The sequence below is a fragment of the Mesoplodon bidens genome (genome assembly GCF_964165515.1).
Source record: "Mesoplodon bidens genome assembly, chromosome: 3".
NCBI lineage: Eukaryota > Metazoa > Chordata > Mammalia > Artiodactyla > Ziphiidae > Mesoplodon > Mesoplodon bidens.
Window position 1 is genome coordinate 104,238,928 of NC_138178.1, and position 61,272 is coordinate 104,300,199.

A 61,272-nucleotide genomic window follows, 5' to 3' on the forward strand; every position below is an offset into this window, starting at 1 on the left:
ACAAACGATAAAGAAAGAGACAAAAACAAGCTCAGTATATAGGAGAATATTCTCTACTCTTGAATACCTGCACATATGTAGGGGTGGGTGAGCAAGGCTGAGGCAGGAAGGAGGTCTGATTGTGCTTGTGTGTATGTGGGTGTGCACTCTGCGGATATAACAGAACCTTCCCAAAGGGGGAAAATTCTTAATCCTCTCAGTCAAACTGGTGAAAGAGGTAACAGGCTCTGGGCTATTTATAGACCTTAAATTGGCATGTGCTATACATATTGAGTACTTTGCTGATCTCATTTTTTACAGCAATTGAAATAAAGGAGAGACAGAAAAGGTAATGAGAGATTCAAATCATGACTATAATTGTTTAAAATAACATTACCTTTCTTAAACTGTAGATGCCTGGAAAACCTCCCAGTGTCAGAGAATTAGATAAAGTGGGATTCCACTTTGAAAGCAGAGTGGAGATACCATGATGTATGAAGGCTGGGTGTAGAGGTGAAGAGGACTATCTGAATATTGTACTGATTTTATTTGATTTCAAGGGTGTTCTCCAGTGCCACCATTGCTCAGGTGCCAAAATGCCTCTGTGCTACCATGAGGACCATGGGGTTATCCAAGTGCTGTGGGCACCAGGATACCACATGCCTTCAAAAGGAAGTCTGCACAGAAACCTATCTGGCCTGACTGTCCCATGCCCCTTTCTCTGGGAGAAAGGTAAAGCCCTCTACCAAAGACAGCAGAAGAAACTCTCACCCTCTGGAGTGAGGACAGTAATGACCCATTGCCCATCGACCTCTAGGGCCTCTCTGGAAAGAGGAATATGTGTTGTCTCGAGATGGAGCCATATTTGGGACCCCCTGCCCGGTACAGTACAGTTAGGGGGTTGGAGTGGCCTGCACTGGCACTCTCGGGGACACTCAGGCTCCCCCAGTTTCAAAGCCTCCTGCCGGACTCCCCATTCTAGTTATTCCCATTTCCCTTTGAGGACCTCACAGGGTCTTCCGTGGATGTTAAGAGACGTGGATGTTACATGGACTCCATTAAGCAACGAGAGAAACTGCCAACTACACATTTACAGAAAAGCAAAATCGGTCTCTTCTTTTCTCCCATAATTTATTTCCTCATCTCTGAAATGGGAATAACAGCCCCATCACAGGTATTTCGCCAAGAGAAAGTGCTGTATAAGGTGTAAAAGCTATAGAAAGGCAAAGCATTCTTATACTGCTGTTTGTAGCTATATTTATTATTACACACCCCCTAGGCCCATAGTCTCATATAATGTAAACAATGAAACAGCGACTAAGTATGTCTCAAAAGCCAGTCCACAGCCTGCTAAGGAGATGGCTGGAGGAAAGCCTGTTAAAAATCTAGGTTCCCCAGCCCTACCTTAAGTCAACTGAATCAGAACCCTCAAGTGTGGAGCCCGGAGACCTATATTTTCAACAAGCTCCCAGGCAACAATGACCATCAGCCAGATGTGTGCCCCTATTTGCTCCATTCCGTGAACACTGGACAGAACTTCTCAGCCGGGTTTGGAGGAAGAGATGTATGACATACAGCACTTCCTATACCTCTCAAACTTGACCAGTGGGAATAGGTTACAGCACAGGTGAATGACAACTCTTCTAAGGGAGCAGGAAGTAGAAATAGTGCTTTACGGGGGTTGGGGGAATGAGGGGTTAAGGTTCTACAAGAGGACCACCAGACGGGGAGGAGTGGTCGGTGGGGAAAGGAATTGGACTCACCTACAATGATACCACAAGCACTGACCAATCCAATCTCTTTCTTCAGGGCCACTCCGCCCCCTCCAGAACCAGTCTCGGGGCTGGCCTCCGACTCGCTCCCACCTGGGTGGTTCTTTCCAGTGTTGTTTCGGTGCCTGGCTCCTTTTTCCATGTTTCTCAGTAGGATTTCAACCTCCAAAAGGTATCTCTCTTTCTAATGCATATGGGTGTAAATATATTTAGAGAGAAAGCCTTTCAAATGGAGATGTCCTTTTCCGTGATGTGATAAGGACCACTCCTACCCTCTTAAAAAAAAAAAAGACCCAGGCAGATAAAAGAGAAAAATGAAAATATTTCTACTCTGCCTTCACACTTTCTTGTCACTCGTGCTTACAAACAAGGAAAGTGTTGCTGGGGGCGGCAGGGGGGAGACATAGATATTTAAATATAAAAATAGAACTGTACCAGCTACTCCGGCTGGGATTCTCCTGAAAAAGGATGTAGCTCTTCAGAAACCAGGACCTTTCTGCAATGTGTACCAGGCAGTGGCTTATTTCAGATGCTTCAAAGAGGTAGTCCGGATTTTCCTCAGCTCTTCCCCTAAGAAAATAGATTGTCTTTACCTCCCCTTACCCTTTTCTTTTATGATGAGGATAAAAGTAGTTTTAATTAACTGACAGGAAAAATGGCAATCCTCCGGTACTCTCTTCTCTCCCAGGAACAACTGTGGACCCGACCGGTTTGCTCTAGGTCCTATTTCCACCTGGCGTGTGTTGCTTTCCCCTCCCCGTCTCCTGCCTTCCGCTTTCTCCAGATGTCCTCTTCGGACTCGCTTGTTTTCTTGTCCCTGTTTGCCTTCTTCCGATCTGCGTCCTCACGGCACAGACTGCCCCATCTCCCGTGATTACAGGAGAGTGGCTCTGGCACAAACGAACGTGTTCCCCTTTTAGCGAGGGGTTTTATGTGCTGAGGTAGCTCCGCCCCCACCTCCTCCGTTCCTATCCATCCTCTGTCTCCTCCTTTCTGTTCAATGTAAATAGCATCACACAGCCGCCAAAGATCACCGAGAAGATGGATTAAAAGACTTCCCTTTGTAATCGATCGGCTCTCTTTTCTCCATCTTTCTCTTTGTAAGTAGTGGAAGTATTAAAAATCCTCCCATGTCGACCGTTCCGGCAGAGTTCATGAGCTGGTATAGCATTACAGGTCTTTCAGCAGATGTGGGCTTTATAAATACGGCACCGGTTGTGCAGACACTTTAGTACCATCAGAAATACACTGGCGAATGTATTAAAATATTTATGTCTGGCAGATTTGAGGATACAGGAGAGAAGGCTGTAGGGACATTATCTTCAAGTATCTGAAAATAGGAGGAAATTCAGGGTGGGAGAGGGGAATGGAAAGAATTAAGAATAATGGAAAAGAGGTTCATTTAGTATAATTGTGAGCAGCTGTGAGGAGTAGCGTGGAAACAAAATTACCCGGAAGAGGTGGCAGCCTCAGCGTTCGCAGCTCTTATTTAGTGTTATCTGAAACAGGGGGGAAAAAAAGAAAAGACCCCCACTCTGGTCCCAGGAAAGAATGACACAAAATCTGGTGGAATGGGGCCTTTCACAGCTTCTAATACTTTTGCATCTATAAATTATTAGAAAGGCAGACTGGAGAGGGGGTGGGGAGTTATAAGCACCTCTCTGATCATGAAGCAGATTGTTTATGTTAAGAGATTACTTATTTCCATACTGATACTGTATCTTGGCTTCTGTGAAGAATTTTACCCAGAAACTACTGCCTTATGTGAGAGCAATGACACTTATTTATAATTGCAAAGTACTCTGAAAAAAACAGCAAGAAGCAATATAGCAGACAACACTGTAAGTCTAAAATGAAATTATTTTGAATCTGTATTACATACATTATGCAAAAGCACTTGATTTTAAAGTGGGTCTAAAAAATAAAGTTCCCCAAGCTGACCACTAAGTACAGAAATTGGCCTCACTTTTTGTAGAATGTTCCAAAAGATTTTGGATTTTCAGGGAAGTAAGTAATTCCTTAAAATGGGGATAGTTGAGCTATTGTAGGAAGGGCTTTTCCACATGGGGTAAAGTCCAATTGGCAATCTTTTCCACTTCGCCCCTTGACCACTCAGCAAGTATTAAGAGGTTTCAAAGGTTAGGAGTTCAACGGCTTCTCCTTCTGCAGTTCAAGATATAGCAAATTGAAAGCCTCAGCAAAAAAAAAAAAAAAAAAAAAGTGAGGGTGGTGATGTAAAAAGGATTTTTAACAAAAAGAACAGACAAAGCAGGGAATATATAGCACAAAACTCCATGGGAGGGGATGAGTCGTGGGAAATGAAAAAATTTTGAATTGCTTTTGGCCTTTCCTGACAATATCAGAAAGCATCAACCATCTGGTTTGAAGACTTCTGCTCAAATTTCAATGTCAAGTTATAAAACAAATAATCTTTCTGCTCTCAAACATGAATTCCTTCAGTAATGTTTCAATTCAAATGGTGTAGATATAATATGAGATAAAACATGAATGTGATGAACTTGAGGTCTCTTGCCAAAACTGGTGCAAACTGATCACAATATGGTAAGCTTTAGCCACCTCAACGTATGAACTAAGAAGCTAAAGGGAGAGTGGGATCAAATACAACTTTGGGATGCAATGGTATTAAGCACACCCAATTGGAAAGAAAGGATTTTTGAAATTTAATATTTCTCTTTCTTTAGCACTTGGAGCTTACAAGTGGCTTATCATTATCTATTAATGGTACAATGTAAAAGGTGGAAAAGGAATCTCCCCACCCCACCCCCTAAATAAACAGGACCAGTTATTCATATTATAAGGCTTCCTTCAGGTTTGGATCTTTTTGTGAAATAAATCCTAAGTGTGTCAAAATTCCACATGGTTCACATTGAACGCAGGAGAGAAAAGTCTTCGCGAGATATGTTGAGAAAAATCTATAGAAATAATTAACTGCAGGTTATTAAATTTTTAACACTGAGTTCTTTTTTATTCATAACTCGATTCTACATTTGCCTTTATAATTTAAAATCTGTTGTCTACATTTAAATAGTACATTATCTACAAACTGTTTTCTGCACAATATCTTGATTTTTTTCCCCCTCATTAAATACTTTGGGGAGACAAGGCTGTAATTTTTCCTTATTTTAAAGATTAGGAAGCTGAAGCTCAGAGAATGTCTTACCTGAGGACAAAGATAAGACACCTTTGGACAAGTGGGATATCAGTGGTTTACACTGAGATCTTCCCAGGACACTACAGCTACTTGCTGATGCCTCAGCTTATTCTGAGGGAAACAGAAGACCTTTGATCAGGGCCACACTTCTTGAATTGGTGTCATAACTGTGCTTTTAGAGACCCGCCTTGATGCCACACCTAACACCCATTCAGTGAGACCCACAGGTCTTAATCTGCCCCCCACCGCTCCATTTGTCACCCCTTCCCATAGTCCTCGGTTTGGTCAGTTTCAAAGTACTTTAGTACAACTCTGTTTCCAATATCTGAGTCACTGTTTACTGTTGTTTTTCATGCTGAAGATGCGAAGAAATTGATCTTTTTACCCAGGGAAAGTGTGGGTAAGAGGGTCGTTTTCTTAGGAATCTGTACTTAGGAAGAGAAAGGCTGTGTGAGGATGACATCTACTGCACAAAGAGGGATATGGCATGGGGGCATGCTGCTTGTATGGAAGCTGAACAAAAACGCTGTCATGTTTCAATATTCCCTTTTTGAAACAACAGGTAAGAAGCATCTGTTAATGCAAAGGGGTAGAGTTAATGCACAAAGCACATTCACTCCATTCTTGACTTTTATTTTTTTTCCTGCCACGCCGCACGGCTTGCTGGATCTTAGTTCCCCAGCCAGGCTTTGAACCCAGGCCCCGGCAATGAACGTGCTGAGTCCTAACCACTGGACTGCCAGGGCATTCCCTTGACTTTTTTTTTTTCTGGACCCAATAGACAAGCACTTTATTCTTGTTCTTTGTAGCAGAGCTATAAAGTCTGAGGTCACTAAGAGAAGACCCAAATCTCTTCCGGGAGGGAACTCACAGTCCATGCTCCCACTCTTCTTCTCGCACCTACCTGCCCAGAGTCAGAAGGAAACCCTGATTTCAATGAAAGCCAGCTTTCTTCTTAGAATTCCAGCGACCACTGCCTATAGTCAAACAGTGGCTTCCTGAGCTAGTGGTTCTAAGAGACTTTATTTCATTAAAAATGGAAAGCAGGGCTTCCCTGGTGGCGCAGTGGTTGAGAGTCCGCCTGCCGATGCAGGGGACATGGGTTTGTGCCCCGGTCCGGGAGGATCCCACATGCCGCGGAGCAGCTGGGCCCGTGAGCCATGGCCGCTGAGCCTGTGCGTCCGGAGCCTGTGCTCCGCAACGGGAGAGGCCACAACAGTGAGAGGCCCACGTACCGCCAAAAAAAAAAAGGAAAGCAGATGAAAATTAGTGAGCAAAGAAGAAGGAAGTAAGAAAGAAAAGGCCAAAACAGGTAAGAAAAAAAGGAAGATGAAATGAGGAGATACCCTCAGTTAATAAGCCCTTTTTAGGGTATGCTCTGTTTGCCTTTTGGACATATTCCTAAATTCAAAGGAAGTTGTATCTTCTAGGGTTTATGTAGTCCTGAGAATCTGGATGGAGCAGACCCTGTTCTGTTATGATGGTCCATTAGTTCATGCTCTTCTGGAGATAATAATGAATTCTTGCTCTGACACTAGAGACAAAAATTCCAGCAGATTACTGTTCTGTCTGCTGCACTTGGCCAACCCAGCACCAGTGGGAAAGAAGTAAAGATGCATTCCCTGAGGCAGGCTGCATGTCCTTCACTCCTTCACTGGGCCCATCCGTCATGGCGACTTGGTATTCTTTTTAAGGATTTAGGTGACTTCAGTTCTGAGTACTTAAATATGGAAACTTCCACCTCTTCATTGGTTTTCACTGAAGATTTGTGTTTACCAAAGATGAGAGCCCCTGTCTTTTTTTTTTTTTTAATAAATTTATTTATTTATTTATGGCTGCATTGGGTCTTCATTGCTGTGCACAGGCTTTCTCTAGTTGCAGGGAGCAGGGGCTACTCTTTGTTGTGGTATGCAGGCTTCTTATTGCAGTGGCTTCTCTTGTTGTGGAGCACGGACTCTAGGTGGGTGGGCTTCAGTAGTCGTGGCACGCGGGCTCAGTAGTTGTGGCTTGCTGGCTGTAGAGCACAAGCTCAGTAGTTGTGGTGCATGGGCTTAGTTGCTCTGCGGCATGTGAGATCTTCCCGGACCAGGGCTCAAACCTGTGTCCCCTGCATCGGCAGGCGGATTCTTAACCACTGCGCCACCAGGGAAGTCCTGAGAGTTCCTGTCTTTTAAGATGTGGAAGAGAAGTTCCCTGAGGTCAGAGATTTGTTTCGTTCATTGCTGCAACCCCAGTACCTAAAGTGGTACCTGGCACTCAATCAATATAATTGAATGGGGCTTCCCTGGTGGCGCAGTGGTTAAGAATCTGCCTGCCAGTGCAGGAGACACAGGTTCAAGCTCTGGTCCGGGAAGATTCCACATACTGCAGAGCAGTTAAGCCCGTGCCCCCCAACTACTGAGCCTGCGCTCTAGAGCCCGCAAGCCACAACTACTGAGCCTGCGTGTCACAACTACTGAAGGCCACATGCCTAGATCCCGTGCTCCACAATGAAGAGTAGCCCCCGCTCCTCGCAACCAGAGAAGAGCCCGCGCACAGCAACAAAGACCCAATGCAACCAAAAATAAAATAAATAATAAAATAAATAAATTTAAGAATATATATAATTGAATGAATGAATGAATAAATGGTGATGTGCATTAATGCATAATAAATACATAAATTACATAATAACTGATGGACTGATGTGCCGACTAATTGTAGCAAGATGTAGTCCTCAGTGCCTGGAGAGGGACTGGATTGTGGAAAGAGGGGAAAAACACCATCCAGGGTTTGACTTAAAGATCATTTCTTATAGAGCACAGATCTCAAGCAGGCCCTCAACACTGCCCAGCGATCCTACCACAGTCCTTTGGTTATTGCCTCTTCCACTTATCTCCTCCTCTCTGCAAACCAACACCATCCGCCAAATCCTCACTTTCAGTTGACATCCTTGCCTATTGTTTCATGGTGAGAAAATAGAAATAAGCGGAAGAAAACATCCATATCCTGGGGCTTCCCTAGTGGCGCGGTGGTTGAGAATCTGCCTACTAATGCAGGGGACACGGGTTCGAGCCCTGGTCTGGGAGGATCCCACATGCCGCGGAGCAACTGGGCCCGTGAGCCACAACTACTGAGCCTGTGGGTCTGGAGCCTGTGCTCTGCAACAATAGAGGTTGCGATAGTGAGAGGCCCACGCACCGCGATGAAGAGTGGCCCCCACTTGCCACAACTAGAGAAAGCCCTCGCACAGAAACGAAGACCCAACACAGCAAAAATAAATAAGTAAATTAATAAACTCCTACCCCCAACATCTAAAAAAAAAATTTAAAAAAAACAAACAAAAAAAAATCCACATCCTCCTACCACTAAATCTGTACATCTTTCCCCACATACTCGACCTCCCCTCCCATAGAAACAGATGTGGTGTCCATGCTCCTGTGTATCTATCTCCCTGACTTGTGCACTAGATTCCCTGTCCTTTCTTACCTACTCATGAACTTTGCTCCTGCAATTACTCCTCTCTCTCCTGCATTATCAGTTTTTTACTCTCTCCTGGATTATTCCTATCAGCATGCAAATATGCTGTAATAGCTTCTGTTTAAAAAAACAAAACTAATAGAACTTCCCTTGACTTTACTTCCCTATTCAGCTGCCACCCAACTTCTCTGCTCCCCTGTTTTCACTTCTTCACCTCCATTCATGCTTGAATCCACTAGTCTTAAGCTTTTGTCCCTATCCCCATGATGAAGCCATTCCTGTCAAGGTCACCAATAGCTACCGCAGGGCCCAATCTAGCAAGTGTTTCTCAGTCTTCGGCTTACTGATCTCACAGCAGCCCTGGCTCCTGGGATCCACTCTTCTGGCTTTCCCCTACCTCACTGGCCTCTTAGGCTCCTCAGCTGGATCCTTTTCTCTTCCCAACCTCTCCTCTATCCTCCCTCGCTACCTGGGTGATCTTATCCAGCCCTATGACTTTCAGTGGCATCTACACACTGATATTTCCCAAATTTATAAATCCAGCCCTCATCTCTCCCAGAAATTCTAGAACTAGCTATCTGTCTACATGATGTCTCTGTTGGATGGTTAATAGGTACCTGAAACTTAAAAAGCCCAGTGCCTGTGTGCCCCTCCAAACCTGCTCTTCCTCCAGTATTCCCCACTTGAGTAAATGGCACTCCTTGGTCAGGCCAAATATCTTGGAGTTAACCTTGACTTACCTTTTTCTCTTATCCTTTATTCAGCATTTGGTTTATCAGCCAATCCTGTTAGCTGTTAATTTAAACTTATCTAGAAATGACTCACTTCTTACCATCTTCGCTGCTACTACCCTGGTTCATTACCACCTCCTCACCAGCTCTCACCTGGACTATTCCACTGGGCTCCCTGTTTCGACACCTGTTGTCCTAAAACGTCCTCCTATACATCATTCTCAACAGAGCAACCAGAATAATCTTTTAAAATCATAAATCAAGAACTTCCCTGGTGGCGCAGTGAATGAGACTCCGAGCTCCCATTGCAGAGGGCCTGGGTTCGAGCCCTGGTCAGAGAACTAGATCTCACATGCATGCCGTAACTAAGGAGCCCGCCTGCCACAACTAAGGGGCCGGCGAGCCACAGCTAAGACCCAGTGCAACCAAATAAATAAATAAATATTTTTTAAAAATTGTAAATCAGGTCATATCTCTCCCTTGCTCAAAATCCTCCAGCAGCTGCTCATCACACCTAATTAGAATCAAATCTGAAGTTGTTTTTCTCATGGCCTTTGGTGACCACTCCAAAATCATATCCATATAATCTTCCTTCCACTTAGTCCTTCCAGACTCCTAGGCCTCCTTCCTATGCTTTGAACACTGAGCTCCGCTTCAGGCTTTTACACTAGCTGGAGCTTCTGTGAGGAACACTCTTCCTCTAGACAGTCACGTGTTCTGCTCCCTCCTATTAGGCTTGTCTCTCATCTAATGTCACCTTGCAGGGCTTCCCTTGTGGCGCAGTGGTTGAGAGTCCGCCTGCCGATGCAGGGGACACGGGTTCATGCCCCGGTCCGGGAGGATCCCACATGCTGCGGAGCGGCTGGGCCCGTGAGCCATGGCTGCTGAGCCTGCGCGTCTGGAGCCTGTGTTCCGCAACGGGAGAGGCTGCAACAGTGAGAGGCCCGCGTACCGCAAAAAAAAAAAAAAAAAAGTCACCTTGCAGAGGATTTCTCTGATCACCCAATAGAAAATCAGTCTTTATTCCATCACCTGAACCTTATTTTTTGTCATTATTACCTAACATTATTCGTTTGCTGGTTTGTTCCTTGTTTCCTCTGTTAAAATGTAAGTAGGGAAATAATATTATAGTTATAAGTAAAGAATCTTTATCTTTTTTTTTTAGGGGGTCTTCTTTTATTTATTTATTTGTTTGTTTGTTTATTTATTTATTTATGGCTGCATTGGGTCTTCGCTGCTGCACATGGGCTTTCTCTAGTTGTGGCGAGCGGGGGCTACTCTTCGTTGCAGTCTTCTAATTGAGGTGGCTTGTTGCGGAGCACGGGCTCTAGGCATGTGGGCTCCAGTAGTTGTGGCATGAGGGCTCAGTAGTTGTGGCTCACAGGCTATAGAGCGCAGGCTCAATAGTTGTGGAGCATGGGCTTAGTTGCTCCGTGACATGTGGGATCCTCCCAGACCAGGGATGGAGCCCGTGTCCCCTGCGTTAGCAGGAGGATTCCTAACCACTGCGCAACCAGTGAAGTCCCTATCTTTTAGGTATATATGCCAATATATTTATGGATGAAATAATTTGATGTCTTGGATTTGCTTCAAAATAATATAAGGGGAAGTGATGGAGAGGTAGTTTATCAATGAAAGAAGGCTGTGAGTTGATATTGTTTAAGCTGGGTGATGGGTAGGTAGGAGTCCATTATACTATCTTCTCTAGCTTTGTATATGTTTACATTTTCCCATAAAAACAAACAAACACAATCTTTGCTCATTTCTTTATCATCATATCCCTAATGTCCAGAGCAGTACTTGACATATAGAAGGAATTCAATAAATACATATTTATTTAATAGTTATTGCACTTTGAATCAGGAGAGTAAAGGTATATTTTCAAGATAAAAGTTAATCATTTACTGCCAGTTGTTGAAATCTAAGTTCCAAAGGAGATTTTATAAAGAGTATTCCCTTCCAGGCTTCACATCCAAGAATGTCTTAATTGTGGGAATGCCAAAAACTAAACTTAAGAGCAATTTTTAAAAATATAGCTTAACTAGGAGATCAGCTCGGTCCTTTGTGACCGCCTGGAGGGGTGGGATAGGGAGAGTGGAAGGGAGGGAGATGCAAGAGGGGAGAAGATATGGGGTCATATGTGTATGTATAACTAATTCACTTTGTTATAAAGCAGAAAATAACGCACCATTGTAAAGCAATTATACTCCAATAAAGATCTTTACTATATATATATATATATATATATGGCTTAATTTCTCACCTCTTTCTCACCAAATCATGATAATTAACTGTCATCTCCTATACTACTAAAATTGTGAAGCAAAGTTGGGAAGAAAATACAAAAATCTAAAAGGCTATGGTGGACTTCCCTGGTGGTACAGTGGTTAAGAATCTGCCTGCCAATGCAGGGGACACGGGTGCGAGCCCTGTTCCAGGAAGATCCCACATGCTGCGGAGCAACTAGAGCCCGTGAAGCACAGCTACTGAAGCCTGCACTCCTAGAGTCCGTGCTCCACAACAAGAGAAGCCACCGCAATGAGAAGCCCGCGCACTGCAACGAAGAGTAGCCCCCGCTCGCCACAACTAGAGAAAAACCCGCGTGCAGCAATGAAGACCCAATGCAGCCAAAAGAAAAAATAAAAGGCTATAGTGTGGAGATCACTGATGTAGAACGTACAATCTATAGTAAGAGAATGTGATCTTTTAGGAAATCTTCAATACTACACAATTAATCAGATTAATAGAGAAATAAATTCTAATAGAAATTTGATTACATATACAGGGATGTGCTCAATTAATTTCACTTGCATATTCAGCCAATATTGATCAACTGTTTACTGTGCTAGATACAGGGAATATAATGGTGAACAAAGACCATCTGCCTTCAAGAACCTCAAGGACTGTGATGATTGATTCTAGGTGTCAACTTGACTAGCCACAGGGTACCCAGAGTGCGCATTATTTCTGGGTGTGTCTGTAAGAGTGTTTCTGGATGAGATTAGCATTTGAATTGACGGATCCATTAAAGTAAATTGCCCTTCCTCACGTGAGTGAGCTTCATCAAATCTGTTGAGGGCCTGAATAGGAGAAAAAGCAAAGGAAGGAGGAAGTCACCCCTTTTTGCTTCCTATCTGCTTGCTAGAGTTGGGACATCTCATCTCACCTTTTCTACCCCTCAGATTGGGATTTAAACCATTGACTCCCCTGATTCTCTGGCCTTTGGACCCAGACTGACTTACACCACCACCTTTCCTGAGCCTCTGGCCTGCAGACAGAAGATCATGGGACTTCCCAGCTTCCGTATTGGGTAAGCCAATTTGTTATAAATAAATCTCTCTCTCTCCCTCCCCCCATATATATATATATATATATACACATATATCTTCTACTGGTTCTGTTTCTTTGGGGAACCCTGACTAATACAAGGACCTTAGATGCCAACACTTTAGATCTTTCTCTTTCCTCCTAAAGTCCAGGTGCAGCTTAGTTTCCTATGAGACAGGAGGGAAGAGGGCAGGACACAACCTTTAAAAGAATGACATAGCCTTTGAGGATACAACAAAAACTGGTTAGAACCTACTAGGCCCAAGATGGCAGAAAATTCAACTTCCAGTAGACCTTGAGCCTCATTGTATGCTCATTGTAATATATTAGCATGCTAAATGACAGCCACCCACCAGCGCCATGATGACAGTTCTGAGGCTGACCATTTTAGGCCAAAAAGTGGGCGGTGGCCCAGTTCCTGGAAACTGCTGCCCCTTCTCCAAAACAGTTAGAATATTCCTCCCACTTAGCACAGGAAATTACCCAGCCCATAAAAACTAACCACCCCTGCATCCCAGGGCCACTCTCGCCTTCTGAGACGGGTAGCATTCTGCCTATGGAACAGTGTATTCCTCTCTAAATAAACCTGCTTTCACTTTACTGTGGCTCGCTCTTGAATTTTTGCTCTGCAAAGCCAGGACCCTCACTTGGTGGCCCATTCCAGGGACTCACCTGAGACCTGGGACCTGACCAGCCTCTCATGCCCCATTTTCCAGCAACATCTTGACTCCCCAACAAAGGATCACTGGACATTTGAGGAAAGCTCCAGCATGACCATAACAAACATAGGTGATACAAGAAGCAGAAGAAAACTTCCAATAAATTACAATTACTATACTCAGAAAGGGGAATTAGAGTGAGAAGATAGGACCCAGTTCTGAGGCCAGGTAATAGCCCCATTAGGTCATGCCAGTTACTGGGTTCAAAATCAAACTCCTCTCAGTTCCCCAGACAAAACCAAACTCCTGTGTTCCTCATTTTGTCATGGCCATAGTATCACGTTATCATAGTATCATGACCTCAATCACCCAGGCCTGAGACCTTCATCTTTTTCCCTCCCTTTCCCTTTTAAACCCCATATCCAACTGGTCACCAAGTCCTGTTGGTTCTGCCTCTGAAATTGTCTCACAGCTGTCTTACTATCCCATAGCTGCTGCCCTATTCCAGAACTATTCATCCAGCCCCATTGCAATAGCCTACCACTTAATCCCCCATCTGTGACCTGCCATCCCTTCATTCTGTCCCCAGAGTTATGTTTCATAAAACACGGGGTTGATCATGTTTCTATCCTGCTTAAAAGCCTCTGATGGTTCTCTGTTGTATAAAGCAGTGGTCCCCAAGGCTGGCTGAGTGAGCATCAAAATCACCCAAGGAGGGCCTCCCTGGTGGTGCAGTGGTTGAGAGTCCGCCTGCCGATGCAGGGGATACGGGTTCGTGCCCCGGTCCGGGAGGATCCCATATGCCGCGGAGCGGCTGGGCCCGTGAGCCGTGGCTGCTGAGCCTGCGCATGCAGAGCCTGTGCTCCGCAACGGGAGAGGCCGCAACAGTGAGAGGCCCGCGTACCGCAAAAAAAAAAAAAAAAAAAAAAAATCACCCAAGGAGCTTTTAAAATTAAAAAATATACTGGCCACAGGGAAGTGCTCAGGTAGACCTTCTCCTATGGTACCCTCTGGTGGCAACTCCATGCAATGGCTGACTTTCATTTTACCCACAAAATTCCCTCTGAGATTCTAATTAAGATGGATCTGCCCATTGGTTGGGGGGACCACTAGCTTAACAAATAAAGTCTAAACTCTTGGATGGAGGCATCAATCCATCTCTCTAGCTTCTTCCCCATAATATCTTCTTATCCTCATCATCCTTTTGGTGTCCCATTCACTCTTCCCTTTAGCCACACTGGACCAGACTGTACTTTCCCATACTAATGTGTTTACTGATGCTTTTCCCCTGATTGGAATGCCCCTCCTCTCCACCTGCAGGATAAAACTTTCCCATTTTTTAAGGCTCATTCAAATGCCTGTTCCTCTAGGAAACCTGCCCAAATTGACCTTATCTCTCTTTTTTTCTGTGTTCTCATAGCATTCCCTACTTCCCCAGGGAAGCCTTCCCAGACGGTATGCTCCCATAGTTACTGGTGTTTTGTCTCATATGACAGTACTTAAAGTACTTAATAGTTATATACCTATTATTGAGATTAAAGAAAATGTCTTCCTCTCCTACTATACTGGAAGTGACTTGAAGGCAAGAGCCATATCTGTTTCCATGTACAGAGGGTACATAATATAGATGCTCAATAACATTTGTTGACTGAGTTAATTAATGGTTTTGAAATGATCACATATTCTATTTTGTAGTGTGTATAATTATATCTATATATATTTGGATTCCTTATTCAGCCATAGGCTTTTTGAAGAGACAGATACAATTTCTTATGTCTTTGTACCACACCCCTATCCCCACCTAGATCTCTGCCTGGGATAGAGTGGAAGCTTAGATAAAATTGCCCCATGGGGGGCTTCCCTGGTGGCGCAGTGGTTGAGAATCTCCCTGCTAATGCAGGGGACACAGGTTCGAGCCCTGGGCTGGGAGGATCCCACATGCCGCGGAGCAACTAGGCCTGTGAGCCACAACTACTGAGTCTGCGCGTCTGGAGCCTGTGCTCCGCAAAAAGAGAGGCCGCGATAGTGAGAGGCCCGCGCACTGCGATGAAGAGTGGCCCCTGCTTGCCACAACTGGAGGAAGCCCTCGCACAGAAACGAAGACCCAACACAGCAAAATAAATTAATTAATTAATAAATGCCTACCCCCAACATCTTAAAAATAAATAAATAAATAAAAATAAAGTAAACAGGAATTCTTCTATATTTTCACTTTTTTGTAAGTCTGAAATTATATATATATATATATATTTAATTTTTGGCTGCACGCGGGCTTTCTCTGGTTGCGACGAGCGGGGGCTACTCTTCTTTGTGGCGTGCGGGCTTCTCATTGCACTGGCTTCTCTTGTTGTGGAGCATGGCTCTAGGTGTGCTGGCTTTAGTAGTTGTTGCGCACTTGCTCCGCGGCATGTGGGATCTTCCCTGACCAGTGATGGGGCCCACGTCCCCGGCATTGGCAGGTGGATTCTTAACCACTGTGCCACCAGGGAAGCCCCTGAAATTATAAAATTAAATGTTTTTTAGAAAAGTATAGAACAGAATATAAAGTATGCTATAATTTGTGTGTGGAGGAAAATGGAATCTATATATGCATATATTTGTAAATATATAAATGATCTGTGGAAAGATATACACAACAGCTATCACTTTTTTGTGTGTGTGGTACGTGGGCCTCTCACTGTTGTGGCCTCTCCCGTTGTGGAGCACAGGCTCTGGATGCGCAGGCTCAGTGGCCATGGCTCACAGGCCCAGCCGCTCCGCGGCATGTGGGATCTTCCCGGACCAGGGCACGAACCCGTGTCCCCTGCATCGGCAGGCGGACTCTCAACCACTGCGCCACCAGGGAAGCCCTAAGGATAATTCTTTGATATCAAATTTTTTAAAAAACTGCTTTACATGTATACTGGGGTTGATCAAATAAGTAAATGTATAATGGGTGTTGGGAGCTAGGGTTCTCACTGTCAGAAAGAGAAGACGGGGAAAAAGCAAGAAGGGAAGACTGGAATGAACCCTGTGGTACTGGAAATAGATTTGGAGACATCAGCAGGAGCTCATGTTTAGCTTAATATATGTACGGATAAAGAGACAGAAACAATGAGAGAAAGTGTGTATCCACTAGTTAGTATACGTACATATATTACCTAGTTCTGTCCACTGCGAGGGCCTAGAAACAATGACATCTCCATAGTGATGAGAACATCTTATGTCCAAATTTTGGTTTCAAAATACCATTCTCCAATAAAGGCAACCAAAGATCCTTGGAGAAATGTCTAATTTTAGAGCTGGGGCAAGGAAAATACAAAATAAGTCTGGAGCATCTTGTAGTACCAAAAAGGAAGTGTTTAATATTTTAAAAGGATGTAGGAGTCCACCTGAAAGAGTTTCCCAATGGACAAATGGAATAATTTGAGCAAAAAAATAAATAGTGTAGTATTAGATTATAATCCAAAGTATAAAATAAATGTGCATGAGTCCATACTGAGACACATAAATGACTGAATACATAACTAACTGGTGGAGTAGAAGCAAACCTTTACAGAAGAATTCCAAGTAATGTATGGAGATACTCTTCCTTATAAGAGGTGGTACTTAAACACTTCTTCCTAGTTTTGAGGCTGGGCTGGACTTGCAGTCTTGCTTCCAAAGAATATAGAAAGGGAAAACATTAACTTTAAAATGGGGAAACCTGGAAAACACTACCTTAACCAAGTAGTATTCATTTTTAAATTATGTCATCACAATGTTGTACAACCATCACCTCTAGTTCCATAATTTTTCATCACCTCAAACAGAAATTCTGTACCTATTAAGCAACAACTCCCATTCTCTCCTTCTCTCAGCCAGCCTCTGTTAACCTCTAATCTATTTTCTGTCTCTATGAATTTGACTATTCCAGATATTTCACATGAATGGAATCATACAATATTTGTCCTTTTGTGTCTGGCTTATTTCATTTACCATTGTTTCCAAGGTTCATTAATGGTGTGGTGTGTATCATAACTTCATTCCTTTTTATTGCTGAAAAATATCCCATTGTATGTATATACCACATTGTTTATCCATTTATCTATTGTTGGACACTTGGGTTGTTTCCTTCTTTTGGCTATCATGAATAATGCTGCATCAATATTGTGAACGTTGATGTATGAGTGCCTGTTTAAATCCTTGTTCTCAATACTTTTGGGTATATACCTAGGCATGGAATTGCTAGGTCATATGGTAGGGTAGTTCTATGTTTAACTTTTTGAGGAACCATCAAACTGTCTTCCACAGCAAAGGCACCCTTGTACATTCCCACCAGCAATATACAAGGGTTCCAATTTCTCTGCATCCTCCCCAACACTGCCTTTCTTTAAAAAAATTATAGCCATGCTTATAGGTGTGAAATGGTAACTCACTGTGGTGTTTTTTTTTTTTTTTTTTTTTTAGCGGTACGTGGGCCTCCCACCGCTGCAGCCTCTCCCGTCGCGGAGCACTGGCTCCGGATGCGCAGGCCCAGTGGCCATGGCTCACGGGCCCAGCCGCTCCACGGCATGTGGGATCCTCCCGGACTGGGGCACGAACCCGCGTCCCCTGCATCGGCAGGCAGACCCCCATCCACTGAGCCACCAGGGAAGCCCCTCACTGTGGTTTTGATTTGCATTTCCTTCATGAGTAATGATATTTAGCATCCTTTCATGTGTCTATTGGCCATCTGTCTTTGTAGAAATGTCTAATCAAGTCCTTTGCCCATTTTTTAACTGAGTTGTTTGTCTCTTTGTTGTTAAGTTGTAGGAGATATATAATTTGCAAATATTTTCTCTCATTCTGTGTGCTGTCATTTTGCTCTCTTGATAGTGTCTTTTGATTCACAAAAATTTTTAATATTAATGAAGTCCTATTTGTCCACTTTTTCTTTTATTGTCTGTGCTTTTGTCATAGTTAGGAACCATGGCCAAATTCAAGGTCATTAAGACTTGCCCCTAAATTTTCTTCTAAGATTTTTATGTTTTTTGCTGTTATATTTAGATATTTGATCCATTTTTAGTTAATTTTTGTATATAGTGTAAGGTAAGGTTCCAACCTTATTCTTTTTCACGTGGATATCTAGTTTTCCCTGCACAATTTGTTGAAGAGATTATTCTTCCCCCCATTGAAGGGTCTTGGCATCCTTGTTGAATATTAATTGACCATAGATGTGAGAGTTTATTTCTGGATTCTTAATTCTACTCCATTGGTCTATATGTCTATCCTTATGCCAGCACTGCACTGTTTTGATAATGGTAACTTTGTATAGTAAGGTTTAAATTTGGGAATTGTGAGTCCTCCAACTTTATTCTTCTTTTTCAAGATTGTTTTGGCTATTCTGGATCCCTTGAAATTCCATATGAATTTTAGGATGAGTTTTTCAATTTCTGCAAAAAACACCATTGGGATTTTGATAGGGATTGCATTGAATCTGTATATCACTTTGGGTAATATTATCAACAATATTAAGTAGCTTTCTATGTGCAAGTCTTGCATCTCCTTGGTTAAATTTATTTCTAAGTATTTTATTTTTTTTGATGCTTTTGTAAATGGAATTGTTTTCTCATAGACGACTGACTTTTGACAAAGGCAATTTAGTTGAAAAAAGATCTTTTCAACAAATGGTCCTTGAACAATTGGATATCCATATGCAGAAAACAAAAACAAAAACAAAAGACACACACGCACAAAGACTTTAATCCATACCTCAAATCATAGAGAAAAATTAACTCAAAATGAATCATATTCTTAATGTGAATACAAAACTGTAAGTCTAGATTTCTAGCATTTTAGAAGAAAATATGGGAGGAAATCCTTGTGACCTTGAGTTTGGCAAAGACTTCTTAGATATGACACCAAAAGCATGCTTCATTAAAGGACAAATTGATAAATGGGACTTCAACAAAAGTAAAATTCCATGGTATTCCAGTGGTTAGGATTTGGTGCTTTCACTGCCAGGGATGCACGGTGTGGCCAAAAAAAAAAAAAGAAAAGAAAAGAAAACAGAACAAAAAAACCCCTCTGCTCTTCAAAAACCACTATTAAAAGACTGAAAAGACAAGCCAAAGACTGGGAATATATTTGATAGAGAAGTTTCTTCAGAATATATGAAGAACTCTCAAAATTCAAAATATGAAAAAAACCCCAAAAAACCCAACCTAGTTAAAAGTGGGCCAACGATTTTGACACTTCACACACACTTCACGCACATTCATTTGCTTATATATAAGCACATGAATATGTGTTCATCATCATTAGTCATTAGGCAAATACAAATTAAACCACAATGAGAGGGGCTTCCCTGGTGGCACAGTGGTTAAGAATCCACCTGCCATTGCAGGGGACACAGGTTCGAGCCCTGGTCCCAGAAGATCCCATATGCTGTGGAGCAACAAAGCCCATGTGCCACAACTACTGAGCCTGTGCTCTAGAGCCCGAGAACCACAACTACTAGAGCCCATGCTCCACAACTACTGAAACCCACACGCCTAGAGTCTGTGCTCCTCAACAAGAGAAGCCACCGCAATGAGAAGCCCATGCACCGTAATGAAGAGTAGCCCCCACTCGCCGCAACTAGAGAAAGCCCGCTTGCAGAAACAAAATCCCAACACAGCCAAAAATAAATAAATTAAAACAACAACAACAACAACCACAACGAGAACCACTACACCACACCTATTAGAATTAATCAAAATAAAAGACTGAACATTCTGTGCTGACAATAATGTGGAGAACCTGGAAATCTCATACATTGCTTGTAGGAATGGAAAATGGTACAATCACTTTGGAAAAGTTTGGCAGCTTCTTCAAAAGTTAAACATATACCCCACATAGCTACTATCTGATCTAGCCATTCAGCTTCTAGGTATTTCCCCAAGGGAAAAGAAGGCATATGTCCAAACAAAGACTTGTACAGGAACATTTATAGCAGCTTTATTTGTTATAGATCCAAACTGGAAACAACTCAAATGTCCATCAACAGATGAATGGACAAATTGTGGTATATACATATGATAAAGTACCACTCAGCAACAAAAATGAAAGAATTATTCATACGTGCAAGAACATGAATGGATCTCAAAATCATTATGTTGAATGAAATAAGCCCGATAAAAAAAGTCTGTGTGATTCTTGTATATAAAACTCCAGAAAATGCAAACTAATCTCTAGTGATAGAAAGTACCTGTGTTACCGGGGGAGAGAAGTGTGGGGGGCGTTGGGAGGGATGGTTTACAAAGGAGCATGCAGAAACTTTTGGGGATGATGGATATCTTCACTATCTTTATTGTAGTGATGGCTTCAAGGCTTTATACATATGTCAAAACTTACCAAATTTGCATTTTAAATATATACAGTGGATTGTATGCCAATTCTATCTCAATAAACTTGTTTAAAAAGCTAGTAATCTGGGCTTCTCTGGTGGCGCAGTGGTTGAGAGTCCGCCTGCCGATGCAGGGGACATGGGTTCGTGCCCCGGTCCGGGAAGATCCGACATGCCGCAGAGCGGCTGGGCCCGTGAGCCATGGCCTCTGAGCCTGCGCCTCTGGGAGAGGCCGCAACAGTGAGAGGCCCGCGTACCAAAGGAAAAAAAAAAAAGCTACTAATCTGATGTACAGTTAAGTTCATTTGTTTCAGTCCCCAATTTTTAGGAGTTGCTTTTCAATTCTATTTTTGAATATGTAAAATAATTATATTTCTATAGATAAAATTATATAACAAGTTAAATTCAGGGAAGTCCTCCTTTCATATTTTTACTTCTATAATGTTCCCTTCTTATCTTCATAGGTAAATTTTTTTTGTAATTTCTGTTTTATCTTCTAGTGTTTCTTTTTGATATGCATTTATTAATATATCCCCCCCCCTTTTTTTTGGCCACAGCATGCGCCATCTTAGTTCCCCAACTAGGGATCAAACCTGTGCCCCCTGCATTGGAAACGCAGATTCTTAACCACTGAACCGCCAGGGAAGTCCCTATATTTCCCCTTTCTCCAACAAAGAATTGCACATTATGTAACCTTTTACACCTTTTATTTTCATTTAACAATAAATTTGCCTCATATTAGTGTATAAAGATCTGTCTCATTTCTTTTTATATGTGCATAATACTCAACTGTGATTTGTCATTGATAAACAGTTATCAATCTTTTGCTATTATAAATACTACTGCGAAGAATAACTTTGTTCATAAGTGGTCTCATATTTTTGCCAGTGCATCTTTGAGACAGATTCCTCGAAGGATTGCTGGGTTAAAGATAAATACATATGTAACTTTCCTAGACAGGGCCATGTTCACTACAGAGTGGTTACACTATTTGGCATTCTCACCAGCAATATATGAGTGTCTGTGGCCCCCTAAACTTGCCAACACAATATGTTATGAAATACTTGGATCTGCCAGTCTGAGAGATGGAAAGTAGTACTTTGATGGAGTTTCTGTTTGCTTATCCAACTAAAAGTGAGGTTGAATATCTTTTAATATGTTCAAGGGCCATTAAAATTTTTTTTCTGTGAACTGTTTATGTCTTTTGCTCAAATTTCTATTGTCATTGGCTTTCTCTTTTTAGAAGTTCTTTGTATAGTAAAGCTATTAGCCCTTTGTGATTTAAGTTGAAGATATTATTCCCCAATTTGTCACCGTTTTTTATTTCATATATAGTGGGCTTTTCTCTGTGTGTGTGTGTGTGTGTGTGTGTGTGTGTGTGAGAGAGAGAGAGAGAGAGAGAGAGAGAGAGAGAGAGTTTGGACATCTAAAAGGTCTTCTTTTATTTCTATGTAGTCAAGTTTATCAATCTTTTCTTTTATTGCTTCTAGACTTTTGGATCATAGGAAGAGTTCCCCTAATCCTTAATTGTAAAGGTGTTCACCCATGTTTTCTTCCAGTACTTGTATGTTTCAATTTATATTTAGATTTCCAATCCACTTGAAATTTATCTTGGTGAACAGTGTGAGATACAGACCCAATGTTATATTTTTCCAAATGGCTATCCAGTTTTCTCAACTCTTTATTAAAAAACTCAATCCTGGGAATTCCCTGGCAGTCCAGTGTTTAGGACTCCACGCTTCTACTGCCAGGGGCGCAGGTTCCATCCCTGGTCAGCCTGCATCCCACTGGCTTCGTAGTGAGGCCAAAACAAAAACAAAAAACAAAAAAACCTCAATCCCACCCTGCCCCCACTGAATTCCTCACCTCTATCACAAATTAATAATTTCAAATGTACATGTTTCTATTTCTGGACTTTCTATTCTATCTTACTGGTCTGTATGTTTACCCATGCACCAATAGCACACTTCTTAAATTATAGAGACTTTATAATATGTTTTAATATTGGGTGTGGCTAGCTTCCCACCCCACATGACACTAAAAGATTTTCAGGGTTTTCCTGGATACTTTTGTTTGTTTGGATATTTTCCATATTAAATTTATAATCAATTTGGTTAATTCTAGAAAAGCAACCTGTGTTTTTTGTTTGTTTTGGATCAAGTTAAATTTATAAATTAACTTAGGAAGAATTGACATCATTGGGATGTTGACTCTTGCTATCCAACATTATGATGTTGACTTGTTATTTTATTTATGTTGACTTTTGTCTCTTTGAATAATGGTTTAAAGTTTTCTTCATATATATTTCATTAAGTTATTGCCTAAGTATTTTATCTTTATTTTTATTTTAAATAGTCTTCTCTCCTCTTACATCTTCTACCTGATTATTATTTGAATATGGAAAGGTTACTGTATTTCTTTCTGTTAAGTTTATAACTTGTTACTTTACTAGATTTTCTTATTATTTACAGTAATTTCTCAATTGATTCTCTCCAGTTTTTCAACATACAATGATATAATCTGCTAAAAGAGGTGTTTTTATCTTATCCTTTTAAATTAGTGTTCCCATACCATGTTAAGTGGTAGTGGTAGTCTTGTCTCATTCTTGACTAGCAAGAATGACTCTAATATTCCTTTATGTAAAAAACATGCGGGGGACTTCCCTGGTGGTCCAGTGGGTAAGACTCTGTGCTCCCAATGCAGGGGTCCCGGGTTTGATCCCTAGTCAGGGAACTAGGTCCTGCATGCATGCCACAACTAAGAGTCCACATGCTGCAACTAAGGGGTCCGTATGCCGCAACTAAAAGATCCCGCATGATGCAGTGAAGATCCTGCATGCCACAACTAAGACCTGGCAAAGCCAAAATAAATAAATAAGTAAATAAAATAAAAATAAAAAACATGCTGGATTTTGCATACACATACACACACATCTTTTAATCATATTAAGGGAATATCCATTGATTCCTACTTCATTGAAATTTTAAATCAAAAATGGATATAAATTATGACAAATGTTTTATTGGCAACTGTGGAGATTAGCGTATATTTCTTCTTAGAAATATTATTTAATATAATAAGTTATATTAATAGATTTCCTAATATTGAACAATCCTTTTGTTTTTGTAGTGAACATCACTTGGTCATAATGTATACTTTTAAAAATATGTTGTTGTATACTATTCTATTTTCTGTCTTATTTAAGATTTTTGCACCAATATTCACAAGTGAGATTGTTCTGTAGTTTTCTTGTGTGTATATGTGCAATCTTTATCATTTTTTTTGCTAAGTTCATCTCATAAAATGTTTTTGTAAGTTTTCTCCTTTTTCTATGACCCAGAATGCTTAAGTAGAATTAAGATTATATTTAGGAAAACTATGCAATGGTTTGAGTTGTGGGCTGAACTAATCGCTTTTTAATGGAACACCTTTTTAACCTGAAAGAACAAGTAACAAACAAACTATACTTATTCAGATTTGGGTATTTGGTAGACATTTTCTCAAAAATACGCAAAATGAGCTTGTCACTTCAAGGAAAACAAGCGACTTAGTATTTATTGCCAATGATAAATCTCAAATTTTCAGATGAAAATTAGAATTTTGGGAAACTTGTATCTGCAACTGTGAACCTGACAAGTTCCCAATACTCAAAAGACTTTTCTGGTGAGATAGGTGGTGATACAAATAAAAGTGATTTAAAAATATTATATAATGAAGTGTGTCAGTATTTAGTATTGTATCATGAAATGCGTCAATGTGTTTAACTCAGTGAACCAATATTTTCCAAATGACCAATTTGGTCTAAATGCAAAATGTTACACATTCATTGATATGGTGTCAGATCTCACATTGCAGCTAGCTTTTAACAAACTCCCACCTCTTGAACTTTGGTTTAGTATCAAAGAAAAATGTTCACAAGTATCTAAATAGGCTATTAAAATACTACTCCCTTTTCCAACTACGTATTTGAGTGAGTCCAGATCTTCACACACTTCAACCAAAACAGTACACTGTAACAGAGTGATTGCAGATGTGTGAATCCGGCTGCTTTCTATTAGGTCAGATAGTAAGAAATGATAAAACTGTAAAACAAAAACAATACCTCTCTTCTCACTAAATTGTATTTATTTGGGAAAATATAGTTATTTCCCATAGGTTATGTTAACATTTAATGGGTTTATTTTTATTGTTGTTTTCAAATGAATAAAAAATATTTAAAAAATTTTCAATCTTAATTGATAATATGGTGAACATTGATAGATATAATATAATCCACAGAAACCAAAGCTCTGTAGGGAAGGGTGTCTTCAATACTTTTTTTTTTTGTCTGTGTCACACAGCATCCAGGGATAGGGGATCTTATTTCCCTGACCAGGGATGGAACCTGTGTGCCGGCCATGGAAGCGCACAGTCCTAACCGCTGGACCGCCAGGGAATTCAATACTTCAATACTTTTTTTTTTACCTGTATAATCAAGATTTATTGGACAAAATTATTAGCAAGTAGCACAAAAACAATTCATACAATCTGTTTGGTACCCTCAATGAAATCCCAGTTCTGTTTCTCTAGATGCTTCAACCTTGCCTAAAAAGTTCTCCCCAGGCAGGTTTGTTAGGTTCTCTGAAGGCATAATTGTTAAACTTATAGTCAGCATTAGGCTAAAAGCCTCCAAAATCAATCCCAGATTTCACACTAACCCTAAATGCCATTCTAAAGAACAGAGGATGTAGAGTTTACCAGATCTATGCCCTGTTTCTAAGGGACGGGAAAAATATTTAGGCAATTCCAATATATAAAATGTCACCAATTTCAAGGACAAGAGCCCATTTCTAACATCTGTTATATAATAGGAATAGCTTCTGAAGGGCTTATAGTAGCTGCTTTGGGAATGTGACTTTTTTGATTAAATACTAGCTGATCACTCCTGGGAAATAAATTCTTGTTAACATATTTAGATAAAAAAGAATGTAAGCTCCATAAAGGCAAGGATTTTTGTCTGTTTTGTTCAGTGCTGTACCTGGCCCACAGTAAGTGCTCAAACATTTGCTCAATGAGTAAATATGGTGACTTTTTTGGAGTATTAAAGTAAGTTACAGACATTATAATAAACATGTTTTGGCCACAAACATTTCTAATGCAACCACAATAAAAATTAGGTTTGAAACACACAGTCCTACTTTGCAGAGTTCAAGAGCTTAAAAGTGAGGGGAGGCATCCAGGTAAGAGGACATGCACTCAAGCCTTCCATTACTGGATATTATATACTTTCTCTAAGATTGTACCAACCTAGCAACCATAACAGAGGTCCACTTAATCTAAAAATTAAACTGGCACTTACAGCAAATATATTGTGGGCCTGCATTTTCTGTATAGCTTTTAACTCCTTTTTTCAAAATCCTTCCCTTGCTTTTGGATAATTTATTTCTAAATATTTCACCTTATTATTTCATATTATCTGCATCATACTAAACCTTGGCCAACCCTTTAAATGTTAAAGGAAAAATATTAATCTATTTCCTAATGAGTATAATAAACCTTCATGTATAAATACTTTTTATGTTCAGCCTCTGTAAAGCCACCAGATAACCTGTAAAAAGTTTTAAAACGTGAATCAGAGCCAAGTTTTAAGAACTTAGCTATGAATGTCTGAGATCATTACCCATTTAATATAGTCCCCGCAAAGAATAACAGAATGTGTAAAATGAAATGAAGGTCCCTTAGAGTTTGAAATTCTTCTGGTGCACAATCCTGTCTTCTTTGTTCAAGAAGTTTGTAGTCATTTTCAGGATCCACTCCAGGAGCCAAAATTCTTAATTTAGGTACCAGGCAAACCATTCAGGGCAAAAAATACACGAAGAAGAACAACACCACGTCTAAGAGGACGAAGAGCCAGAGATCCAACCAGCAGGAATGTTTTGGTAACCGGTCTGCCCCGGACTGAGGCCACACTTCGTGGTTCTGCTGCGGCCTCTCAGCTTCACCCAAGCCTCGCCGCTCCCGGGGACCATCCCGACCATCTTCGGCCGCCGAGCCCACTTCCATCTCGCAGTAGTCGCTGCGCCACAACCTGAGTACTTTTTAAAAGGTAAAGGAGTTCTGAGACCAAGACGCTTGAGAACCATTACTTAGCAGCTTCCTCAGGAAAAGCTAATGTTCAGATTTTTTTGTCAGCAGCCTTTACACCTGAACACAGGATAAGGGGATATAAAACTCTTGGATCATATTTTCTTTTTGAAAATCTTGAAAATGCAGTTTCATTGTTTCTAGCATAAAATGATGCTGTAAAGAAGTCTGACACCAGTCTAATTTTCTTTTCCTTATAAATGACTAGTACTTTTTGTCTGGATGCTCAAACGGGTTTTTCCTTATCTTTAAAGACTAATTTAATAGTTTTACTAGAAAATGTTTTGGTTTAAACTGTTCTGGGTCAGTTTTCTCCTATACACTGTAGGCCTTTGCAATATGTAGACTTAAGTCTTATTTCAGGAAAGTTTTCTCAAAATTTTGTTTTAAATATTTGTTCTGATACATTGCTCTGGTTTTCCCTGTGAGGATAAATGTGTGTGTAAAATCTCTTTTGCTTGTTCTCTATATCTATCACTTTCTCTTGAAAACTTTTATCTTTCTTTTTAGAAAAACCATTCTCCTTTCAGCCCTTAAATGTGCTTTTTTTATTTCTGAAAAAAGTTAAAAAATTTTTTTTCCTGAGACTGGTTAGTTCTCATTTAATACACGACTCTTCTCTACCCGTATCACTTTTTAGCTTTTCTATTTCTGATTTATGCTTTTCTTGCAAATCATCTATTATTTTATTTCCCTTAAAAATATTAGGTTAAAGAAAGAGAGAAGAAAAAATACTAAGTTAAAGTTTTCATCTGCTTTGTGACCACATTTTTCTAGTGTGTTATGTCTGCTTGAACATTATTAGGTTTATTTTCACCTTGTTTCCATAGCATGTATGGGATTAGATCATATTTCTTATTTGTTCCCAATCTTAAATGAGGTAGATTTTCCCGGACTATTAAGAAAACGCACTCTTGGGCTTCCCTGGTGGCGCAGTGGTTGAGAGTCCGCCTGCCGATGCAGGGGACACGGGCTCGTGCTCCAGTCCGGGAAGATCCCACATGCCGCGGAGCGGCTGGGCCCGTGAGCCACGGCCGCTGAGCCTGCGCGTCCGGAGCCTGTGCTCCGCAACGGGAGAGACCACAACAGTGAGAGGCCCGCGTACCGCAAAAAAAAAAAAAGAAAACGCACTCTTGCCTCTCGGCCCCGCCCACGCCTCGCTCAAGCTCTGGGCCCCGCCCACGCCTCTCACACAGCGCCGCGGGCCACGCCCAGCCTCTTGCCTCTCGCCGGTGCCAGGCTTGCTGTATATTTTCCCGCCATTTCTTGAGAACTGATTGATTTCGGTGAGATCCGAGGCCTTTTGGGATCACTGCGGCCAAACAGGTAGGGAATGTAGTTAAAAAAGAGCTACTGGTAAATCTGAGACTCTGCTAAATCTCCATCACCCCTAGAAATCAGACGAGTCTTGCCCTCACAAATCCTGTTAACAGCCCTTCTTTTAAAGGGTTCATTTGGTCAGCGCATTTGATTAAAATTGTTCTTGCTTCCCCTAAACAAACCAGGGCATATATAACTGTGACCTTTTCAGTAGTTCTTTAGACTCACTTTCTGGTAGAAGTTAGTGTATCTGTGAGCAACAAATAGGTATCTGAAGCTCATGCCTCTATGTAATGTCTTTGCATTGAAACGTTTATTCAGTAAGTTTTTATCGTGAATCTTGCCCTTATGTGACAAAAATATTACAGTGTGGCACAAACCAGCCAATATTCTTTGAGCAAATGTCTCCATAAACTACTTTAAAATTTTTTTAAAGAAAAGACTTCAAAAGAAAAAAGACTTCAGTGGGGAAAAATTTTACCTTCTGTTTTGATTTTTCCCCCAATTTAATTTTAAATGAAATTAAACTAATATATATTACATTCTTGTAGTATATTCATGAAATTAAGCATAAATCTATTAAATGTATGAACTAATTAAAGCTCAATGTGTCAGCTCTGTATTTTTTTTTTTTTTTCGGTACGCGGGCCTCTCACTGTTGTGGCCTCTCCCGTTGCAGAGCACAGGCTCTGGACGCACAGGCTCAGCAGCTATGGCTCACGGGTCCAGCCGCTCCGCGGCATGTGGGATCTTCCCGGACCGGGGCACGAACCCGTGTCCCCTGCATCGGCAGGCGGACTCTCAACCACTGTGCCACCAGGGAAGCCCTCAGCTCTGTATTTTTTATGTCAGTGTCTTCATTTAAAATCTTACATTTCAGTGAATATCAGATACATCTTTTGAAAAATGATGGGGTTGGAAAAAATGTTAAATGATTTTCAAGATCCCTTCCAGATCTATGATTCTGAGTTTCTATGGAGTAGAAGGAAATGTGAAAAGCTGAGACATCATTCATAAACAATGTTTCCATTAGATAAAATGTGTCCCAAGTGGCTAATATGTGATCTTGTATATTTGGTCTACAACCTCCTCCTTGCTCCATATTGCTGTATCACAGGAAACTATTAGGAAAGAAATAGACTTTTTTTTAGGATTGTTTTTTCTAATTACAAATTAGTGCCTGAATTAATCCAGAAAATTTAGTAAACAAAAAAAGTGTAAAGGCAACACACACACACACACACATACACATGGTCTCACCATTCAAAAAAAAATCATCATTGTCCTATTACTCTTCTAGATATGTATACTTTTTCTCTTTAGAAAATGGCATAGCATAGTCTTCAGTCTGCTTTTTTCACTTCAGAGGTATATGTACTTCCTCACATCCAATTGGAATACCCATAATAATATGCCCACATCCCAGTAAGTTAGCAGAAACTAAGCAAACATTGTTAAGTAGATTTTGGAACAGCTATAATTATGTTATGCCCCAGCTTATTCTCTTTCTCTGCTGCAGAATGGATTGGTTTCACTGCAACCTGTGTTTCCGAAAAGATGGGGCCCATTTCTTTGTCACCAGCTGTGGCCATATTTTCTGTAAAAAGTGTTTGACTCTGGGTGAGTGATTTAACTGTTTTCAGATTCAGGCAAAAATGTTTTTAACCTAGAAATAATGATTAGCCATTTTTCTGTGTAACTTGGAATAAAAATCACTTAGTAGGCCGAAGGTGGTGTGTGTATAATAGGAAACTGTTGATTATGAAAATCGGAGGAATCCATTAAAAGGAATGATTTAGCAAATGGACTATCTATTACTTGAATATCAAAAGGTGCTTGTCAGTGTTCTGAAGCCTGTGGCAGGGAAAGCCACAAGGTTATCAGACTGATCAGAGAAAAGAGAAAAAATAAAAATAATGAATAGAAATTGGGAAAGTGGTTGATAACAAGAGCCATTTCTAATGGGAAGTAGTATAATCTGTGAAATCAATTTAATTAGAAATGTTGACGATGGCGATAGTGGTGGGTGATACCTTTGTGGTTTAAACAGTATTTTCATGTGTACCAATTTTATGTATCCTCACCACAATCCCAGGAGGTAATTATTAGTAGACCCATTTTACAAATGAGGAGCTGGTTCAAATAGGTGAGTTGACCAAGTTCTTGCAGCTGTTAAGTCTTAGAAGAGACAAATTTAAGGTGTGTCTTTTTTTCTTAATGCTAAAATACTTACAAGGTACGTATTATATTCTGTAGGTATGTATTCTGGGTAGTAGGTCCAGAAGAGGGACTTAGGGTGTTTTGATCAGGGAAAATTTCATAGAAGAGGTGTTGCTTCAATAGAGTTTTGAGTAATAAACTGGAGTCTGCCAAGTGAATTAGGCAGGGAAGATCATTCTGGTTTAAGAGAACAGCATGTGTAAAGGAATACAACATCATTAAACTTAGTACAGGGAAGTACATGTGGTTGGGATTGGTAGAGCATAAAAGGATAAAGTAAGAAATGGTGAGAGATGAGGCTAGAGAGGTAGGTAGTGGCCATATGATGGAAGGCTCTATATACCAGGCTAAAGAACCTGAACTTTATCCTGCAGGTGATGGAGAGCTGTGGAAGTTTCTTTGTCTTGTCTTTTTCTTAAATAGAAGAATGATTTGCACTTGCTAGCTCACTCTGGCAATAATATGGAAGGAAGACGGGGAAAAACTTCATCCCCAAGGAAAGAAGAGTCAGGTTAGGTAGCCTCTGGAGAAGCTTTTTCTCTATGTGAATCTCATGACCCTTTTAAGTTATCTGCTAATGTAACAAAGCTACTACTATGGTAACAGCAGCTCACTTTGGAGCGGTTTGTCTCGGTGAAGCATATGTCATGTGATGTTTTCTCCGGACATGGCATTTATCTTAATCAATAACCAGCACCACTACTAAAATTTTAACTTCACAGGAAGATTAGGAATTTTAATTTCCACATCTTTCAGATTGGGTTAATTAGAAAATGAGAGTAGGAGAGCTTCAAAACAATATCCAGGAATATTAGCAAAGTGAGAACAAAGCAGGAATAGTTGGAGAGTTTCTTATGGTGCCTAATGTGTGCCTACTGTCAGGTAGATAGAATAAAAAATAATAACTTAAAGTTGAGATCTTTGGTACTCTTCCCAGACTCTAGTAAATGTACACCCCTGTACTCCTGCTGGGAGGCTACTGTCCCTCACCTGCAGAAGAAAACTGGGAATTTATAAAAAGGGAGATGGGTAGAGGTACAGTGTGAAAGCCTTACTTCTCATCAACATACAAGTTTGAAACACTGATTTCGAGAATGGAGCTCAAGTCGATGTCCTTTTATAGCACAGTGACATTTTGAATTCAGTAAGAACCCTCTTTTCATTAGCTAGCCTACTTGACTGTTATCATGTACTTTAGGAAAATCTTACCTCATGCCCATGAGAACCAAACATTTTTTTTCCCTTTCCCCGCTAGAAAAATGTGCTGTTTGTGGAACTGCCTGCAAGTATCTGGCTCTTTCTGATAATGTAAGTTTTTCCTCCCCGTCGCAAACAATCTTATCCCATTCCTGGTGTGTAGGAACTATACAAAGAATACAGTGGCTAAGAACTGAAATTTTGGGGGAATTCCCTGGTGGTCCAGTGGTTAGGACTTGGAGCTTTCACCATGGGGGCTTGGGTTCAATCCCTGGTCAGGGAACTAAGATCCCGCAAGCCATGTGGCACGGCCAAAAAAAAAAAAAACTGAAATATTTTTTTTAAAAGAAAGAAAAAAGGAACAAACAAAATGCGTAGATAGCAATTGAAAAACAAGGAGGTAAACTAGAGATAAAAGAATTACTTGTGGATTTGTGGCTACTGTCACAGAAGCACGAGGTAAGGATTAGGCTATGTAGTATACATCTCCTAGCGCAATAGTGATCGCCCTCTTAGCACAGTGAAATAATACCTGGTGCTTTAGAAAGGGTGCTATGTCTTTAACCATATTTACCTGTATTTTATTTCATTCCATTGTGGATGTCTTACTCTCTTCATAGATGAAGCCTCAGGAGAAGATGTACTTCAAAAGCCCCGTGGAGACAGCTTTGCAGTATTTTAGTCACATCTCTCAGGTATGAGAAATAAAAGTGAAGAAAATCTGATTTTCCAAGCAAGTTATAATTGCATCTTATTTCTTTTCCAGAGGTTCTCTTTAAACTGCATTTGTATATTTGTATACAATGGGGAGAAATTGGCTGCCCTGTTTGCTTTCTTCCCTGATGATACAAATCTCAACAGTTAACTTTTTACTCACCCAGAATCTGTGATAGGCTGTAAAAACTACTATGTAGCTGACATCTTGCCTTGTGATTCCTAGTTCTATTTAGTAATTTTTGAGGATAAAAAAGGTTCTAGAGAGCTTTGTCTTCTTTCTTCGCACATTTAATGAATCTTCTAAAAATTGCTTTGAATATACAGTCCTGACCCTGCAAACAATGGATTTAGTAGCCAAACTTTCAAGCTTTTGCTTATAGACCTAAGTTCAAAAAGGGGTTTTTGTTCTCCACTCTTATTTTTCAATAACCTCTCTTAGCAACACATATATATTTAATTCTTCAGTTAGTATTTATAATAGGTTGCCTGAATTTTGGAAGATATTTTTCTTTTCCTGATGCGTGATATGTTGTCATGCCATTGACTTGGTCAGGAGCAATAGAATTGTGGAAGGAAGTGAAGAGGAGACAGGACAACCATTTGAGAAAGTTCCTAAATTCTAAAAACTTTGGTTTTTCCCTTCCACTCTCCAGTTCTCCACCAAGATCATTTCATAGCCTCATGGGATTGCTATCTGGGCACATTTCTTGAGATTTTATCACTATTTTTCTTCTCTACTCTTCTCGTTCTTACAAGAATATTTTTTTATTAAACGTGAAGATGGTCCTTTGTCATGTTTAGCTGAAGATAGTAGATTTAATTTTTCTTTGGTGTCTCCCCCTCGGTCCTGACTCTGGAGATAGAGGAAGGGAAATTAAGGCTTTCACTGCATCCTGTTTTTAGCTGCTTGGGTGAACCATCATATTTGAGATACTATTTAACATTATGGGGAGATAAAATCCAGCTGAGACTCAAGGAGAAATGTAAACAAGGTCACATGAACAAGAGAAAGAGCAGACCTATGGTTAATAACTAAACCAAGGGTTAGTTAATGATCAGTAGAGAAATTATATGTAGTCTGAATTCTACCCTGCCTAATCATGGGACCAATTACACATGGTCAAGTAATCAAGATAAAATACATGGAAAGGGTCAGTTAATCATCACTTGAGTGAAGTGCCTGTTTGGTGAAGTCAGCAATGTCTGAAAATGTGTTTTCCCAATCTGTGAAGTTGAATAACTGATCCAAGTAATGTCTAGATTGTCTCATTCAGGCTTCTGCTCATATTTTTCTTCCTCAGTCAGACCTTTACTGACTCTCATATCTCAAATAGCAGCCCCAAGTCTACTTCTTACCCTGCTTTATTTTTCATCATAGGTCTTATCTCTAACATTATATAATTTATTTATTGTCTGAATCCTGCACTGCTTTCCCTTAGCATAATGTGTTCAAGGTCTATCCATGTTGTAGAATGTATTAGAACTTCATTAGTACTTTATTCCTTTTTATGACCAAATAATACTCCATTATATAGCTGGATATACCTTTCGTGTATTCATTCATCCATAGAGGTACATTTAGGTTATTTCCACTTTTTGGCTATTATGAATAATGCTGCTATGAATATTTGTATACAAGTTTTTTTTCTTTTCTTCCTTTTTCTGCGATACGCGGGCCTCTCACTGTTGTGGCCTCTCCCATTGCGGAGCACAGGCTCCGGACGCGCAGGCTCAGCGGCCATGGCTCACGGGCCCAGCCGCTCCATGGCACGTGGGATCCTCCCGGACCGGGGCATGAACCTGTGTCCCCTGCATCGGCAGGCGGACTCTCAACCACTGCGCCACCAGGGAAGCCCTGTATACAAGTTTTTGTGTGGACATATATTCATTTCTCTTGGATATATACATAGGAATTAGATCACTGGACCAAATGGTAACTCTATGTTTAACTTTTGGAACTGCCAGACTGTTTTCCCAAGTGCTTGCACATTTTACATTTTTACCAGCAGTGTATGAGGGTTTTAATTTCTCCATGTCCTCACCAACACTTGTTTTATCTGTCTTTTTTTTATAATAATCATCCTAGTGGTGTGAAGTGCTATCTCGGTGTGGTTTTGATTTGCATTTCTCTGATGATTAATGATGTTGAGCATCTTCTCATGTGCTTATTGGCTATTTGTTTGTCATCTTTAAAGTAATATCTATTCAGGTCCTTTGCCCATTTTTAAGTCGGATTGTCTTTTTATTATTAGTTGTAAGAGTTCTTTATATATTCTAGGTACAAGTCCTTCACTACATATGTGATTTGCAAACATTTTCTCCCATTGTGTTGGGCCCATCCACTTTAAAATTAAGAGGAAGTAACATAAATGTCCATTAAGTAAATACAAATAGGAAGAACAGACAACATCGAGCATCAAATAGAGTAGGAAATAAAGAGAGAGAAGAGGTTGAGAAAAAGAGAGGGAAAGATATAGGTTCACAAAAAAAGACAAATTCAGAGCAAAAGGCACAAATGAAAATACAGAGAGACTTCCCTGGTGGGCCAGTGGTTAAGACTCTGCGCTCCCAATACAGGAGGCATGGGTTTGATCCCTGCTTGGGAACGAAGATCCCACATGCCATATGGTGTGGCCAAAAAAAAAAAAAAAAAGATAAACGAAAATACAGAGAAAGACTTTAAAAAAAAATTATTTATTTATTTATTTATTTATTTAGGGCTGCACTGGGTCTTCGTTGCTGCATGCGGGCTTTCTGTAGTTGCAGTGAACAGGGGCTACTCTTGGTTGTGGTGTGCGGGCTTCTCATTGCAGTGGCTTCTCTTGTTGTGGAACATGAGCTCTAGGCACGCGGGCTTCAGTAGTTGTGGCTCTTGGGCTGTAGAGCGCAGGCTCAGTAGTTGTGGTGCACAGACTTAGTTGCTCCGTGGCATGGGGGCTCTTCCCCAACCAGGCCTCGAAGCTGTGTCCCCTGCATTGGCAGGCTGATTTTTAACCACTGCATCACCAGGGAAGCCCAAGAAAGACTTTCATAAATTTAGTGTTGGGACTGACAAACTTTTTCTTGAAAAGTTAGTAAATATTTTAGGTTTTGCAGGCTATGCAACCTCTGTTGCAGCTACTCAACTCTGCTGTTGTAGCACAGAACAACAGCCACAGGCAATCTGTAAACAAATGGGTATGACTGTATTCCAGTAAAACTTTATTTACAAATACAGGCAGCTGGCCCTGATCATTAGTTGGCTGACTTGGAAGTCATATGTTTTGCTAACATACTTAAATAACTACCATATAAATCGTTTGAATAAAATCAGGTCAAGGCCTGATCTCATAAATAGATCAGATCAGTTTCCCATCCCTCACCTGAATTTAAAGACTGAACAACTGAGATAATCAATGGTGCCTTTGAAGAAAGGTTTTATTTAGTTGAAGATTATTTTACCTGAAAAGAAAAAGTTTATCTGTCAGTTTTTAAGACTTCTGAAACAGTGTAGTTGAGTTCTTTATCACTACTGAGCAGGTCGAGAAACCTTAAACCCCAGTGTGAGAGGCTTTGATCACAAACTGTGCAACCCAAAACTTAACTCCCTGGCTGTGCCGCGTGGCTTGTAGGATCTTAGTTCCTCGACGAGGGATCGAACCTGTGCCCCCTTCAGTGGAAGCGTGGAGTCTTAACCACTGGACCACCAGGGAAGTCCCCTTGCTTTTGATAAGGAAGCATTTTTAGGATTCTTTTTTGCTCAAATCTCTTTGAGCACCAAGGTAGTTTTGGCACGTAGGTTAGTAGGTCTCTTGGCTATATATTGTATCTATCCGTAATATCTATTGCTCGCCAACCCTTTGCCATTTTAGATAACTCCCAGGATTGAGTGCCTTTTTTCTGCTTCTGCATTGTTCAAATTTTCTAAAATGAATATGTTTTACTTTTATTGAAAACAAGAACAACTTTAAAAAAATAGACTACAGTGAATTCTTATCTGTGTAGAATTAGCTTAGTTTGCTTTTGAGTAGAAAGGAAAGAGTGTAGAGACTATATAAATTTGGAAGTAGAATTCTTTAGTAAGGTGGCAAAAGCAACTTGCAAATTAGATGAGAACAAAAAGTTTATGACAAAAGTACCAGATCTAGGAAGGACCTAAGAAAAAAGGTTTACGGTGTGAGTAGGGAGGAAACAAATGAGACCTGAATACTGCTGTGTATTCAAAAGTAGAACCTGACAAAGCTAAAATACTTTCCACATATTAACTTTTGATCTGATTCAGTAATCCCATGATAGGCACATCAGTATATCAAATGGTAAATGAAAGCAAAAGATAAAATTATTTACCCATGGCCAGAAATAAAATTCAGGAATAGGTAATCTCCTGTGCCTCTTTGCCCTTTACTGTAGCAACATAAACAGCCTACAAGTGTCTATGTGTGAGTATCTTAGGGAAAGTAAATTGGTTACCAGTGCTCTGTAGAGCTAGGAATGTGGAAGCTGAGTCCAAGCTAATAGTAAACAAGTAAGGTCAGAACCAGTTCTAAGCTTGGAAACATTTTTTTGGTTGTCACTCTTCTTGCTCAAGTTGGATGGTTATATTTTTAAAGGGTCATTCTATGTCAGAATGTTCTCATTAAGATATTAGGAAGGCACTTTTCTGGAAATGAAAAGCTTTGGCTTTCCCTAGTTTTAGGGAATCATGAGTTAGGTCAGATGCTCCAGAAGAAAATGATCAGTAATAGAGTATGAATTGATGGGTTTCCATTTGTTGCTACAAGTAAGGGGAAAGGAATTATGGGGGTTGTATGTCAAAGGTCTGTTTTTCCCTAGTAGGTGTGGATTTTCCAGAAGAAGCAAACAGATCTCCTCATCGCCTTTTATAAGCATAAAATTACCAACTTAGAAGCAGCCATGCAGGAGGCACAGCAAACACTGACAAACCAGGACAAGTAAGTGACGAATGAAATCACCAGAGAGCCTTTTTCTTCCATAGAAGCTGTAGCCCTTATTTCCTTATGGTTCCAAAGCCTAAAAATTGCTCCATGTGTGTTTATGTTTGTCTTGATTAAGTCAGGTACAGAATTTTTGGTCTCTCAATCTCCATTTTATTTTATTTATTATTATTATTATTTAATATAAATTTATTTATTTATTTATTTACTTTTGGCTGTGTTGGGTCTTCGTTTCTGTGCGAGGGCTTTCTCTAGTTGTGGCGAGCGGGGGCCACTCTTCATCACGGTGTGCGGGCCTCTCACTGTCGTGGCCTCTCTTGTTGCGGAGCACAGGCTCCAGACGCGCAGGCTCAGTAGTTGTGGCTCACGGGCCCAGTTGCTCCGCGGCATGTGGGATCTTCGCAGACCAGGGCTCGAACCCGTATCCCCTGCATTGGCAGGCGGACTGTCAACCACTGCGCCACCAGGGAAGCCCTCCATTTTATTTTTCTCTTTCTTCCCTCAAGGGGCCTTCCCTACTTTATAGCTTTCCCCTTTTACTTCCATCTGTCGAAAACTACTTCTTCAGAGAAATCAGACATGAATTTTTCACAGTAATATTGATGGCAGATTTAAAATGTTACCTCTAGGAGGGTGTGTTTTGGTTCTTTTTTTTTTTTTTTGGCTGCGTTGGGTCTTTGTTGCTGCATGCAGGCTTTCTCTAGTCGCAGCAAGCGGGGGCTACTCTTCATTGTGGTGCTGGGGCTTCTCACTGCGGTGGCTTCTTTTGTTGCAGAGCACGGGTTCTAGGCACACAGGCTTCAGTAGTTGCAGCACATGGGCCCTAGAGCGCACGGGCTTCAGTAGCTGTGGCGTATGGGCTCAGTAGTTGTGGCACACAGGCTCAGTAGTTGTGGCTCATGGGCTCTAGAGCGCAGGTTCAGTAGTTGTGGTGCATGGGCTTAGTTGCTCCACAGCATGTGGGATCTTCCCGGACCAGGGATTGAACCCGTGTCCCCTGAATTGGCAGGCAGATTCTTAACCACTGCGCCACCAGGGAAGTCCATGTGTTTTGGAAATCTTAAGCTAAAAGATGGAATCCCTGATGGAAATTTTCAGACATCAGCAGACCAGGGGAAAATGTGTGGAGAGGAAATGCAGTTCTGTGTAAACTTCTGAAATCATACCAAGTGACTGCTTATTTTGTCCACCTGATTCTTCTCACCACAAAAACCCTGCCATTGCCCCCTTGAATCACTAGATCTCTGACAGAAACACCTTGTATAGTGTCAGGCATCTCTCCAGAAGCATTAACTAGATGTTGATAATAAAAATCAGGTTTTTTATCCCACTGACCTGCTGGAGCTGATTGTTTCTTTTTCCATCTTTTGCCTAGAGAGCTGTCAGTCTTAAGGAAAGAGAATGGAGAACTGAAGAAATTGCTAGCCATCCTAAAGGTGAATGAAATAGATTTTCCATACTATTATTTTCTCTCTTACTTGGCCCATCTATCTAGCTGACTGAATAGAATTAGTGTTTCCTAACCTTTTTCACATCATGGCTGGTAATAACTGATAATATTTGTACAGCAAGCACACTGTAGTAAATGGACGAGGCCACAGAAGACCTTGGAGGGATGAAAGGACAAAATCTAGCACAGTGGTAACCTATTCTCGAATATCAGTGAGTCATGGCATAACACATGGGAAGCTCTCTTATAGAAGAGATATCTGTGGTAACTTAAAATTTGTCTTCAAGAATCCCAAGGCACCTCAGGACCTTACCTGTCCCTCAAACTCTATTTCCTGGACATTTGTCTCTTCCCAAGATTGTCCTTTGTGTTTATATAATGTTCCTTTTGATCTTACTCTTTTAACTCTTCTAGCACATTGTAATCCTGTCATTTTCCTTGCTCTCCCCATAGACTCTCTATATTTCCCCACATGTATCAGTCTACAGGATTCCCAATATGTTTTTGTGAAGAGGAACTAAAATTTTCTCCCCCCAAAGCTAATAATTTTCTGAGGAAACACTCACTGTTGCTGTTTTTTCTTCTATTGGGCATCTTAGTAACCACAGCTAGAGGACATTGCAGCTTAGCTATCTGACGAGTAAGATCCATTGATTGGGACCATTGAGCTACAGCTTCCTTCACTCCCATTTTTTTCACCTACAGGGATCTCCAAGTTGGTACCAAGGAAGCAGGTCAGTTTTATCAGGTCCCATACCATCCCTCTTTGAAAATTTCTATCCTTTCTTTTTTTTTTTTAATTGGAGTATAGTTGCTTTACAATGTTGTGTTAGTTTCTGCTGTACAGCAAAGTGAATTCTATCCTTTCTTGGCACTTGGCTGTAGCTCCTGTGTGGGCTCTGAGGTGGAGGGAATGGTTTATGAATTCATCTTTCACTTCTCCAAGAAAGAGCTCCTCACTGAAAAGTGCTGAACTAAAATCTTGGATGAATGCTCACCCTTGACCGTCACCTTATGAAATCCTACTCACCCCTCAAAATTGAACTCATGTGTCATTTCCTCTGTCAGCACTTTATTAGGCAGAGTTAGATGTTCTATTATATCAATTTATTCAATAAATATTCATTAAGTACCTACTGATGGTGAAGCACTGTGTTAGGTGTTGGGTGTACATCACTGATTATTCTAATTGTAGATGTCTGTACCCTACCAGTTATTATATATTTTTAATATCAGCTCTGCATTGGTGGATTAAAAAGACATGGCCCCTGACTCACAGAAGCTAGAGTCTAGTGTTCTATCATACTTCCGTACTTTTTTTTTTTTTTTTTTTTTTTGCGGTAGGCGGGCCTCTCACTGTTGTGGCCTCTCCCCTTGCAGAGCACAGGCTCCGGATGCGCAGGCTCAGCAGCCATGGCTCACGGGCCTAGCCGCTCTGCGGCATGTGGGATCTTCCCAGACCGGGGCACGAACCCGTGTCCCCTGCATCGGCAGGCGGACTCTCAACCACTGCGCCACCAGGGAAGCCCACTTCCGTACTTTTGACATACCCATTATAACACTTATGTTGCTCTTTTTCTTTTTGTCTCTCCCACTAGCCTGTGAGCCTCTCAAAAATAGGAACCATATTCTAGTTATCTTTGTAAGTTCAGGATCTAAGACATATGAGCACTAAGTAAACGTCTGTGGGTAGATGGAAGAGGGGATGGAGAGAGTGAGGGAATGGCAGATGTATGAATGGATGGACAGATGGATAGATATATGTAAAGTTGAGAGTACCTGGTAAGGCACTACGGGAAGGAAGAAAGAAGGACTTCAGAACTTCTATTATGGGCAATAGAGAAGTGGAGAAGATTTCGTTTAGGGAATTGGAGAGCCAAGGAGTCCCATATGGAAAGCGTGCCTCTGTATTTTGGGCTAATACCTGTAATACATGATTAGTAAGCAATTTGTGCTCAGAGAGAAGGCTGTTATTTCTGTAAATAATGACCGGATTGATCCTCTAAGGTGGCACTAAGTTCTGCTTAGAGAAAATAGAGCTGCCTTTTTTTTTTTTTTTTTTCCTTCCTTGCAGGTCAACCACACCTCGACCAGTGGGCATTACTTCTCCATCACAGTCAGGTAGAGACCATGTTTTGCCCAAATATCTGTGTGAGATGAGTAAACATCCTTTTCCCATGTGGAAGATGGTTTCCTCTCAGAAAGTATAATGTGATTTTCCGAATCTTATGTATGATATGAAAAGGCCATACTCCTGGACACTCACTTGTAACATGTAGGCTAGGCAAAGCAGGGCGCACCATTGATGGCAACTTTTCATTCTGCATTTTATTCCCTTTCAGTTACTCCACGACCCAGTTCTCAGCATAGCAGCCAAGTGGTCAGGTGAGTAGAAAGCTACACAGCAGCATTAGAACTGTTGGCAAAAGATGCAAGATGAAAGAAATGCCTAGATACGGCTGAGACAGGGACTGAGGAGACTTTATGTCTGTGTAAAAGTTTAATACCAGGTTTGTTTTTTCCTTTTTGTTTTGCCTTATACAGTCGGTCCTCTTCGGTGGAGACTATCCCTTATAGAGGGGCTGGCTTTAGTAACTTGGGACAGGTAAGAAATATTCACATTGTCTTTTCAGATTGAGATTTCTAATGCTAAATTAAAGCCAAGATTAAAGCAAGAATATTAAACTTATATTGGTTTTGGCATGAATTATCTGATGCCTTGCATGGACTCTCTTTCAGCAATTCAGACCTGATGTTAGAAGCTGACCTAATTCATGACTCGGAATGAATAGGGGTGAAAATAGTGGACTGCATTAACAGTGTCCATCATGTTCATTTTGGAAGGAATAAAGTGTGGATCTTTCCTGGAGTCACGTACCCACTCTGGGAGAAAAACATATGCTTCAGTGTATAGCCATAGCATGAAATATGGAAGCCAGAGAATCAGGATATATTTATTAATGTTTATTATTTGTCCCTCAGGGAGCCAGAGCGCTGCAGGGAAGGAGCACTCCAAGAGACTCTTTTACTGGTGAGAGGGGCAGGGTAGGGGAAGGAGTCAGAAGCCAACACATTCTGAGCAGATACCAGCAGATTTCTGGTTTTCTGTGCATAATACAATGCCATTTTACTTTTTCTCCAGAGAGTGGTTCCAGGTATCCAGATACAACTTTTCAAATAATGATATTTCTGTTCTTAAACTGATAAGGGGAAACTTGAAACTTGAGTATTAGAAAGTCACTGAAACCCTCTGGTCAGGAGACGGAAAGTAACTTTTAAGTAAAATAATTGACCTGGATTTTAATTGCCACAAGATGGCAGTAGAAGTTAGATCTAAAAGAAAGATTAACTAGATGCCAATGTTAGCCTGAAGGGTATCTGGCTTTTTCACTGTGTATCAAACACAAAAATATTCCAGTGAAGAAATATTTTGGTTCCACCCACTTAATTTCTTGTCTCTTTCCCCTTAGAACTATTACTGTTATTACTGTCTTTCAAGGCATTGGTCAGCCCATAGAGTATACTTGGAGAGGATTTCCCTTTCTTTCTCAAGAGGCAATTTTGAAATTCACAGATCTCTTCCTGGATAACCATTTTTGAAATTCACCAGATAGCCTCCCTCCAGTTCTTTCCTATTCACCCCTTTGAAATACGTAGGTGCTCTAGCCAATTTATTTCTGTCAGGTTAGTAGTAATACTCTCTTTTATTCCTGATTTTAGTTATTTGAGGCTTTCTTCTTTTTTCTTGGACAGCCTGGCTAAACATTAGTCCATTTTTTTAACAGTTCTAAAAAGGAAATTTATTAAAAAAATTTTTTAAATTAAAGTATAGTTGATTTACAATATCATCTAAGTTTCAGGTGTACGGCACAGCAATTGAGATATATATATATATCCGTACCATCTTCCAGAAAAAAATCGAATGAACTTTTTGGCCAACCCAATACAGACATATACATACATATGTATGTATATTTATATAACTGAATCTATATATATATATTTTTTTTTTCAGATTCTTTTACCTTATAGGTTATTATATAACATTGAGTATAGTTTCCTGTGCTATACAGTAGGTCCTTGTTTGTTATCTGTTTTTTTTTAAAATTAATTTATTTATTTATTTATTTTTGGCTGCGCTAGGTCTTCGTTGCTGTGCGTGGGCTTTCTCTGGTTGTAGTGAGCAGGGGCTACTCTTCGTTGTGGTGCTCTCATTGCGGTAGCTTTTCTTGCTGTGGAGCACGGGCTCCAGGTGCGCAGGCTTCAGTAGTTGTGGCACGTGGGCTCAGTAGTTGTGGCTTGCGGGCTGTAGAGCACAGGCTCAGTAGCTGTGGTGCGCGGGCTTAGTTGCTCTGTGGCATGTGGGATCTTCCCAGACCAGGGCTCAAACCTGTGTCCCCTGCACTGGCAGGCAGATTCTTAACCACTGTGCTGCTAGGGTTATCTATTTTATAGATAGTAATATGTATGTGTTAATCCCACCCTCCTGATTTATCCCTCCCCCCACCCCACAGGATTAGTCAATTTTGTTTATCATTTCAAAGAGCCATCTTTTGGTTTTCTTGATTTTTCTCTATTATTTTTCTATTCTCTATTTCATTTATTTCTGCCCTAATCATCTTCTTTCCGTCTGCTTTTGGGTTTAGTTCTCCTCGTTTCTTAAAGTGGACGGTAGCATTATTGACTTGAGATCTGCTTTTTTAATATAGACCTTTACAGTTATAAATTTCACTCTGAGCACTGCTTTCACTGCATCCTTTTAAGTTTTAGTATGTTGTGTTTTTGTTTTCATTCATCTCAAAGTATTTTCTAACTTCTGTGATTTTTTTTTCTTTGACCCATTAGTTACTTAGCAGTGTTGATTATCCACATAATTGTTAATTTCCCAAATTTCCTCCTGTTAATTGATTTTAATTTAATTTCATTGTTGTTGAACAACATACTTTGTATGGTTTAGATCCTTTTAAATTTATAGCCTAAAACATTGTCTATCCTGGGGAAAGTTCCCTGTACACTTGAAAAGAATGTGTGTAGTCTGCTGTTGTGGGGTGGAGTGTTCTATAGATATCTGTTAGATTTAGTTGGTATATAGTGCCATTTAAATCTTCTGTTTTCTTGCTGATCTTCTGTCTTGCTGTTTTATCTATTATTGAAAGTGGGGTATTGAAAGCTCTATTGTTGTTGAATTGTCTATTTTTCTCTTCAATTCTGTCAGGTTTTGCTTCATGTATTTTAGGACTTTGTTGTTAAGTTCATATATAAGTGTTATATCTTCTTGATGGGTTGACCCTTTTGTCATTTTGACCTTTGTCTCTAGTAACAAGGTTGTCTTAAAGTGCATTTGTCTGATATTACCCATTCCAGCTCTCTTTTGTTTACTGTTTGCGTGGAATATCTTTTTCCATCCTTTTACTTTAAACCTATATGTGTCTTTGAATTTACAGTGAGTCTTTCATAGACGATGTATAGTTGGATCTTTTTTCACCATTTGGCCAGTTTCTGCCTTTTAATTGGAGAGTTTAATACATTTACATTAATGTAATTATTAATAAGGAAAGTCTGCTTCTGCCATTTTGCTATTTGTTTTCTATGTGTCTTTTTTTATTTTGCCACACCACACAGCATGTGGGATTTTAGTTCCCTGACCAGGGATTGAACCTGGGCCCCCTACAGTGGAAGCGTGGATTCTTAACCACTGGACCACCAGGGAAGTCCCTGTTTTCTATATGTCATATGTATGTTTTGTGCCTCACTTCCTCCATTTTTGCTGTCTTTTGTGTTAAACAGCTATTTTCTAGTGTACCATTTTACTTTCTTTCTTGTTTCTTTCACTATATTTTTTGTTATTTTCTTAGGGATTATAATTAACATCATAATTTATAACAATCTAGTTCAGATTAATACCAAACTTAATTTCAACAGTATACAAAAGCTTTTCTCCTATATAGTTCCATTCCCCTCTCCATTCCATTGTGCTGTTATTATATAGATTATATCTTTAAAAATTGTGTTCTCATCAACATAAATTTATAATTATGTTTTATGCAGTTGTCTTTTAAATCAGATAGGAGGAAGTTACAAAAATACACTTATACTTTTATGTTTATCAATGTAGTTATCTTTACCAGTGATATTTATTATTTCTTCATGTAGATTTGAGTTACTGTCCGGTGTCCTATCACTTAAGATTGAAGGACTCTCTTTAGTATTTCTTGTAAAGCAGGTTTGGTAGTGATGAATCCTCTTAATTTTGACACTCATCTGGGAGTGTCTTAATTTATCCTTCATTTTTGAAGGATAGTTTTGCTGGATTCAAAATTTTTGATTGACAGTCTTTCAGCATTTTGAATATGTTATCCTCCTATATTCTGGCCTCCATGGTTTCTGAGGAGAAATCAGTGCCAATTTTATTGAGAATCCCTTTCATGTGATGAATGGCTTCTCTCTTGCTGCTTTCAAGTTTCTTTTTTTGCCTTTAGCTTTCAACAGTTTATGATGAGTCTAGGTGCGGATCTCTTTGATTTATCCTCTTTGGGATTTGTTGATCTTCTTGGATGTATAGATTAATGTTTTCATCTAATTTGGGAAGTAGTCAGCCATTATTTCTTCAGATAATTCTTTCTGCCCTTGGTCCTCTCTTTTCTCCTTCTGGAACTCCCATTTTGCACATGCTGGTGTGCTTGATGGTATTCCACCAAGGTCTTTGAGGCTTTGTTCATTTTTCTTCATTCCTTTTTCTTTCTCTTCTTCACACTGGATAATCTCAATTGATTTATCTTCAAATTTGCTGATTCTTTTTTCTGACTTCATGTCTCTAGTGAAGTTTACATTTTAGTTATTGTACTTTTCAATTCCAGAATTTATATTTGCTTCTTTTTAATATAATATTTCTTTATTAGTGTTCTCTATTTGATGAGACCATTCTCATACTTTTGTTTGGTGCTTTAGACACGGTTTCCTTTAGCTAACTGAACATGTTTAAAATAGCTGATTTAGGGACTTCCTTGGCAGTCCAGTGGTTAAGACTGTGTTTCCACTGCTGGGGATATGGGTTCGATCCCTGTTCAGGGAACTAGGATCCCGCATGCCTGTCAACGTGGCCAAAAAAAAAAAAAAGAACCGCTAGTTTAAAGACTTTGTCTTTAAAATCCAATGTATCTGGGCTTCCTCAAAGACAGTTTCTATTGCTTGTGCTTTTTTCCTTTACATAGGTCATACTTTCTTGTTTCTTTCATGCCTCATAATTTTTTGTTGAAAACTGGACAGCTAAATAATATAGCATGGCAACTCTAAGAATCAGATACTTCCTCCCTTCCCAAGGTTTGTTGTTGTTGTTGCTGTTTGTCATTGTTTGTTTAGTGACTTTCTAAAACTGATTCTGTAAAATCTGTATTCTTTCTTGTGTGGCCACTGAAGTCTCTATTTGGTTAGCTTAGTGTTCAGCTAATGATTGGACAGAGCTTTCCTTAAACACCTAGTACCAATAAATCCTTCAGTGTTTGCTGAGGGACTGTGTGTTGGGGTGCACCTTCAACACTCAGCTGACGACTGTGCCTTAGCTTTCACTTTCTGCTTGTATGACCTCAAGGTAGTCCCAAGGTGAGAGCTTAGGGCCTTTTCAATCTTTCCTGAGCATGCACACAGCCCTGTGCATGCACATGGCCTAGATTCCCAAGAACTTGTTGTTCCTTTTCAAAATCCCGGTGGACAGGTCATTCCACAGCTTTTCCTTTTATGCTTTTTGGTTAGCCTATTGTTTGCCCCAACTGATATTCACCTCCTCAGGCAGCCTAAACAAGTGCCTCTAATTATTTGCAACAAACACTCCTGGAGAAAAGGCTTTTCATACTTGGTGAACTCTTAAGCTCCAAGTCCTGGTAAGTTTGGCTCCAAGTCAGGTCAAATAAAGGCAGCCTTGCAAGTGAAGTCTTCCAGTGAACAGCTAGGCAGGTCAAGTATGACAGTTCTCTGGGAATGAGGTTTTGAAAGAGCTCCAACCCCATTCCATCCCCTATGATGACTGCCAAACTGTTGATTTTCAAGGCTACCATGGAGCTGGAGAGGGAGAAATGGGAATAGGGCAAGTTAAAATGTCACAAAACTCACTGTTCTTACTCACATTCAGCTGTTTTTCTGGAATAAACGTTCCCCAGATTGCTAAAAGCCCTTTGTTAATTTCCAGAATTCAGAAGAAGTTGATTCTGACCGTTTCTGCCAGTTTTCTCATTCCTGTTATGGAGAGAATCTGTGGAGGTCCTTACTCTATATTTTTACTTCTGTCACTCCCAGCCAATTTAATGACCCTTTGTCTTTAGCCATCCTTTCTGATAATCTTCACCTTAGAGGAGAAACCAAGGCACAGATACATTAGAGTGCAACAAGGCAGTGATGGATCCTTGCCCATAAACTCATGAAAGGGAGAGGAAAGCACCTTTATGATCCACTGCTAGGTGACTTGTGGGCTTTTTCACTTGCCATTAGCCCCCAAGTCTAACATATATACCAAAATCTTTGATCCCCTGTTCCTTTGCCCTGGCCCCCCAAATACCTGGATCTCTTCTTGGTTCATGAATTATCTCATAGGCTCATTTTTATGCTTTTCAGGAACCCCTTCACCAGCTTCCACTCACAGCCTATCTTATAGGTAAGTAATACTGCTTCCTTTCACTTGAGATCTGTTCCCACTGACATTCTGCCAGCAGCCCTGTGGTTACTTCTCCAATGGCCTATACCACTGAAGTTTATAATCTACCTTGTAAACAAAAGAGAAGGTTGAACAGTACTGTGTCTAATATACATCTGAATTACTTAATTGTATTCTGAGTTGCAAGCAGGGGATTCATTCCCTCTCTGGTTTAAATGTGTAGGCCCTTCCTTTACACATGGCTTTTACTTTAACTTTTCCTTTTCTCTGCTGATGCTTTTATTTCCCCTCCTTAGACCTTCATCTGCCTCCTCCGGACAGGGGATTTTTTCTTTCAGACCATCCCTAAGTGGTGGGGATTCAGGTCAAACAGGAGTCCTCACCCCCAATCATTTAGGTAAGTTAAATAACATTCCCAAAGGAGTGGAGCTTCAACCATTGACATATACACTAAAATGAAGATTTTCAAGGGGCAAAGAAGTTGGGATTTTTACACCCCAGCCCCTGAAAAAAGCACTGTCTCAAGTTTGACTCCTTAATATTCTTTAAGAGTTACCCCATTTCCTTCACAGTGAAGGCAGGCTTTGGATTGTGCCTAAATATCACTCATCCTGTCACCAGGAGTAGAGTTCTGCTCTTTAGTCAGAAGGTTGGCCTGTAGAATTAAACTGGCTTTTTGTTTGTTTCTTTTGAGATCCCTATGTTGCAGCATTGCTGGGAGCTTAGTGCTGAATGAGAATGATAAAACCAGCATCATTTTTTCTCCTCATGTTTTCCCAAAAGGTACCTCTGCTACCAGTCCTTGTGATAAGGGGCTGTCATCTTTCATAGCTCACCAAAATCTTTATATTGTCTCTACATCTTTCTGCTCATAGTTAAACTCAAATCTCAGACCTCTGTGTCACCACCCCATCCTCACAGTAAAAGAATGGACTTTATAACCCACCTCTTGAATTGCTTAGCTAACAGTCTTTTCCCTTCTGAGTAGTGTACTGCAGATTAAGAACCACTTATTTATCCTGATGCATAAATAACAATACTGAGAAACTGCCCCAGGTAGTTATCTTTCACTATTTAATTCCATCCTCCAGGTCAGAGGGAGAGCAGAACCACACTAGAGGGTCTTCCTGGTTTCCAGCTACCAGCCCTACAGGTGAGCCCTGGCCAGTCTAACTGGTCTGCTCATGAAAAACTCACACAGTTAGGCCTGCACACTTAATGGCTCATTCTGGTCTCTTGTTAAAGTGATAGAATATAACCAGTGGAGAATGATGTGGTTTCAAGTGTGGTAACCACAGGTACACAGTTTTCCAGAGTGGTGTCACTCTGATAATATGACTGTCAGATTACCTTCCTGGTTTGGGGTTTAAAAATTAGGTCACATAGTAATGAAAGGTTTTAAACTGAGAGGTCTTGGCCAGGGTGAACTAAGGATGTGGACACAAATGACATTCCCAGGAGTTTCACAGAAAGGGATTTTCAATGGAATATATATTTTGGATAGGGGTACTGCTTGAACTAGGAAAAACCATTTTCATTTCTCCAAAGAGCAACAGCAGAATAATGTTTTGTAAATTTATGAGACTATGATTCTGATCCAGGAAACAAGAGGAAAAGAGCATGGGAATGAGAAGAGAGGTTTGTAAGGAGCTCTATTAAATGAAAAGTCCAGTCTTGCCTTTTAAGTTCACTTTTACACCTTGGGTTTTGAGGATATTTAGGCCAAGCTCCTGGTGACCTACTAAGGTAGGTAAATATTTTGCTCTCATGTTCCAAAATTCCCTTTATTTTCATCAGCAAGGAATTAGGGTCTAAGCCTTAACAGACAATGCTGGGGAAATAACATCCCTCTAAGACCCTTGTAAATGGAGGGATTAATCTACAGGTGAAAAAAAGACTTAAGAGACATAAACCATCTGCAAATAAATGGCCTCCAGTTGGATCTTGATTGGAACAAACTAAAAAAACATTTATGAGACAGTTGAGGAAAATTGAATACTTAGTGGACATTTGATATTAAGGAATTGTTAATAGTGTTTTTTTTGTAGGCATGATGCTATTGTGGTTATGTTTTTTAAAATAGTCTTTATCTTTTGGAGATGCATACTAAAATACTTATGGATAGAAAATTAAATGATTGTCTGAATTCTGCTTTAGCTTAATCTAGTGGAAAGGGGCAGTGTGAGAAAGTAGAAATGAAAGAAAATTGGCCATGAGTTAATTGTTGAAGTTGGGTGATGAGTACATGTGAGTGCATTATACTATTGTTTTTGTATTTTTTGAAAATTTCCATAATAAAGTTAGAAAGAGTTATTGAAGAAAGTACCACTTCCCCAGAGGCCTAAGAACTCTGACTCCCTGGTAATCATCTCTGGGTATGGTAGTCATGTTCCAGGCTTCCCAAAACTGTTTGATTTTCAAATATTCGGCTTTATCACCATAAACCACAGAAATGCTCCAGTTTCATAAGTAGCAACAAAGCCTTTGTCACATTAGATGTATCAAATCTTAGTTTGGAAAAGTTAGTTTTCATGAAATGGAGAAAACTATGGGGAAGCAACAGCAGCGGTTTACTGTCACAATAAACTTCATATAATGACTTGAGAGGGCCTTACTTGCCCTTTTTGTTACAAACACCCTTAACTGCCTTCCTGTCCTGTGCTGCAGAATCTCTACCAACAGAGGCAGATGGGATTAGCCAGGGGGAGAGAAGCATGGAACACTCCCAGATAGACCATCTTCAAGATCTGATCTATACATACTGCTGAAGGACGGATGGTAGCATCTCATACTCATTTAGGTGTGATGGCCTTGGACAATGTACCCCTACCTTGTTTCCTGGTTTCACTCTGTACCTTCTCTCTCTCAATCTTAACCCTATACACCCTGTATTACTTCCTATGAAAATGGTCAGGTCAGAGCTTCAGGAAGATGTTTATATCTCTCCCACAAGATACAGGTAGCTCCCTTATTTCCTGCAATTTGAAACAAGGTTATAAAAACAATTCTTGGCATCATTGGGGGTGGGCGGTGGGGTGATATACTTATTAACCATGTTTTATTTCTGGATTTCACTTTTTAGCTTTGGATATATTCTCCCACTGCCAATGTTAACAAGCCACAACACTGTTCCTTGCCCTAATTTATTATACTTTTTCTATTTGCCTATTGTTTCCTCTGTGCCTAGTTACTATTAAGTATGTTGATTTTCCTTTCTGTTTGGTAATGGTTGGAGACACAGGCTTACTAAAGTACACAGATAATGAAATAAAGAGGATGTCCTTTTATTGCTACTGCAACTCTATTGGTATTACAAGCTCTCAAATGGTGGAATGGGCAAAGAACACTACCACTGAGATCAAACATTTATTCTTCTTTGGGTACTAAGGGGTAGAAATGAGGGATTAAATGGGTAGGCCACTGGCAGGCATACCTTAAGCAAAAACATTGGAAAAATGTAAAGATAGCATCTGCCAGAAATAAATTTGGTCTTGGGAATGACCTTGTAGCTGAATAGGATCCCACTACCCTTTCTGAAACTGAATTTATTTTAAAGGCATTTCTAAACTCCCTCTCTTCTGAGCAAGAGCCTGTGCTGTAGCAGGTGCAGAAAAAAGTCTGCCTAGTGATAGATATTGATCTACTAACTTTTCAAGTTTTTGTTCTTTTACTTTACCTCAGTATATCCTGCCGCTTCAAAAATAAATAAAAAGCACACTAAATCAGAAAGTTAATGGATTTGGCTCCATTTATCTCTAAACCATAGAAGTGGCAAAGTGGAGGTGAGAGAAACAATTTTATTTTTGGCCTTTTTATTATTATTCTAGCAATTTGGGGCTTTCCACTTTTTTATTTCTAGATGGTTAACCCACTGATACCTTTATATCTGACCCCAACTGATGAAAACCATTCTAAAACATCAATTAATTCAGTTAAGGACCATGGTCCCTCTGTCTCCAAGACAGATTGTATAAAGTGAGGGGAAAGTCTCTTTTCTGGACACATTAAACCAACACCAAAAAGATAAAAAAATCAGTCTCTGAAAAAAAAAAATCAGTCTCTGTCAAGCTAGGCAGGAGGGACTGTCAGGTTTGTAAAACCAAACCTGGAACCTACCTGCACTGTCCTTCTGAACAGTAGAAACCATTCCCTCTCCTCTCTACCCCTCAGTAATTCTAATTCTACTTTTTTTTAAAGGACATCTCCCCTAATTCCCACCTCCAATAAATATCCAGTCTAAATTATTCTCCACCCAATTATTAAACTTTTTCACAAGCTCCGGGGGGAAGATTTACCCTGAGACAAATAGTGAACAGAATGGGGGTTTTGGAAAGATAAAAAGGTACAAGGCATAGTGGTCCAGTATTAGAAATGAAAACATTCTGCTCCCTGTGTGACTCAATAAAGCAGCAGGAAAATATATAAAGTCAAGCTGGTATAAGGAAGAGGAAATATTTGTGATTGACTGGGACGTACTGAGATTCTTGGCTGCATTATGTGTGGACTTGTGCTCACAGAGAAAAGAAGGGGTGCAAGGCAGCCTTATACTCCAAGGAAAATGGTGGGGTGGGACTGGGGGATGTACTGGAATCTTTACTCCTCCTTTCTAGTCCTCCATAGATGTAGGCCAAAGCCTGGCCTCTCTGTAGTACACTAAGGGGAAAGAACAGCTGATACGAGGAGAGCAAGAGCCTTTTCCCGGCCCCATAGTTTGGACCAGACCCATAGCACTCTTCTCATTGAGGCTGGAGGCCTGGATTTCTGCCCATCCAATCCCCAGCTCGCTTTGTCCTCCATGATCATCCTCCCCGGTCCACCCTTACTACATCCCGCTGTCCCCCACCCTCAAAAACACAAAGCTTTTCAGTTCTTTGCCACAAGGTAAGTAAAAAAATGTGGTTTCTTTGTTTAAACAGTTACTAAGTTGGTTCGTCTTTTAGTAACAGACCTCCCCTCCCCCAGTGCCCCCTCAGTCCTGGATGATCACATCATCATCATCGTCGTCGTCTTCTTCCTCCTCCTCCTCTTCATCCCCGTCATCTTCTGGCAATTCTTCCTCCTCCTCTTCCTCCTCTTCATCTAGACAAACCACCACTTCAGCTGGCTCAGGTAATCGAGAGTCAAACCAATCCAGTACCTGCTGGGTGCTAAGCCTTGATGCCTGACTCAGTTGAGGGATATCACTTTCCCGTAGCTGTTGGTGGGTTCCCCAGTACCTCTCCAAGGGTCGTATATCTGGTGGGGGTGGGGGGATCGGCAGAGGTGGTGTCTCAGCCCATTCATTCAAGGAGCGGGTTGAAGATGGTGGTGTGGGAATTGCTGGATCCTGGAAACTAGGGGCACCAGGTACTGCGTTGTCCCGAAACCATTTTAGTTGCCCATGCTTCAAGGCATAGCGTGTGTCACCAAACCACTGAATAATCTCAGGCCGAGGTAAGCCAGTGATCTGCTCTAATTTATGGTAATCCTCACGCCGTGCCCACTGGCACTGTAAAAAAAACGATTTGAGGATAGCCAGCTGCTCTTTGGTTTTGCGCTTGGTCTTTCGCTGGCGTTGCATATCTGGGGAAAGGTACTCTGCAGGGCCAACCCTACCGGGTGCTGAGTTATGCCTTAGCCCCTGGGGCCAGGCTGGCTCCAGCTGTGGGCGTAGTGCCTGTTCATTGGGTGACAGTGGCTGTGGGATACAGCCCAGCGGCTGGAGGGGTTTAGAGGCGGCAGTAGCTCCATTAGCCAGTACCTGGAAAGAGGAAGAAGAGGTAGAGGAAGGAGGAGTCACATTAGATGCTGACTCCTTCTTACAACTACTGGCAAGTAATGAGACGGGTGGGGGCTTATCCCGAGCACGGGGCTGGTGGACAGCTGTGGAGTGGTTCCAGGAAGCAGTACCTAGGCCGTGTGACTGGTCAGGACCCTTGCCTGCCTGCTCCTTAGAGAGGCCACTGCTTTGAAGATCCTGCCAAAATTGTGATTGGTGGGGGAATGCCCCACTGCCAGGTGCCATCGGGGGCTCCTTTGCTTTCTGGTGACTCAGTGGCTCTGAGGGCTCTGAGGGCTCTACCTTCAATCCTTTCATCTGGGTGGGCTCACTAAGAGTCAGGGGAACTATTCCAAGACCAACTTGTTCTGGAGGTGGCACTGGAGAAGGAGGCACCTCCTCTGGGGGCCGCCCTGCATGATGAGTAAAAGAGAGAAGGGATTTGAAATGGAGTTGGTCCCGATGGTAGACCACTCGGGCTCGAGTCTCTTCAATTTCTTCGGATGACCAGCTAATGCCACAGCGGAGGCGCTGGGCCATAAACCAAGTCTTGACTTTCTCCATCTGCAGCCCATAGCGTAGGCAGAGAAGAGCAATGTCTGCTAAACTGGGATAGGGAAAGTAGCTGAAGGTTTGTAGCAAGTGTTCATTGCCATCCAGCTCACTGGTCTGGGCTGCTTGGGTCCACACAAGTTGTAGCTCCTCAGAGATTGGAGGGAGACAGATGAGCCCCGCAGGGGAGCTATTAAGACCGCTGGCCTCTTTATTAGGAGGCATGGTGCTTTCTGATTTGTGCCCTTCAGAGATAGCTGTAATAAGAAGAGAAACAGCTCGATCACTGGGGCTCCTCTTTCAACCCATTGTTCAATTTCTACCAAACAAAACGTTGGACTCCAAAACAATCAACTTCTACGTGTACTGTGCTGGATTGCTTTTAAAGTGCATAACAATTTCTCATTTAATTTTCATAACCTTGTGAATCATCAGAGCCTGCTATAATTCCCTTGTAAGTATGAAAAAACCAAAGTCCATAGAGGCTAAATTATCCCAAGTCACAAGACTACTAGTGAGTGTTGTCACCAAAAACAAAATCTGACTTCAGAGGTTAAAAAGGAAAACATCCTTATAGCCTTTATCTTTCCCATTCAAATTCACTCCACCCTCTAAGTTAATGGAACAAGAGTGACAAAACTAAGACTCACCAAGAAAACCAGAAGAGGTGTAATCCCAGAACACTTTAGCTCTTAACAGATTATCTCTAGAGTTATCTCTAGATTCTCTCTAGAATATGGAAAGGTTAAGAATACAACGTGTGAAAATCTAGAAGGTAGGATAGCAGTCCCTCTGCCCAGCCCCCTTTTCTTTCCCTTCTTTGTGGGCGAGTGTTAGGGGGAGGGGATTGATGGGTTTTTTTTCTAACTCTCAGTAGGATAAGATAGGTCAGCTATCTGGGATAAATGGGGCTTGCTCCCCCTCGGTTTTGGTCTGGTTAGGGTAGAGGGAGGGGAACTTTCCTACCCCTGTCATCCTCAGAACAAAGGTTATTCCCCTCCCCCCAGCCTTTGTCTCTTCCAACTGCTGAGTCTCTCTCCAGGGAGCCTAGAGAGCTCCCTCAGACCTTAGCAGCCCCTCCGCACAAGACGGGAGGCCCTCAGCTCTTATCTTTTCAGTCCAGCTTTCTTCTCAGAACCAGGTGGGCTCTCTCATTATAAACTGTAACGGGGTCCTGCAAGCTACCCAGCAGCACCAGGGCTCCCAGGGTCATCGTGGGTGTGGGGACTGCAGGGAAAGCCTCTGACTACGCTTCATTCTTGGAAACCTGCTCAAGCTATTTCCCAGATTAATTCTGTTGACCGATTTTTTGTTTGTTTGTTTTTTTGGCCATGCCTGGGGCTTTTGGGATCTTAGTTCCCCAACCAGGGAGGAACCCGTGCCTCCTGCAATGGAAGCACAGAGTCCTAACCACTGGACCGCCAGGGAGTTCCCTGTTGACCAAATTTTAACTCGGCTCCCTGTGTGAGCATTAGAGACTTTAAAACATCTGTCATCCTTTACTCTTAGAGGAATCCCATCTGAGTTTATAAATATTACTTCTGATATGTTATGGATAGGACAGGATTCCGATATAAATGCTACATGATGAATTGAGAAAAATCTCAAGTCCAGAAAGTTACACATAGTGCAGTGTAATATCGGGGATTTTATATGATGAACAGAAAACTTCGGAAGCATTCTAATGGGTGTCACCGTTCCCTTTTAACAAGCAAATCTTAACAAACTGAAGGCCATGCAGACCCTAAAGGCAGTACAGCTTGAAGAGAACCTTAAAAGGGTAAATGAAGGCAGCATGGCATAGTGGGTTAAAATATGATTAAGGCCAGCCTGCAGTTTGAATCACAATTCTGCCACCAGCCATGTGATCTTGGGCAAAAGCTACTGAACTTATAGGAGCCTCAGTTTCCTCATGTGTAGAAAATGTTGAATGTATGTAAAGTTACATATATTTTTACAGAGCACCTACTTTGTGCTAGATGTCATGTGTAGGCGGGGCCTAGAGCTGTTAGAGGTGGAGGTCTGGGGTGAGGCAGATTTGAGGTGAATCGCAGCTTCTCCACTCCCTAGAGTGCTCGCTAAGCTTTATTTCCCTATCAGAATAAAAGGAGGCCATAACAGTGTCTACCTTGCAAGTTTATGACTAAATCAAAAAATGCAACTGACGTCATGCCTAGACCAAAGTAAAGGCTCAATAAATTAGAGCTTTTATCATTGCTTCAGCCTCACGGGCTGATTCTGATATAAGGTAATGCTCCTCTTAGACAACAGGGGAAGCGAGGCAAAGACTGAATCCTTTAAAATGACTGTTTCAGTCTGTTATTGCAGTCTTAATCCTAATGAGCAGTGGAGGAAACCAGGGTGTCTCTGATTTTGTACTTTTTTTTTTTTTTGCGGTACGCGGGCCTCTCACTGTTGTGGCCTCTCCCGTTGCGGAGCACAGGCTCCGGACGCACAGGCTCAGCGGCCATGGCTCACGGGCCCAGCCACTTCCGGTATGTGGGATCTTCCCGGACCGGGGCATGAACCCGTGTCCCCTGCATCGGCAGGCGGACTCTCAACCACTGCGCCACCAGGGAAGCCCCTGATTTTGTACTTTTTATATTTGGGGAGTTGGATATAATTCCAGAAAGGATTTTGAAACTTTTAAAAAGTAGCAAAATCACTGCTTTAGAATTGAATCCATAATTTGGATATAAGTTCTTTTTGATTACTAGGTGAATTGCCAGTGTGGTAGCTCTACCTTTACCCTCCAGGTCCATCCCAGACACAGCTGAGGGGCTGTGAGGAAGTGCTTGCACAGCCAGGCACTAGACCACCATTTGGAAATTGTGGCCCACCAGGAACACCACCAAATCTAAGCTGGAGAACACCTGATGCTCCAGCACTTGACATCCACTTAACCTTGTCTGTGTCCTGTTTTTTAAGGTCACAGTAACAGTTTAGATACGAGGAAAAGGTAGCATAAGGAATAAAGCAGTCCAGTGTGAGGATGAAGACTGCCAGACAGGAAATAAGGCAGGCACAGCTATAAGCCCACCAGGAAGCATTTTACTTTCATTCATGTGGTTTGCTATCAGATTCCCATTATCAGCTTGATATTTCAGTATAACATACAGTAATGCAAAGGTCATATCTGGTATACTGTATGTATCTACAGTTTTCCAGTGACACAAAACACAAGTTGTGGAAGACTTCCTGATACAGAATTGTGGCTTAAATCAGGGTACAGCTGTAGAGCTGGTACCTCCCTGGAAGAATCTGGCTTTGATATAGGAGAAAACTATCCAGGGAGTGGCTCATGAGAACTATAACAAAGAGGGTAGACCCTACAGTAATCAAAACCACAGTGAAGACACTATAGTGTCTTATGTCCTTGTACCTCATTTGGAGAAGGGAGAAAAAGGGAAGGAAAGCTGGAGAAATAAGGACTCCTCTGGGCAGAGGTGGTGGTGGTGGTATTATCAATTCTGAATTATTACTAAACTTGTATCCATGCCAGATATGCCCCGCTGCTACTTAAAATCACTAATAAAAAATACAGTCAGGGTAACACCCTATTTCCCTTTGGGCTTTCCATACCCCTGAACAAAAGGCAGAAAAGAATGGGCTGCCTTAAGCTTCCAGTGTAGGTGTTCACACAATCCTAGGAAAAAGAGGTCTTCAGAACTTGAACCTAGGCTGGGAATTCCCTGGTGGTCCAGTGGTTAGGACTCCGCACTTCCACTGCAGGACTGCAAGGGGCATGGGTTTGATCCCTGGTGGGGGAACTAATCCCGCATGCTGCACGGTGCCAAAAAACCCTCAAGCCTAGGCTTATGGTTAAAAGCAGGAAACAGTTCAAGTGAGAGACCAGATATGAGGCTGCTAAATTCCCTAAATCTTTATTCAGAGAACTGAGGTATGTTTCTGAATGAAATGTGTTTTGGTGATAGTTTTCAAGGGCCTTAAAGGACTTTTAGTGATATTCAATTCATGTGCTTCTCAACTTTTTTGATCATGAACCTCTTTGAAAATCAGAAGTTATAAACTCTCAGAAAGTTATGACTTACCACCCCCCTGCCCCATAAACATTCACACTTATACATTACATAAAGTATAATCTCGGGGGGTTTGCTGATTGCCCAGAAGCCCTGGTTAAGAAACTCTGCCTTATGTCCTCCCAACTTAATAAAAGCAATGGTGGTAATGCTTAAAGAGAAACAGTTTATGAATGAATGGAAAGAATGTTTGGAAGACTCAAGAGAATTTGAATTAGTCTAGAAGCTACTAGGCATTGGTGATATTAGTTGGAGAGAGTGGAAGTGAGGGGTATTCAACTGGGCCAAAAGCCTGGCTTAACTGACCCCTACTGGATTACATTATCAATACCCATAGTGCACTGGAAACTAGAGACTGGTAGGCTACTCTAGTGTGGCAAAGTCAGCTGCTTCCTTCAGCTGCCCTATGTGCTTAGGCCAGTTGTGTGTAATTCCAAACCTGCTTAGGCTCATTGTTTTTCTGTATATAATAATGAAACATCACATAAACCTATGAAAAATTAGTGCATTAAGAATTGTTTCTGGGAATTCCCTGGCAGTCCAGTAGTTAGGACTCCGTGCTTTCACTGCTGAGGGCCCAGGTTCAATCCCTAGTTGGGGAAGTAAGATCTCGCAAGCTGCACAGAGCGGCCAAAAGAAAAAAATTGTTTCTACGAAAACAAAGTCAAATGCTTTGGAAAGACATAATACAAAGGAGTGTACATTAAAAATTTTTTTTGATTTGGGAGTAGGCAAGAAAACTGTAAAAGACTGGAGGGGCAGGGGATTTTAAAAACTCAGAAGTATTCTGCACTCAGATTGCTTCAAAAGTGTTTAAATTCTCACTCCACTTTAAAGAAACCAAACGTGGAAATCACAGATGATGAGAGGCAGTGGCTCCAGGCTCAGGCTGCACATTAGAATTATCTGGGAAACTTAAACCAGGGCATCAACCTCCTCATTCTGACTTAATTAGCCTGGACTGGGGCCCAGGCATAAGTAGTTTTTAAAAAGTTCTCAGGGTGCAGCCAGATTTGAGATTCACTTATGTAGTTTATACTAGAAAGACAATTGGGACTGCCAATCAGCATACTTACATAAAGAAAACGCCTGGACACTAACCGAAGAGATTGGTGAAATGAACGTACTTTTAATGACAGTTCTTAAGATATGTATGCATCATTTAAAAAATTCCCAACTTTAACTGGCTTTTTTGTTTTTTCGGGTTTTTTTTTTTGTTTTCAATTACTGCCACCTACTTATCCTAATCATAAAAAGCGCTTCAAATGTATGGTGAGAAGGGGGTTCATATGATAAAATATCACATCTGGGCCCTCATTACCAAATAGGTCTCAGCTTGAGTCTTCTTTCAGTTTAGAAGTCTCAGATTAGGACGCAACACCAGGAACCTCTGAGGACTCAAGTTCTCACTTTCCTAGTTGGTTTTCTGAGTATGTCTGGGTAGGGGTCAGAAGGGGCAGTTTCTCTTAAACCTTGCATTCCCAAAGGCCACTGCTCCCCAGGAATAAGACCAGGTTTCTGTACATGTGTTGAGGTCGCTAGGAGGTAGTCATGGAGGGGAGGAGGGGAGGCCTGGGAAGGAAACGTTTCTCCTATCCTCCATTTCACAGGCAGTCTAGAAGGCTCCAAACTGGGTCAGAGAACAAAAAGTTCCTGCACTTGGGGCGATGAGCCCCAGGAAGCAGGCGAATCTCAAACCCTCCCCTCGCCAAGGGCGTCCCTACCCAGGCTTCCCCTCCTCCCTACACACCCACTCACCCTCCCCCAGTTACAACAGGGAACCGAAAAGTCCAGAGGAGAAAGGAGAGAGAACCAGGCGACTTCGAACCTAGAATTCTCCTCCCCCCAGCGCGGGGATGGGGCTCCGGGGGTCGGAGATCATACAGGGGCTGGGAGGGGAAGTCGAAGGGGCTGGGGATCACTCACCGCAGTCCGGCCCGGGCGGCGGCTCCCAGCCTCGCACCATGGGCCGGGGGGAAAGGGGGAGAAAGGGCAGGGGGCCTCCGGGGTGAGAGTGGGGTTGCTGCCCGGTGCGGCCTGCTCCGAGCCCACCCGCGCGGAGGGCTGGGACCGGGACTGCCCCCCCCCCGCCCCCGAGAGCGCGCCCGTCTAGCCCAGCCCTGCTTCAGCGAGTTGGAGGCGGGGCGGATGGGTGGGGCGGGCTCCAGGGGCGGTGCCAAGTGGCCCGAGTCCTGATTGGTGGACGCAGGTGGGCGGGCTCGGCGGAACGGACTGGGCCGGCCATTGGCTGCGTGGGCCCCGGTTGAAGTCGGCTATTGGCTCCGTGGGCCTCAACCGGAGTGGCTATTGGCTGCGTGGGGCAGAGAAGATGTCCCCCCGGGCTACGATGCAGTGAATGGTACCCCCTCCCACCCTCGCCTTGTGAGCGCCGGATCTTCGGGATCCACTGGGCAATGTTCCTCCTGGAATTCCCCAAGAAATTCACAGCAGTTTGCTGAACTGTCCAGACCGCCTACAACTACTCCCCATTTGTTTCCTTCGGAAGGAAGACTTTTTCAGTATCCCTTTGCCAGCCTCACACAGGAGACGCGCGTTCCCAGACGAGGGCCCAACCGCTGTCAGCAGCGTCACTGTAAACGAAGCGCCTAGAGCAACCGGGAACTTGTTCTCGAGATGGATCAAATGTCTTGGACAGCCTTAAAGACGAGGATCCTAGCAGCCCGGCACCTTCGGCCGCTTCCCGGGTCCAGCTGTCACCAGACAGGTGTTCTCAAAGACGAAGTGCTAGAGGGGTCACCTCGTTCGGACTTACCAGCCTCCCCCCCAACCCTAGTAAAGAGGACCTGGAAATGTGCCTCATATTTGGGGACGTTGGTTTTTGTCGTCAAGAAAGGGAGTGCGATAAAATGGTCTTTCCACCGAAACGGTATTCCACACCGAAATTCTGGGCCAAAGGTTTGTATAGTTAGGATTCTCAGTCTTCTGACTAAAACTTGGGAACAGTACTTTCTGACGTGACTCTTCTGTTCTCATGCTAGTCTCCTCTTGTATTATTTAGGTCACAATAGCTTATATACCGACAATAACTTATAAAACAATTTCAGACTTTGCCCTGTGTTCCACAGATCTCGCCACTCCCCCTGTACCCCCTAAAAGTCAACCACCATAACTGCTACTTCTGATTCTTCATTGCTCCAGTCTAAGGTCAAGAGCTCTTTCAAGGTTGCCAAGCATGAGAAATATGTCTCTAATTCAGCTTGGAGCCCCATTTTCCGTTGCTGGCCCTGCATTTGCCCCTTCCTCCCCTCTCTCCCTCAATACATTTAGTAACAATCTCAACTCCTAAGAGCCATGCCCTTCAAACCAGTATCCTGCAAAAACATCATAGGAGTAAGCAACACAAAGAATATTCTCAGCTTTAGAATTAGAAACTTTTGATTCCTGAGTGTTTAAGCCAGGGCTGGTGGTGCATACAGACCTTCTCCTAAATCATGACTTATTACAATACGCCAATGGTTTGTATGTAACGAAGGAAGGGAAAAGTGAAACACTGTAGGCAGCAGGCAGCCCTCAGCTGTCGATGGAGAGCTTATAGTTTTATAATCCAAACAATGAAAGTGGATTGACCCTGAAGAGCTCACGCTTATTTGGCAGGAACTGTGAAAATTTAGTGGCTGCCCCTGGAGGGTTCAGTCAGTCACTCTGGGCATCACAGATCATGGGCTGGGAATTACGAAAGGTAGACAACTCAGTCACATTTCTTGTCTCAGAAGGATACTCACTCCCAATTCAGGTGTAGGGAGAAGAATCAAAGACAGATTTAAGGGAGGAAGAATCCAAGGAAAGAAGAAACTCCTCTGGCCCAGTTCTGGAGAACAGGCTGAAGCCTCCCTCCTTTATGTGGGTTTCACCCTAACACTTTATTTTTTG

At 41.4% G+C, this 61,272-nt stretch overlaps 3 protein-coding genes across 5 annotated transcripts in view; 1 reads left to right on the plus strand and 2 right to left on the minus strand.

Annotated features, from left to right (window-relative positions):
- SLC7A8 (solute carrier family 7 member 8) overlaps positions 1 to 2,477 on the minus strand; it is a 57,407-nt gene extending 54,930 nt beyond the window's left edge. For both annotated transcript variants that reach the window (XM_081229050.1, XM_081229048.1), the window contains exon 1: positions 1,743 to 2,477. In XM_081229050.1, the coding sequence (XP_081085176.1) occupies positions 1,743 to 1,893 (151 nt within the window). In that variant the 5' untranslated portion in view covers positions 1,894 to 2,477. The remainder of the gene's footprint in view (positions 1 to 1,742) is intronic.
- A 25,178-nt stretch (positions 2,478 to 27,655) lies between these two features.
- RNF212B (ring finger protein 212B) lies at positions 27,656 to 49,799 on the plus strand. Its single transcript, XM_081227664.1, has 15 exons — positions 27,656 to 27,875; positions 29,389 to 29,489; positions 31,345 to 31,397; positions 31,907 to 31,981; positions 36,819 to 36,934; positions 38,313 to 38,373; positions 39,093 to 39,121; positions 40,462 to 40,508; positions 40,730 to 40,772; positions 40,932 to 40,992; positions 41,370 to 41,418; positions 46,992 to 47,031; positions 47,328 to 47,428; positions 48,123 to 48,184; positions 49,699 to 49,799. Exons 2-15 carry the CDS (start codon positions 29,390 to 29,392, stop codon positions 49,762 to 49,764), a joined length of 903 nt encoding a protein of 300 aa, XP_081083790.1. The 5' UTR covers positions 27,656 to 27,875; position 29,389; the 3' UTR covers positions 49,765 to 49,799.
- Positions 49,800 to 50,289: 490 nt separating this feature from the next.
- HOMEZ (homeobox and leucine zipper encoding) lies at positions 50,290 to 59,501 on the minus strand. 2 transcript variants are annotated; one of them, XM_081227663.1, is made up of 2 exons: positions 53,992 to 54,128; positions 50,290 to 53,598 (listed from the first exon to the last, which is right to left on the minus strand). In XM_081227663.1, exon 2 carries the CDS (start codon positions 53,564 to 53,566, stop codon positions 52,001 to 52,003), a length of 1,566 nt encoding a protein of 521 aa, XP_081083789.1. In that variant the 5' UTR covers positions 53,567 to 53,598; positions 53,992 to 54,128; the 3' UTR covers positions 50,290 to 52,000. The 2 variants fall into 2 exon arrangements, with proteins under 2 accessions (XP_081083789.1, XP_081083788.1); XM_081227662.1 differs by lacking the exon at positions 53,992 to 54,128 and adding an exon at positions 59,308 to 59,501 and having other exon boundaries at positions 50,291 to 53,598.
- Positions 59,502 to 61,272: the final 1,771 nt, after the last annotated feature.

Bases quoted from the DNA above. Each gene is read 5' to 3' on its own strand.
- RNF212B (XM_081227664.1), top strand. From the start codon at position 29,390: ATGGATTGGTTTCACTGCAACCTGTGTTTCCGAAAAGATGGGGCCCAT. The intron at 40,509-40,729 runs GTAGAGACCATG...ATTCCCTTTCAG, and splicing joins TACTTCTCCATCACAGTCAG to TTACTCCACGACCCAGTTCT. The intron at 47,429-48,122 runs GTAAGTTAAATA...TCCATCCTCCAG, and splicing joins CCTCACCCCCAATCATTTAG to GTCAGAGGGAGAGCAGAACC.
- HOMEZ (XM_081227662.1), bottom strand. From the start codon at position 59,347: ATGGTGCGAGGCTGGGAGCCGCCGCCCGGGCCGGACTGCG. The intron at 53,599-59,307 runs GTGAGTGATCCC...TTCTTATTACAG, and splicing joins GCCGCCCGGGCCGGACTGCG to CTATCTCTGAAGGGCACAAA.